This window comes from Sus scrofa, chromosome 14 (assembly GCF_054392235.1).
Source record: "Sus scrofa isolate SSC_HxYL_T2T_F1_AM1 chromosome 14, Sscrofa_HxYL_maternal_Yorkshire_Landrace_v2.0, whole genome shotgun sequence".
Lineage (NCBI taxonomy): Eukaryota > Metazoa > Chordata > Mammalia > Artiodactyla > Suidae > Sus > Sus scrofa.
In genome coordinates this window covers 28,999,180-29,070,274 of record NC_139396.1, presented here as the reverse complement: position 1 = coordinate 29,070,274, position 71,095 = coordinate 28,999,180, and the positions used below count along the sequence as shown (strand labels likewise).

The 71,095-nt window shown below is 46.4% G+C and overlaps 2 protein-coding genes and 1 long non-coding RNA gene across 5 annotated transcripts; 2 read left to right on the top strand and 1 right to left on the bottom strand.

Moving 5' to 3' along the window:
• The first annotated feature begins 30,731 nt into the window (after positions 1-30,731).
• Positions 30,732-35,137, top strand: NKX2-6 (NK2 homeobox 6). The gene is made up of 2 exons (XM_003483390.4): positions 30,732-31,008; positions 34,509-35,137. Exons 1-2 carry the CDS (start codon positions 30,732-30,734, stop codon positions 35,135-35,137), a joined length of 906 nt encoding a protein of 301 aa, XP_003483438.4.
• Positions 35,138-44,226: 9,089 nt separating this feature from the next.
• On the bottom strand, positions 44,227-69,212 carry LOC146396453 (uncharacterized). The gene is made up of 8 exons (XR_014828347.1): positions 69,016-69,212; positions 66,536-68,149; positions 52,319-52,382; positions 49,188-49,290; positions 47,596-47,676; positions 47,189-47,335; positions 46,682-47,004; positions 44,227-46,588 (listed from the first exon to the last, which is right to left on the bottom strand). It is a non-coding gene; the product is annotated as an uncharacterized LOC146396453 (long non-coding RNA).
• On the top strand, positions 59,328-63,966 carry NKX3-1 (NK3 homeobox 1). 3 transcript variants are annotated; one of them, XM_084997663.1, is made up of 2 exons: positions 59,328-59,721; positions 60,966-63,966. In XM_084997663.1, exons 1-2 carry the CDS (start codon positions 59,409-59,411, stop codon positions 61,085-61,087), a joined length of 435 nt encoding a protein of 144 aa, XP_084853789.1. In that variant the 5' UTR covers positions 59,328-59,408; the 3' UTR covers positions 61,088-63,966. The 3 variants fall into 3 exon arrangements, with proteins under 3 accessions (XP_084853789.1, XP_003483439.2, XP_084853790.1); XM_003483391.5 differs by having other exon boundaries at positions 60,962-63,966; XM_084997664.1 differs by lacking the exon at positions 60,966-63,966 and adding an exon at positions 59,846-60,193.
• Positions 69,213-71,095: the final 1,883 nt, after the last annotated feature.

Here is a 71,095-nt window from a genome sequence, read left to right as displayed (position 1 = left end):
TAGAGTTCCCGTAGTGGCTCAGTGGAAACAAATCTGACTACTATCCAGGAGGACGCAGGTTTGATCCCTGGCCTCGCTCAGTGGACTAAGGATCTGGCATTGCCCTGAGCTGTGGTGTAGGTTGCAGATGCAGCTCGGATCTGGCATTACTGTGGCTGAAGTGTAGGCTGGCAGCTGCAGCTCCAATTCGACCCCTAGCCTGGGAACCTCCACATGCTGTAGGTATGGCCCTAAAAAAGCAGAAAAACAAAACAACAACAAAACTGGAAGAAGGAGGTAAACTGGGCAGGGAGCTGAGCTTGTCTGGAGCAAGACCAAGGTGATTCAATACAACAGTATGACCCCCCCTTCCCATGAGCACAGAACAATTATTCACATCTGGATCTGAGCAACAACGATGCTGACTGACCTGCCTAAATAAAGCTCAAATCAGCATGAGAGGAAGACTGATGTGGCTTAACTGAATCTCAGGAAGCAAGATATCTCCCAGGCAACAAAAGACCTACAGAGGCAGCCTAGGTTCCCACTGACTGGACTGATCATATTTTTAAGGGGTCCCACAGACTCTGGCCCCCCAAACAGAATCTGTCTGGACGGCGATGTGTCAAGACACACATTAGGCCACAGACAGAAGGTGCCTCATGAATAGTAAACCACCAAGCCCAGATTTTCGTTTTCCACAATCAATTCATCCCCAGGTAAGATGACCCATTGCCACTCAGTTTTTTAAAACACCTACACGCTTGCTGAAAGCAACACAGCTCTCCTTGTTCAAGCAAGAATTTGCTAAGGTGCCAGAGAGCAAAATCATGGTTTAGGCACAGGCTTTGTCAATCTCACACGTGGAGGGGCTGGGGATGCTGGCCCCACACACTCTGCAAGACCTGCACAACAGCTTCAGGACACATCACGCCATGGCATGGGGTCTGTTGAGGCCTGAAAGATGACAAGGGAAGAAACATCCATGTGAAACCCAAGGCATGTGTGGGATTCTTGGGGGCAGGGAGGGGAGGAGAGAGTCTTGGAGAGGAGAGGGGGAAAGGAGAGGGGAGCATAAAAGGAGAAAATCCTTCCCAGAGCAAAAGAGGCGCTTGGGAGTCGCCCACTGCTTACAGTCACAAGGCCACTGTGACTGCTACCCCATCACCATCAATTTCACCATGTGAGTTAGATTAATTTCTTAACACGTACACTGACTTCTCTCTCTCTGTTTTTTTCTGTTTGTTTTTGTTTTGTTTTGTTGTTTTTTTAGGGCCGCACCCACGGCATATGTAGGTTCCCAGGCTAGGGGTCCAATCAGAGGTACAGCTGCCGGCCTACACCACAGCCACAGCACTCGGGATCCATCTGAGCCGCTTCTGTGACCTAGACCACAGCTCAGGGCAATGCCGGATCCTTAACCCACTGAGCGAGGCCAGGGATGGAACCTGCAACTTAATGGTTCCCAGTCGGATTTGTTTCCACTGCACCATGATGGGAACTCCTGATTTCTCTTTTTAAATAATAGTGGTATCAGTCTGTGGGTCTGTTTCTGTTCTGCAAAGAAGTTCATTTGTATCCCTTTTTTAGATTCCACCTAAAAGTGATAATCATGTTTGTCTGTCACTGTCTAACTTCACTTAGCATGAGAATCCATCCATGTTGCTGCAATTGGCATTATTTCCCTTTTTATGACTAATATTCCATTGTAGATTTTTTATCCATTCCTCTGTCAATGGACTTTTAGGTGGCTTCCATGTCACAGACTTTGAAAATAAATTTATGGTTACCGAAAGGGACAGGTGGGTGTGGGGAGGGCTGGACTGGGTGTTTGGGATTGGCACACTGTGGCATATGGAATGATTGGCCAACAGGGACCTGCTGTATAACACAGAGAATTCTACCCAATATGCTGTGATAACTTATGGCGGACAAGCATCCAAAAAAGGGTGGATGGATGTAGATGTATAACTGAATCACTTTGTTGTATAGCTGAAACTATTACAACATTGTAATTCAACTATACTTCAATAAAATTTTAAAAATGCGATAAAATAATAGTGATAAACATTCTGGTCTTTTAAGGTCAATCGTGGTGATTTGTAAAGTAGCTATTTTTCTGGGATGATGGAAGCTGTGACCAGGTGTTCACATCCTTTCCAGGAAAGTCTGACCATGAGGTTTGGGCTCATATTGTTCTCAGTGGACCCACCAGAGCTCTGCCTGTGGACCTGAAGAACCTCACGTGCAGGCACCTTGGTCTTTCCAGAAGAACTGGAACCCTGTGACATCCATCCATTTTTCAAAGGTAAAATCTTGAGGTCCTTTAAGATGAAATACAGGATGTTGAAAAGGCGTGGAGCTGCAAACAATGACACTTTGGGAAGTTTTAGGATTCTGGAATTGCAAAACCATAGAGGAGAGCGTTTCCATAGCTTTTAGTTTTTGGGTTTCTCCTTCTTCTGGAGATAGAGGATGTTCTGAGGCTTAAAAATGATTTGCTAGGAGTTCCCGTCATGGCTCAGCAGTTAATGAACCCAACTAACATCCATGAGGAGGACACGGGTTCGATCCCTGGCCTCACTCAGTGGGTTAAAGGTCTGGTGTTGCTGTGAGCTGTGGTGTAGGTCGAGGCTTCAGCTCCGATTGGACCCCTAGTCTGGGAACCTCCATATGCCTGGTTCGGCCCTAAAAGGACAAAAAAATAAAATAAAATAAAATAAAATAAAATAAAATTTGCTGGACTTCCCTTGAAGCGTGAGGCCATTGCAGGGAACTCTCAGCCAGCTGGTCTTGGCACCTGTTAGCCATCAGAACCAAGGCTTAAGCAAGATCTTCACTGACCACCCTAAACACCTGAACGGACATGCTAGGGTGTGACTCTGGATTGACATTGCCAACCACCAGCAGAGAATTGCCTGCCCCACGCAGGCCCAAAGTAATGATGGGACCTGAGGCAGCTGGTGGCTCCCTTCCCCAACAGAAGGAGAGGAGAACCTGCACCTTGAGAAAGTTCAAAGTCGGGAGAAAACTCAGCTCCTGCGTATTCAGAGGCAGAGTTTACACCACGTGCATCAAAGGCTCTGGCCTTCTTAACACCTCTCTTTTCCATTTATATTTTTCTCCAGTAGAGATCTTCCACAAATTTTGAAAGATTTATTCTTGGGTACCTCATTTCTCCATCTCATTATCCATGGTTTATTTTTTATTCAATTTCTGTTTGTTGCTGGTAAACAGCAATATAATTAGGGTATTTTGGACATTGACTTTACACCCAGAAACCTTACTATGCTTTTAGCAATTCCAATAATTTACCTGTAGAGTCACTTGGATTTTTTTTTTTTTTTTTTTCTGTGCACAATCATAGCATCTATGAGTAAGGATGATTTTGTTTCTTCCTTTCTGGTCCTTGTATGTCATATGCCTTCTCTTCATGTTCCTGCCCTGCTCAGGACTCCAGCACCAGGCTGAAATGAAGTGAAGGTAGTGACCACTCTGTCTTATTCTAGCATAGGGAAAGCTTTCTGTTTTGTCCTTCGCCTTTAACTTATTTATTTATTTATTTATTTATTTATTTTGCTTTTTAGGACTGTACCTGTGGCATATGGAAGTTCCCGGGCTGGGGGTCGAATTGGAGCTGCAGCTGCTGGTCTACACCACAGCAACACAAGACCCAAGCCATGTCTCGACCTACACTATAGCTCACAGCAACGCTGGATCATTAACCCACTGAGTGGGACCAGGGATAGAACCAGCATCCTCATGGATACCAGTCGGATTTGTTTCCACTGAGTTGCAAAGGGAACACCTGTCCTTTACCTTTATACTGGTTTGTGTGTGTGTGTGTGTGTGTGTGTGTGTGTGTGTGTGTGTGTGTGTGAATATACTTTATAAGGTTATGAAAGTTTCCTTCTGTTCTGGGTCTGCTCAGGTTTTTATTATGATCGAAAATATTTCTGGAGTTCCCATAATGGTGCAGTGGAAACGAATCTGACTAGGAACCATGAGGTTGTGGGTTTGATCCCTGCCCTTGCTCAGTGGGTTAAAGATCTGGCATTGCCGTGAGCTGTGGTGTAGGTCGCAGACGCAGCTCGAATCTGGCATTGCTGTGGCTGTCGTGTAGTCTGGCAGCTGCAGCTCCAATGAGACCCCTAGCCTGGGAACCTCCATACGCCACAGGCGCAGCCCTAAAAAAGACAAGAAAGACAAAAAAAAAAATTCAGCTGCAACAACAACAACAAAATATTTCTGAATTCGTTGTAATGATACATTAAGTGATAAATCACACTCATTGATATTTTAAAGTTAAACCTAGCTTGTGTCCTTTGTGTAAATGCAGGACTATTCAGGGTTAACTCTCTTTGGATGATTTGGAACCATTTCTGTGGAATGGGAACTACTTATTTCTTTTTTCTTTTTTCTTCTTTTTTTTTTTTGTTTTTTTGTTTTTTTTTCATTTTTCTTTGAGCTGCTCCCATGGCACATGGAGGTTCCCAGGCTAGGGGGTCCAATTGGAGCGTAGCCGCTGGCCTACACCACAGCCACAGCAACACGGGATCCGAGCCGCGTCTGCAACCTACACCACACCTCATGGCAATGCCAGATCCTTAACCCACTGAGCAAGGCCAGGGAGCAAACCCGCAACCTCATGGTTCCCAGTCAGATTCATTAACCACTGCTCCACGACCAGAACTCCCCTGTTTCTTGATTATGGGGAAAAACTCAGATGTAGTCATTTGGGAGTGCTGTTCTCTTGGAGGGAAGATGTTAACACCTGATTGAGGACAATATTCCAATTAAGAGCATAAACCTCATGCTAAGCTGTCTGCATTTGAAGTCCCGCTTAAGAGTTCCTGCTGTGACACAGTGGATTAAGAATCTGACTGCACAAAAAAAAAAAAAAAAAAAAAAAAGGAGTTCCCGTCGTGGCGCAGTGGTTAACGAATCTGACTAGGAACCATGAGGTTGCGGGTTCGGTCCCTGCCCTTGCTCAGTGGGTTAACGATCCAGCGTTGCCGAGAGCTGTGGTGTAGGTTGCTCGGATCCCGCATTGCTGTGGCTCTGGCGTAGGCGGGTGGCTACAGCTCCGATTGGACCCCTAGCCTGGGAACCTCCATATGCCGCGGGAGCGGCCCAAGAAATAGCAAAAAAAGACCAAAAAAAAAAACTATTAAAAAAAAAAAAAATGCCAAGCTGTCTTCCAAAGTGATGGTACCATCTTACATTCTCACCAGCAATAAATAAGAGTTCCTGTGGCTCCACATCCTCACCAGCACTACATGTGGACATTATTCTGGATTTTGGCCATGCTAAAAAGTATAAAGGAATATCTCATTGTTGTTTTAATTTGCAATTCCCTAATGATATAGGGAACAAATGTTCATACTTAATAGGAAAAATCTGTTCACACTTTTCACTTTTTCATATGCTTATTTGCCACCTGTATGTTTTCTTTTTCTTTTTTCTTTTTTTATTTTTTGCTTTTTAGGGCCATACCCATGGCATATGGAGGTTCCCAGGTTAGGGGTCCAATCAGAGCTACAGCTGCCGGCCTACACCACAGCCACAGCAATGTAGGATCTGAGCCACATCTGGGACCTACACCACAGCTCATGGCAAGGCCGGATCCTTAACCCACTGATCGAGGCCAGGGATCGAACCCGAAACTTCATGGTTCCTAGTTGGATTCATTTCTGCTATGCCACAATGGGAACTCCTCAGTATCTGAAATTTTTGTGGCCGTAATTTTGCTATCTGTTATTTCCACTGGCTCTAGCTTATAGTGCTGTACGTGAATGTGTGGTGTGTGTGTGCTGACCTGCTTGTGATTTTATATCCCTTGAAATTTTTCCTCTGTGAATTCTGAGTCTTGAAGGTAAGCTCCACCAGGGGACAACTGCATTTCCTTCCACTGGGAGCCTGAAAGAAGCAATCTGTATGCATTTTAACTACAATATCAACTTAATAAAAATTAATTTTAAAAACCAATTGTGTAAAAGATTGCCATTCTTCAGCTCCATTTTTGTCCTGTAGAAAGGCATGCCTTATGTTGCCAGTTCCTCCAATTTTTAAGAAATACCAAAGATTGAGGAGTCAAATTTGACTAGGAACCATGAGGTTGTGGGATCGATCCCTGGCCTTGCTCAGTGGGTGAAGGATCTGGCATTGCCATGAGCTGTGGTGTATATCGCAGATGCAACTCGGATCCTGTGTTGCTGTGGCTGTGGTGCAGGCCAGCAGCCATAGCTCCGATTTGACCCCTAGCCTGGGAATCTCCATATGCCACATCTGTGGCCCTAAAAAGAAAAAAGAAAAAAAAAAATACCAAAGATTGAGATTGGGGACTTTTTTTCACCTTTTGTCATCTTAAAAATGTTATAATGTATGCCGCGGGAGCGGCCCAAGAAATAGCAACAACAACAACAAAAAGACAAAAGACAAAAGACAAAAAAAAAAAAAAAAGTTATAATGTAACATAATTTAAACTTAACAAAAGAGCACAAAAATTCCCATGTATCCTTCACCAAGATTCCTCAAACATTCTTTTCTCTGTGTATGTGTGAATGTGTAGATAGATAGATAAGTAGGTAGATAGACCGTTGATAAACATTCCTTCTCAACTGTGAAGAAGTTGATGACATGATGCCTTTCTTTTTTTTTTTTTTTTTTTATTTTCCTACTGTACAGCAAGGGGGTCAGGTTATCCTTAGATGTATACATTGCACTTACAGTTTTTTCCCCCACCCTTTCTTCTGTTGCGACATGAGTATCTAGACATAGTTCTCAATGCTATTCAGCAGGATCTCCTTGTAAATCTATTCTAGGTTGTGTCTGATAAGCCCAAGCTCCTGATCCCTCCCACTCCCTCCCCCTCCCATCAGGCAACTACAAGTCTCTTTTCCAAGTCCATGATTTTCTTTTCTGAGGAGATGTTCATTTGTGCTGGATATTAGATTCCAGTTATAAGTGATATCATATGGTATTTGTCTTTGTCTTTCTGGCTCATTTCACTCAGTATGAGATTCTCTAGTTCCATCCATGTTGCTGCAAATGGCATTATGTCATCCTTTTTTATGGCTGAGTAGTATTCCATTGTGTATATATACCACATCTTCCGAATCCAATCATCTGTTGATGGACATTTGGATTGTTTCCACGTCCTGGCTATTGTGAATAGTGCTGCAATGAACATGCGGGTGCATGTGTCTCTTTTAAGTAGAGTTTTGTCTGGATAGATGCCCAAGAGTGGGATTGTGGGGTCATATGGAAGTTCTATGTATAGATTTCTAAGGTATCTCCAAACTGTCCTCCATAGTGGCTGTACCATTTTACATTCCCACCAGCAGTGCAGGAGGGTTCCCTTTGACATGATGCCTTTCTACCCAAATACTTGAGCATGTATTTCTTACATACATTCTCTCATATATCCACAGTGAAGTCATCAAAACCAGAAAATTAACATTTGTATTTTATTCACATTCCTTCAACTTTCCCAATAATGTCCTTTATAGCAAAGGAAAATCCTAGATCATGTTTTATATCCAGTGTTCGTGTCTCTCTGGCCTCCTTTACTCTAGAAGAATTATTCAGTGTTTCCGTGACTTTCACCACCTTAAGAATGTTGGAGATTGTGGGTCTGCAGTGCATTGCATTTTTTAATATATATGTGTGTGTGTAGAAATTTTATTTTACCTTTATAGCATTTTTATTGCTTCATCACCACCAAATTTTATAGCATTTCCATCCCAAACCCCAGCACATCCCCCTACTCCCCTATCTGTCTCCTTTGGAAACCATAAGTTTTTCAAAGTCTGTGAGTCAGTATCTGTTATACAAGGTTCATTGTGTCTTTTTTTAGATTTCACATGTGATTTTTGATAGCATTTGATATTGGTATCTCACTTTCTGGCTGATTCGCTTAGCATGATAATTTCTAGGTCCATCCATGTTGCTTGCAAATGCCATTATTCTTTTCCTTTTAACAGCTGTGTAATATTGCATTGTGTATATGTACCACATCTTCTTGATCCACTGCTCTGTCAATGGATGTTTTTTCCATGTCTTGGCCATTGTATATAGTGCTGCAATGAACACTGGCGTACATGTATATTTTCAAATCATGGTTTTCTCTGGATAGATGCCCAGGAGTGGGAGCATTGCATTTTTCAAAACTGGTCAGAATATGTCTAGTCCCACATGTTCTTCCAGAACTTTCTTCCTACTCTCCATTAAGAGGTGGAGACTATTTTTCTTCCCCTTGAGTCTGATTGGGATCGTTATTGCTCTGACCAGTAGAGAAAGATAGAAGTGATAGTATGTGATTCTGAGGCTAAAGCATATGGCATTTGCCTGATTCTCTCTCTCTCCTTTCTCCTCTCTCTCCCTCTCCTTCTCTCTCTCTCTCTCTCCCTTTTTCCTTCCTTACCCTTGGAACCCAGCCCACGCTATGAGGAAGACAAGCAAGCCAGCGAGCCACATGGAAAGACCACATACATGAGTTTCTGCCAACAGCTCCAGCCAAGGTCCCAGCCGACAGCCAAGCATCAACCACCAGACAGGAAAGTGAATGAGCATTCAGATATTTCCAGCCCTCGAGGCTGGAGTCTTCTAGCTGAGACTCAGGCTTCACAGAGTAGAGACAAACCACCACTTGTGTGCCCTTTCTGAGTTCCTGGCCCATAGAAGCCACAAGTATAATAAATGATTGTTTAACACCAATAAGTGTTGGGGCTATTTGTTACCCAACCACAGTAATCAGAACAAACCTGTTATTTTATAAAATATCCTTCAGTTTAATTTCTATTTGCCCAGTGTCAGATTTGTTTTTTAATTATTTCCATTTTTTAAAATACTGGGCCAAATCTGAACATTTCAAAATGCAATGTGGGCAAGGCTGTGACTTTTTCTTTTTTTTTTTTCTGTTTTTTTTTTTAATTTAAGCAATTTATTTAAACTAAAAAAAAAATTAGAAAATTCGCCCATCTCTCCCAATCCCCACCCTCACCCCTTCTTATGGCAACCACCAATCTGTTCTCTGTATCTATGAGCTTTGGAATTTGGGGTATCGTTTTTGCTTTTTTTAAGATTCCACATATAAAAGAGATCATATTGTATTGGTCTTTCTCTGTCTGACTTATTTTACTTAGTAAATAGCCCTTGTTATGGCAAATGGCAAGATTTCATTCTTTTTTTGTGGTTGAATTATATACATTTCTTTATCCATTCATCCATCAGTGGACACTTAGGTTACTTCCACATCTTGGCTAATGTAAATGATGCTACAGTGGACGTGGAGGTGCATACATCTTTTCAAGTTAGTGTTTTTATTTTCTTCAGATAAATACCCAAAGAATTGGAATTAATGTATTGCCAAAAACTAGAAGCAACCAGGATGAACTTCAATAGGCGAATGGATAAACAAACTGTGATGCATCCATACAATAAAATAATATTCAGCAATAAAGAGAAATAAACTATCAGGTCACAAAAAAACATGGAGGAAGTTTAAATGCATATCACTGTGAAAGAAGCCACTCTGAAAAGGCTACATCCCATATGATTCCAATTATGGAACATTCCATGAAAGGCAAAGCTAGGGAGTCAGTAAACAAATGAATGGTTGCCAGGGATTCAGGGAGAAGGAGGAATGAATAGGTGAAACACAGGGGATATTTAGGGCAGTGAAACAATTCTGTATGACAATGTAATGGTGGACATATGTCATTATACATTTGTCAAAACCTTGGAGTTCCCTGATGACCTAGTAGTTAAGGATTTGGCTTTGTCACTGCTGTGGCTTGGATTTGATCCCTGACCTGTGAACTTCACATGCCACAAGCGGGGCCAAAAAACACCCAAAAACCTATCAGATATTCAACACAAAGAGTGAACCCTAATGTAAACGCTATGGACTTTAGTTAATAATAATGTATCAGTACTGGTCCATAAATTATAACAAATGTACCCTACTAATGCAAGATGTTCATAACAGGATATTGTGGGGAGGCAGGGGGAGTTAATGTAGGAACTCTCTGTATTTTCTGCTCAAATTTTCTATAAACATTCTATAAACTCTCTCTCTCTCTATTTTTTTTTTTTTGCTTTTTAGGGTCACACCTGTGGCATATGGAAGTTCCCAGGCTAGGGGTCCAATCAGAGCAGTAGCTGCTGGCCTACGCTACAGCCACAGCAATGCAGGATCCAAGCCACGTCTGCGACCTACACCACAGCTCACATCAATGTCAGATCCCCAACCCAGTGAGCGTGCCAGGGATCGAAACTGCATCATCATGGACACTAGTCAGATTTGTTTCCACTGCACCACAATAGGAACTCCAAATTTTCACTTTTTAAGTCATCTAAAACCATTAAACAAAAAATGTGAGTTAAACACGTGCTCCATCTCTGAAGGACAGATATTTGGTAACCCTTGCTTAAGAGTAGTGAAGCAACCACTAATATACACAAGCCCCGTTTCCAGAAAAATTAATAAATCATACATAATTAACAATGACGGAAGTTGATGGCTGAGTGAAGACTAGAATTTGGGTTCCTCTTCCACGTTCTTTTTTTTTTTAATTAGTTGATGAATATTCTTTCTTTTTAATTGAAGTATAGTTGATTTACAATGTCGTGTTAGTTTCAGGAATACGACACTGATTCAGTGATCCTTCTTCTTTCAGAATCTTTTCCCTTGTAGGCTATTGCAAAATGCTGAATATAGTTTCCAAGTTTGTGCCAACTATCTTGCTATACAAATTACAACCTAACCCTCAAATAAAACGTGTCTTTGTTCTGAGCCATATGTTACTACAGGGAAAAACCCACCAAATAAAAGAAGGATCATCACTTCCAAAAATGAGTTGATGGAGTTCTAATAAAGCACTAAGGACAGTCTGGTCAGGAATACCCTCCCGTGCCCAGATCTGCAGTGTGCATCTGCAATGTATATGCTCTCCTGGGGTTGGTGTGAGAGAGGCAGCTAGCAATACCCTCACAGTCATTTTTCTTTCTACGCCTTTCCTTAAGAATGTTGATAACATATAAAAATGAACGGTGTCATGGCTCAGTGGTTAATGAATCTGACTAGGAACCATGAGGTTGTGGGTTCGATCCCTGACCTTGCTCAGTGGGTTGGGGATCTGGCGTTGCCTTGAGCTGTGGTGTAGGTTGCAGACATGGCTCGGATCCCGCGTTGCTGTGGCTCTGGTGTAAGCCAGTAGCTACAACTCCGATTCGACCCCTAGCCTGGGAACCTCCATATGCTGCGGGTGCAGCCCTAGAAATGGCAAAAAGACCAAAAAAAAAACCTCCATATGCTGCGGGTGCAGCCCTAGAAATGGCAAAAAGACCAAAAAAAAAAAAAAAAAGAATGATAATTCTTAAGTCTTCTCAGAGAAAAGACTGTATATTTTGCTCTAGAATAAAATAGTTATGTGCATGCATATATATATTTATATTTAATATCCTTTTTACTTGTGGGTTTAACCACACCAGTCTACCAAATTACTGCAAATTTGTGGAAAATAGAATATTAATTCTTTACATGTGGTCATTGTTTTGCTTCTTTTAAAAAAAAGCATATTCGTGTAGGGTTTTTTTAAATTATAGTTGATTTACTATGTTGTGCCAATTTCTGCTATACAGCTTGGTAACACAGTCATACATTCTTTTTCTCATACTATGTTCCATCATTTTCTATCCCAAGAGATTGTAGAGTTCCCTGTGCTGTACAATAGGACCTCATTGCTTATCCATTCCAAATGTAGTAGTTTGCATCTACCAATCCCACACCCCCCATCCATCCCACTCCTTTCCCCCTCCCCCTCGACAATCACGAGTCTTTTTTCTGTGTCTGTGAGCCCATTTCTGTTTTGTAGATAGGTTGATTTGTGCCCTATTCTGGATTCCACATATAAGTGATCTCATATGGTATTTATCTTTCGCTTTGTGATTTACTTCAGTTAATATAAGAATCTCTAGTTGCATCCACGTTGCTATCATGTAGGGTTTTCTTCCCCCCAATGATCTTCGAATAAACCCGGTGGTACAGGTTACTGTGCCCATTTGCAGATGAGGAAACAAGTTTGAAAAAATTGTGTGACAGCCAAGTTCCTGCAGTAAATGGTGTAAGCCAAACTATGGCTTGGTCTCCAAGACTCTACCCTTCATCACAAACCTCATTGTCTTTTTAATCAGTTCACAAACAAAAGGTCTGCCTTAGGCAAAGGTAAGGTGATGCAAAGGGTGGGATGTGGGGAAGAGCCACTGCCCCCCAATTTCCTGCCCCACTAGCCAGAACAAAAGTCTGAGTCCCTTTCCCCCTTACTACTCAGAGTGTAATCTGTGGACCAGCAGCATCAGCTTCCCCTGAGAGCTTGAAAGAAATGCAGACACTCAGGCCCCACACTACTGAATCAGACCTGCATTTCCACAAGATTCCAGGTAATTCATCTGCACATTGTCTGAGAAGCTCTGGGACAGACCCGCAACCCTTTGGGGAAAGACATGCTCTCCAGTCAGAACGGCCCCTCTCAGAGCAAACAGTCGAAGAGGCAGATCGAGCAAACCAGCTAAAGCCATCAAATTGTCTGGTTGCGTTGTTTTTGGAGGGAGCATCTCGCGAGATTTCGCCGCGGGATTAAACAGAGACCCTGGGCAGGTGAGGCTGGATGAGTGCGATCACCTGTGAGGCAGGTGAGTAAGATCCTGTCCAGCAGGGCAGCTCCGAGGGACACAAAGTAGAGTAGGCAAGATTTTGAATGGCTCCAGAGTTGCCCTTGGATAGAGATGGGGCACTACCTTAGAACAAGAGGCAAGATGTTAAACAGGCAAGGAATTACTTCCTAAATTTTTCAAAACACTGGATTCGGTCTTTTGTGTGTGAGCGGCTGGCAGATAGGTTGTCTCCTGCACCTCCTACCCCTCCGCAGGCTGGCGGAGCAGATGATACTCAGTCAGCGCCCCCCTACACACCCTCTAAGGACATGGACGTCGCAGTGCCGAGGGGCAGAGCAGAAGGAAGGGCAGCCGGGTGTGGGGCAGGTGTGCATTTCTACCCCAAGAAAAGCTACCTCCTAGGTATCTCATTTATAAAATTGGGCTGGTTTTTATTTGGGAGGAGGGGTTAAAGTAGAATAAAGCAGTCTCTTCCAGTGTATCGTCCAAATCACAGATGGTGTGAAAGACGGACTTTAGTTATGATTGCAATGTAACGTGTATTGGCAAATATACATACTATACATAATGTGATTTAATGCAATGTATATCGGCAAATATAAAGCACCTCAAACCTGTGCTTTTAGTGAATACTATTACTTGGCACCAGGTTTAAGTAAGTATTTAGGTTGTGTAAAAGTGGGTCTAATTAACAAATTATTAAGTAAATAACAGTACCAAGGGAAATACGATACCGGCGGAAAAAGAGAACCGGGTATGGAAAGAGAGAGCTGGACAGATGCAGCTAAGCGCCTCGCGAGGGCGCGCAGTAAGTGGCAGCTTCTCCCAGTCTTGAGTCTGGACAGGATAGTGCACCCGGTGGTTTTATGGCTTTGACTCTCCACTCGGAGAGGTGACATCCACCCAAGAGGCCAGCGCCGCGCCCTCACTCCAACCCCAGCCCCCTGGCGCCGGCGGCCGCGCGCCTTCAGCAGTTCGAGGTGTCGGGTTTCGGCTAGTGTTTGGGCCACTTCAGGAGGCCTTTGGAATGACAATGACAGCCTGGGGTAGAAGGAACCCCCCACCCCCCACCCTCACTCCGGCCCCCTGCGGCGTGGCAGGAGGCCCTGCGGGACCAGGCAAGAGTAGGGCGCGGCGCGGGGATCCCACCGCCACCCCGCAGGGGGCAGTGAGTCCAAAAGTAAGTGGGTCCAAAAGGCAAAACTAGCTTCATGGTCTCACCCTTCGAGGACACGCTAATTGGCCAAAAAGTCAAAGCCATCCCTGAATTTGTTTTCAGCATCATTCTTGACAATGTCGTTGGTCGCCAGTGTGACAGGAGCTTCGCCATCACGCCACGGGCGCCCACCCCTCTACAGATGTAAGTCGCAAACCTGGGCCACCGGATTGCTACGTGTGTCTTCTGTTTCTGGAAATCTGCCAGCTTGTGGTTGAGGCTGGGGAAGCAGCGGGAGGAAAGGATCCCAGGCAGCCCCCCTCTCCGGGAAGGGGACGAGGTAGGGGGAGAGGGGTTTTGTTGAGCTGTGCTTCCCATTTTCCCCAGGGTCGGAAGATGCGAGCACCGCCTGGGAGTAGGGTGGGTGCCGGAATCTTGGGAAGAAATCCATCAGCCAGGGGTCTAAGAATGAGAAACGACCCAGTCCATGGACTTGTCATTCTGGAGGGCTGCAAGGCCATGCATTGCTGTGTTGAGAACTTTGCCTCTGGACCTGCTGCCAGACTTCAAATTAGCCAAGAGTTTAGGCTTTTCCCGCCTTGAGTTCACCAGCTGTAACGTGGAGTACCCAGCTCAAATGGTTCAGAAGAGGCTATTTGTGCATGTTTCAATAGATAGTTCTAAATTTATACTTAAAGGTGTGGCAATTCTATTAAATAATAGTAAATAAAGCATATAATACATAAAAATGCAAACTGCAGGTTTTTGCTGAGACAACTGCTGCTTATCTCTTTTCATTTTAAAAATCAAATCAGGAGTGCCCACAGTGGCTCAGCTGTAACGAACCAGACTAGTATCCATGAGGACGCTGGTTGATCCCTGGCCTCGCTCAGTGGGTTAAGGTTCTGGTGTTGCAGTGAGCTGTGCTATAGGTTGAAGTTGCAGCTAGGAACTGGCATTGCTGTAGCTGTGGCGTAGGCTGTAGGCCGACAGCTGTAGCTTGGGTTTGACCTATAGCCTGGGAACTTACATTTGCTTTGGGTGTGGACCTAAAAAGCCAAAAAAAAAAAAAAAAAAAAAAAAGATCATCTAGCAAATGCTGCCTTGCCAGCAAACCCACCATTCTGTTTTCTGATTCCTCGTGGCTCTCTAATTTAATTTTGCTATAGAATTACTTTTTAGCACTTGAGCGAATTCCCAGTAATATGCCTGCTACCAAAGCACTCCCTTCCCCACAGGGTCTCTGCTTAGTTTCCCTGGGAAGTAGCTCTGAGGGTGTCTACCTCAGTCTTCCACTGAGTCAGAGTCTGGAACCCAGGCCCACAACTGGCCTCCTGGACTCAAAACGCACCTGATTTGGGATAGGGACTTAGCCTATGCAAAGGGGATAGGTAACTATTAAAATCAGTGGACTGCTTTCAAAAAACGGAAATATTGGAAGCTACCTTGTGGTGCCTCAGGTTAAGGATCTGGCATTGCTGCAGCTGTGGCACAGGCTGCAACTGGGGTGAGGATTTGATCCCTGGCCCAGAAACTTCTGCAGGCCCTGGGTACAGCCCCTCCAGCCCCCCTAAAAAATTGAGATTGTGTTTCAGGCTAAGCCTTGATGTGTTTGCTGCAATCAAGGCAAAAAGAAAATATTCCTCTGTACTACAGACTTAAAGTAGGCCTGACGGAATCTCTACGAGGAAATTATGTGACGTCCACAATGCGTTAGAGTATTTCACTTTCTTGTTCGTGGCTTCCACTCCCTCATCCTTTCACCAGAAACCAGTGAGGAGGGTCCCCCTAAACCTTGCCCCAGATAATTTCTATCATTTTTTAATTGAGGGGTAGGGTATAAAATATAGCAAAAAGGAGTTCCCATGGCACAGTGAATTAAGGATCCGGAATTGCTGCAGCCATGGTGTGGATCAAAGCTGTGGATTCATTCCCTGGACCAGGAATTTCCTTTTGGGGCGGCCAAAAAAGAAAAAAGCCAGTTAGAAAACCACATATCCAGAGTTCCCTCATGGCTTAACAGGTTGAGGATCCAGCATTATCACTGCTGTGGCTCTGGTTACAGCTTTGGCGTGGGTTCTATACCTGGTGCAGGAACTTGCTCATGCTGCGAGCCAGCAAAAGGAAAGAAAGAAAGAAGGAAGGAAGGAAAAAAAGAAAGAGAGAAAAGAAAGAAAGAGAGAGGGAAGGAGGAGGGAATCCGAATATCCAATATCCAATCCCTATTTCTTTAAAAGGAATTAATTATACACATATGCAAATATACATATAAACAAATAATATTAAAAAGTTTTCTCTGAGCTATAGGATTAGAAATTTTTCTTTTTATTGTGTTTTTCTTTATTCTTCCTTGTTGTCAATGAGTGTATGCTTTTTTAGGAATCCAGTTACTTTTGAAGAAAGGAAGAACAGAGAGAGATTCAAGACGTTTCCAAAAATGCCATGGTTTGCTGGGAGGAGGATGGATTTGTCACCTAGGCTAATCCTTTATCATCAACAGGGCCAGGCCTTCATCGCTAGAAAACAACGTTGAGGCAACTACTGGGGTAACTTAAGCAGCAGATAAAAAACACACTGCTGCTTACAGGAATTTAAGTTTTTAATTTTAATTATTTAAATATCAATGTGATGCTGTCATTCTTAACCCATACTTGATCCAGGCTGCCTGAGAGCATTCAAAACAAAGGAGTAAAAGAAGTATACGTCTTGGAGTTCCCGTTGTGGCTCAGTGGCTAACGAATCCGACTAGGAACCATGAGGTTGCAGGTTCGATCCCTGGCCTTGCTCAGTGGGTTAAGGATCCTGTGTTGCCATAAGCTGGGTCGCAGATGTGGCTCCGATCCTGCGTTGCCGTGGCTGTGGAGTAGGCCGGCGGCTACAGCTCCAATTCGACCCCTAGCCTGGGAACCTCCATATGCCACGGAAGCGGCCCAAGAAATGGCAAAAAGACAAAAAAAAAAAAAAAAAAAGTATACGTCTAGTGTCTGATACCCAAGAAGCTAGTAAATAATAGATACTGTTGTCTTTGTTATCAAATAAACATGAATTTGAAACCCCTGAAATACAAAATAAATATATTTCTTACTCTAGTTATTTTGTTTTTCCTACTCGATCCAAGTTCACAAAATGTATGTGGTGGCAAAGTCTTTTTCTTTCTTTCTTTTTTTTTTTTTTTAATTTGGATGGAGATCCAAATAAATCTATTCCCTGCGAAATAAAAGCCAACCTCAGTATTTACTGCTCTAAAAGTTTATTTGAGGAGTTCCTGTCATGGAGCAGGGGAAAGGAATCCAACTAGGAATCATGAGGTTGCGGGTTCGATCCCTGGCCTCCCTCAGAGTTTTAAGGATTCAGCGTTGCGGCTTGGATCTGGCGTGGCTGTGGCTGTGGCGTGGGCCTGTAGCTGCTGCTCCAATTTCACCTCTAGCCTGGGAACCTCCACATGCCCTGGGTGCAGCCCTAAAAAGACAAAAAAAGAAAAGAAAAAAAAAGTTTGTTTGACAGACACTACGCTCTTCCAGAGAAAAAAATGCCAATCTGTGCTGCTAAAAACTGGAGATCAAGGACTCCTCCCTCTCCCAGGCCAGTCTCTGGGTCAGCAGACCCATCCTTTGGGCTTAGCCAGCAGGTTGGCTATGCCTCCACAGTGCTACCCACTTACCCTATCAAGGTCACCGCCAATAATGTTTTTATGGTCAAGAATCATTTCTGGCATCCTCCTTGACCTCCCAAGAGCATATTACATCCTTTTTTGGTCCCTCCTCCTCTACCCACTTCCTTCACTTGGTTTCCAGGTGATCACTGCCTCCGATTTTTCTCCTCTCTGAATCCTTTATAGTTCCTCTTCTTCCTCCAATCTTTTATCCTCTGAGTTTTTATTTTGAAAGATTTCAAACCTATAGAAAAGTTAAAATATTACTACAATGAATAACCGCATAGATTTCTTCTATTCAACCAACCATTGGTCAACGATTACCACTTTGCCATGTTTGTTCTATTTCCATAAGTTCTCTTTGCTGAATTATTTGAAAATTCATACATCATGACTCTTTATCCCAAACACTTCCAACAAAACCACTCTCCTGTGGTCACATCTAGGAAAATTAACATTAATTCTGTTATCTCATCTAATAGCTATTCAAATTCAAATTCCTTCCTTTGTTCCCAAAATGTCTTTGGTAGCATCTTTTTTTGATCTAGTATCCAATCCAAGTTTGCAAAATGTATTTGGTGGCGAAATTCCTTTTTTTTTTTTTTCTTTTGGCTGCACCTCGGCATCAGGAAGGTCCCAGCCTAGGGGTCAAATTGGAGCTGTAGCTGCTGGCCTACCCCACAGCACAGCAACACCGGATCCAAGCTGCATCTGTGACCTACACCACAGCTCATGGCAATGCCAGATCCTTAACCCCTGAGCCAGGCCAGGGATCAACCGGTGTCCTCACTCGTCAGATGTGTTACCACTGAGCCAAGATGGGAACTCCTCTTTTTTCTTTTAATGTAGAACAACCCAGCACATTGCACCTTTTTTTTAGTGACACTGACTTTTTGGGGGGGCGGGGGTTGGTGTGTTTTTTGTTTTTTTTCCTGCAGCATTCAAGCCAGTTGGTTTGTGAATGTTTCCTGTTCTGAATTCCTGACCTTTTAACCTTTGGACTGCTGAGAATTTGGTTTTGGACGTCTTTTCTTTTCTATTTGCACTCATGCTCTTGGTGATTTCATCCAGGACTGTGGCTTTACATGGCATATATATGCCAACCATGCTCAAATATATTATTGAGGGCTTCAGAGACATCTCAAAGGTCGTAACTGAGCTGCTGGCCTTCTCCCCCAAACATGCCTTGACTGTTTCATTCCTCATTCTGTCGATGGCAATGCCGCCTTTCCATTGGCACACATTGAAAAAACTTAGAACCAGCCTTGACTCCTCACTGTATCTTTTTTTTTTTTTTTTTTTTTTTTTTTTTTTTGTCTTTCTGTCTTTTCTAGGGCTGCTCCCATAGCATGTGGAGGTTCCCAGGCTAGGGGTCGAATTGGAGCTGTAGCCGCCAGCCTACGCCAGAGCCACAGCACCTCGGGATCCGAGCCGCGTCTGCAACCTACACCACAGCTCACGGCAACGCAGGATCGTTAACCCACTGAGCAAGGCCAGGGATCAAACCCACAACCTCATGGTTCCTAGTCGGACTCGTCAACCACTGAGCCATGATGGGGAACTCCCTCCTCACTGCATCTTATATTCTACATCCAATTGTCTGGAAATCCTGTTCCCTCAACCTTCAGAATATGCTCAGAATCTGACCACTTTTCACCACCTTCCTTGCTGCCACCATGGTCCATTCTCATCATCTGTGGTTTAGGTGATGGCAGTTACCTCCGAACACATCTCGCTCCTCCCATTCCTGCTCTGCTACAACGAATACTGAACACAGAGACCAGGGAGGTTCTTTGCAACCTCAAGTCACATTGCGTCGCTCCTCTACTCAAAAACCTTCCAAAGTGCTCAGTGTCCTTCCAAAGTAAAAGCCAGAGTCTGCACTAACCCCGTGCCCCAGAGGCCCCTGCCCTGGCCAACCTCATCTCCTGCTGCTCCCCTCCTGCTCGCCCTCCCTCACACCGTCTAGATACTGATTTCAAACATACGAAGCAAGAGCCCATCTTAGGGCCTCTGCACTAGCTGTGCACACTCACTCCAGATTCACATGACTCGCCCCCTCACCTCCCTTGGGTCCTTGCTTAAATGTCATCTCCCAAAGAGGCCTATTCTAACCACCCTTAAAAAGGCAGTGGCCCACCCGTACACGGGCACATGCGCACACACACCACCACACTCCTGATCCTTTTACCTACTTCTTCACATCTGTTTTCTCCATGTTATATATCACCTTCTAAGCAATTTACTTATGTCCTATAAGTAAATCACCAACTTGCTTATGTGCTATCTTTGTGTGTATTTTCTCCACCCTTCCCCCAATATCATCTCTCTGAGGGCAGGGATCAAGGTGACCTGAGGTGATCTGAGCAAAGACACAAAGGAGCCAGGAAGGCATCCAGAAGAAGAGGACAAGTGGTGGGTAATAAATTGTGTAAATACGTCAGAAAAGTCCATGCAAAGTACAGTGCTTGGTAAGCACAGAGTGAGCACCAGCAATTGTAATATTCAGTCCAGCCCTTCGTTCGAGGGTGAAAAGGAAGGCTGAGAAATTTTTTTTTCTTTCTTTCTAAGGCTGCACCTGCAGCATATGCAAGTTCCCAGGCTAGGGGTCAAATTGGGGCTACAGCTGCCAGCCTACCCACAGCCACAGCAAACCCAGATCCTTAACCCACTGAGCGAGACCAGGGATCAAACCCAAATTTTTATAGACAGAAGTATATTTTTTTTGTTTGTTTGTTTGTTTTGTCTTTTTGCCATTTCTTGGGCTGCTCCCGCGGCACATGGAGGTTCCCAGCCTAGGGGTTGAATCGGAGCTACAGCGGCCAGCCTACACCACAGCCACAGCAACTCAGGATCAGAGCCGCATCTGCAACCTACACCACAGCTCACAGCAACGCTGGATCCTTAACCCACTGAGCAAGGCCAGGGATTGAACCCGAAACCTCATGGTTCCTAGTCGGATTCATTAACTACTGAGCCTCAACGGGAACTCCCAGTAGTAGGTTCTTAACCCGCTGAGCCACAACAGGAACTCTGCTGAGAATTTTAATGATATTTTTTTTCTTTTTAGGGCCGCAACCTAAGCATATGGAAGTTTCCAGGCTAAGGGTCTAATGGGAGCTCCAGCTGCCAACCTGCGCCACAGCCACAGCAATACCAGATCCAAGCCACATTTGCAACTACACTGCAGCTCACTGCAACACTGATCCTTAACCCACTGAGCAAGGTCAGGGATAGAACCCACATCCTCATGGATACTAGTCGGGTTCTTAACCCATGAGCCACAATGGGAACTCTGCTAAGAGTTCTAATGAAATTTTAAAAATTAAATCAGCCTTTATTAAAGGCTACTTGGCAGGGAGGCCCTGGATCAGGGGATAAACAGCAAAGGCTGAGGCCCCACAGACACCTAATCTTGCCTAGTAGTTCCCATCAGGAGTCTGGCTCTCCCAGGCTTAGCAGAAGTCCTGCTCCTTTGCTGCTAACAAGGTGCTCTCAGCCTCATTACTCAGTCTCTTTGGGCCTGTCTGTACAAACAAGGGAGGTGGGTGATAGAAACAGTGCCCAGTTTGGGAAATTAGTGACCAAATATTTGTTTTTGAGGCAGGGACCCTCCTGTGAATCAGGCAGAAAAGGATTACTCTTAGGACTGGCAGCTTCATTCTCTGCAATAACATGGTTTGACATTCGTGTCTTGTAATATGCATTATTTTGCCACCTCCCTTCCTGTCTCTGTTCCCAGGCCCCCAGGGCAATCAAATGGAGATGCAAAGTCAAACTTCGAAAAGTTGGACATTTAACAGTCTTCCTGATGGATCAGAGTCAAACAGTTTATATCCTTTTTTAGAATCCCCTCTTCTCCAGCTTCTCCAAATTACCAGGACCTGAGAAAGAAAAATGTATCACCAGCTTCTCTTGGGGGTAAACTTGTTTCCCACCCATCCTCCACTCTACTCCAAATAAGCTCAGGATCCTGTGGCTACAGATCCACCCCAACCCTGCTCCAAGTGGGCAGGGCAGCCCATGGCATCCGGGCCCTGGAGAAAAGCAGATGACAGCAGGGATCCCTGCCAGAGGGAGAGGGATGAAGGGCTCTGTGGGCACATTGAGAGCCTTCTGGGCATACTCTCCTGCAAAAAGTGGACCTGCTCAAAACACCAGCCCTTCCCTAGGTCGGCTTTTAAATGAGACATACTACCCTCTAATGCATCTACCCAGCGTCAGACTGTCTGGGGGACGAGGTGGAAAGGGAAAATGCACTGGGTTATCAAGATAATTTATCTACGTTGCACCAAATATCCACAGGCTGGCTGTGCCTGTGTGCCGTCTTCATCCAGGCGGCTGCCCCTCAGCTGCTGCATGTGTGAGGAGAGTGTACCCACTGGGGAAAGGGTAATGGACTGTGTTCCCATAGCTACCCCGGCGCAGGGGCCCACGTGCCCTTCTCCCTGGGTTTTGGGGGAAAGTCTCCCAAAATTTCCCGAAGGAAAGATCTCAGAAGAATTTCTACTTTAGCATCCATCCAGGGTTAAGAAGCATGGAAATCTGTGACTACCTTACAAATTGAATTCCTTATATGCAAGGCATCCATTATGAATGGGTGCCTGCCCAGGGCTGTGAATCTGGTTATTTACACAGGAGAACACAAACTATGAGTGTCTCAGCACTCGGTGATTCTGTATAGAGGCTAGACATTAGAGTGATGGCATGGTACTTCATTCATATTTTCATTCAGGCAGGAGGAACCTGGGATCTGGGATGGATGGTATTTAACTATAGGCTCACTTCGCAATTATTTCCTTCTAGTCTAATCCTCACCTGCCATACCTTAGTAGGTTTCTAGTTTTCCTAAAGGTTGTGCTTTAAATGCCTGGTTAATTAAACTCACAAAACATCTCATTTATTTGCATGATACAATTTTTTTAAATTATAAAGTCACATTTGGAAGCTAAGATTGGTGATGGTAGGCAAGAGAAGACCCCTGGATGTTGCGTTCTGGAGAAATAATTGGGCAACTTGCAATTGTATTGAAGAAATAGGAGTTCCTGTTGTGGCTCAATGAGTTAAGAACCTGATATAGTGTCCATGAGGGTGCAGGTCTGATCCCTGGCCTCTCTTGGTGGGTTAAGGATTTGGCGTTGCTATGGCTGGGGCCTCAGCTGCAGCTCCGATTTGAGCTAGCCTAGGTTGAATTTTTAGGCAGGTGTAGCCCTAAAAAGTAAAATAATAATAATAAATTTTTAAAATGATATTTGGTTAAGATGAACTTTCTGTAGAAGGATTCCACTTAGAATGTTTTCCAATTTGGACACCCCACATTCATCCACTCGGTTAAGAGGTAGTACTTGTGTGTGCTGAGGTGTTGACATCTTTTACATTTGCAAGGAATAACAATAATGAGAGCAGAGTAACATTTAGAGCAAATTTGCAAGTTGGTGACCTCTTAAGGAAGGTGTGTGTACCTTGGAGCCATGAACTCCAAAAGCTCTGAGCGCCAGATCTGTCCTTGTGGCCTCAGGAGGCGAATGTCTATAAACAAGTTACTCAACCTGCGACCCTCAACACACCATGCCTAGTCCCTGGGGTTGAGATGCTGACGTCTGTCCTTCTTATCTCAAAGGGACATCAGTGAGATCATGGATGCCCAAGCTGAGCAAGACACCAGATACTAAAAACAGCCCAGAGAGGGTCTGTCTGACCCCCAGGGTCAGGCAGTCTGTGTGAAACTCCTCTCAGGGGCTCTGGGGCTCCGAGGGATGCACTTGACCACGTCCCAGGCTTTGGGGAGCTCAGAGGGCTCCGCAAGATCGCCAGCTGCGGGCGTACTAACAGAACAGCGCCGGTCTTGCAGTGTGGAGGGACCAAGATGCAGCCGAGCGCACGTCTGGGGCACATCTGCTGCTCCTGGGCTACTGGGCTTCAAGTTACCCGAACGCGAACCCAAGGGGACTGCGACTGAGACTCGTCACCCCGTCGCACAGCAAGGAAGCCTGAGCAGTGTTTATTCGACCTGGGTCTCCGTAGCCACCCCCCACCCCCCATCCACCCCCCCACACACGCTGCCGACGGGGCCGAGTTTATTTTTCCAGGGGTGGAGACTCGCTCCCGCGGCTTGGTGGCCCGGCGCTATCAGGCGTCGGGGCGGCCGGGCGCTGGAATGTTAATTGAAATGGAGCTGGGAGCTCGGCTCAGATAAGAGTCTCCAGCATCACCCCTGCCCCGCCCCCGCCTGTGGCTCCTGAATCCCAGCCTGAGCCTCACAGACGGGGATGACCCGGGCGGGGAGGAGTCCCAGGCCGTCCCCTGGGCCTCCAGATGGTAGTCTTTTTTGTTTGAGAGGTGTGGCGGGCTCTCGGGACAGGCACAGGGTGCCAAGCGCGCCAGGATAGGGTGTCCAGCCACTCCCCCCACCTCCATGTGGACTGGCGGCCAGACTAAACTGTACCTGAAAGCCGGAAAGGGGGTAATGGGGCTGGGGGAGATGATGCAGAGAAATTGAGAAGCTGGCTGTTTTTTAAACAATAAATCTCTCCACTCCACCTATGCTCCTTCACAAACCCTGAGATTTTTCCGCAGATTTTTCAGAGGTTTGCAGAGAGCGCCTCTGAAAGTCATTCTCAGGCAAACTGTTAAATGATCCCAAAATAGCCATTTGGGAAAAGATAGTATTAGATCCTCAACTCACACCATATACTGGAATGCACTCCAAATAAATTTTAAAACGAACAACGAAAATGTACAAATACTAGAAGAAAATATGGGTGATGAACCTTGGTATAGGAAGAGTTTTTCTCACGAGGACACAAATCTAGAGATAATAAAAGAAAAGATCAGTACACATGACTACATTTTAAAATGCATGACAAAAAGCACCAGAAAAGAAGTTAAAAGACGACTGACAAACAGGAGAAAAATTTTGTAACATAGAGCACAGATAGCCAAAGTCACTAATGTATTTAGAAAACTTAAAATATGATAGAAAATGGGGAGAAAATAGAACTTAAATGTGTGTGTATTTATGTATATATACTCATGTGTTTTTAAAGTTGTATATATTTATACATGTATATGCATAGATACACACATGCACGTATTCCTTAAACATATAAAAAGATATTCCATTTCATTCATAGAGAAATGCAAATTAAAACAACAGTGAGCAAAAAAGAAAAAAATAACACAAGAAAAAAACACTGTGGACCATTTCTCACCTATTAGATTGGTGACAACTAAACAGTATAATCGAGTCTTTCGACCAGGACACTTCAGGAAAGGCAGGGGCTCTCATATATTGCTGGTGGAATGCAAGCCTGTGCAACCATTCTGGAGGGGAATTTGGCAAACCGAAATAAATTATATATGCATTTACTCCTAACCCTAAATCCCACTTCTAGGACTCTGCTCTGAAGATGCTCTAGCAGTATAAAACTGCATTAGCAACATCATCCATTATGACATTGCTTGTAATTGCAAAGTACAGGGAAAACCTGAGTGCTAGTTCAATGCAGTTGGATAAACAATGGTACAGCCATACTATGAAGTACTAGGCAACTGAGAAAAAGAGTAAGAAAGGTCTCTTTGAACCAATAGGGTGTGATTTCCAGGATATACTGTTAAGTCAAAAAGACAAATCGGGAAAGAGTATTTATTAAAATAAATTGTTACTGGGAGCAGCTCTCATTCTGGGGAGGGGCTTGTGCCAGTGAGAGGGTTTAAGTATGTGACTGCAGGTGTGCCTGCCTTGTGGCAGCATAAAAAAAGCATGCCCCGGTGATCAATCCGTTCATTAAATATAATAATAAGATCCACATCATAGATTTTGATGATGAGAACGTCTTTATAAATGGAAATGTTTTCCTTCATCAAGTAGGTGAAATCAGACACATTAAAGCCATTCCACAATAAAGGTCCAGCTTTCTTCTCTCTTCCTGGACTGGATACTCCTGGAGGATTCTGGGATGTGTGCTATTAATCTTTGTGTCCTGAGTGTTTGCAAAGTAGGGTGACCATATGTCCTGGTTTCCTTGGGACAGCTGTGGTTTATGCCTGCATCCCATCCAGTGACTACTTCCTTTCTCTTTAAAGTGTCCTGCTTCAGATGATAGATTGTCATGGTTACCTTCCCCATATATGATGAGCACTGAGAAAATTCTACTGAATTGAATGGAATAATTTGGAAAATATTGGAGTAATACCTCAATGACATTGAAAAAGTCAGAGTGAATTTTTCTTAGAAACAAATGTACAAGGAAGTACTGAGCCAAGAAAGGAACAGAAGAAAAGATTATAACTAAGCAACTGCATTAATCTTTGTCTGTGTATTTTAAAGGAAAGAGCACCATATTGAAAATGTGACATGAAAAGGAGACATATGTGACTCAAAACCGGTTTGTTAATCTTTCTTTGTCTTGAGTTCTTCCTTTGTAAACTAGAAAGAATAGCTGCTTTACACACCTCACAGAGTTATTGTGAGAATCTGTGAGTTGAGATATAAATTTGGATAACAAATCAAAAATAAAATTATCCATAAAATAATCCAATTATTTTTGCCAAATTTTTCCCAGTTTTTTTTTTCTTTCAAATCTTTCTTTCTACTCTTGAGGGAATTAAAGTGGGTCAGCAGAGGTGAGGGAGACGGCTTTATGTTTGTAACACAGGAATATAGCAGAAAGAAAACTAGCAACAGTAGTGAGAAAACTGGATCCGAATTTTCTTCTGGTGGCTGTGTGGTTTTGGACCACCTGTGTTCTTTATCTGCAAAATTAAGATATTTAGGCTAAAATAAAACATGAGAAGCCATCATTTTAAAGAAAAAAAATGAGAAAATTCAATGAGTTGTTTGCAAAGGGTTTACTTTAAAAGTATAATTAGCTGCTCTGTTAAAAAAAAAGGTCATGAAGATCTACGCTGTCCTGAATCCTGGGAGATCTCAGTGTCCTGAGTACACTGTACACATGGATAGCTTATTCTGAGCAAAGGAGAGGAAGGTAGAAAGTGCGTGGAGATCATCGTTGCAGCTGTGACATCCTGTGTTATAAAGCAGCCGCCATCCACTGGGACCAATGAGAAGCAATAATACCAACACAAAAATCCTAATAAATGTCACTGCTTTGTACCAACAAGAAAGAGTACCCATATTATGCTATCTTGTCAGCTAAGGAAGAAGGAGAAATAGGAACTATACACGTGTAGCTGCTCATTTGTGCAACACACACACAGAGATGAAGAAGAAAAAAAAAAAACTGATGAGATTGGGAGTGTATACACAAACCAGGAAAGGCAGAAGAACAGGAATAGAAAGGATAAAGGTGTGTGGCCACTTCTTTTTGCATAATTTTGACTTTTAGAATTATGTTATGTTTCACATACTCAAAAAATAAACAAGCTATTGTTATATTTTTAAATGAGTCCCAGCAAAAGAAACCATGGCGAAGCAGAAGTGTCACCAAAAGAGTGGCCAAACTCCACTGGACCAGGGGATCTCAGGGACCATCACTGGCAGAGCAAGGCATATTCCTTTACCCAACAAGGTCCTGGGGATACAGCTGTGACAACAGACCCAGAGCCCTAGTCCAGTCTAATGCAGATATTTAGACCTTAGGGACAGGTGATTTTCTGCAAGCCCAAGGGCCCAAGTGCCAGACTTTGCTGGGAGTCGCCTGTCCTGTATCGAATCTTAAAAAAGGAATAATTTTGAGAAAGTCTGAAATAGAAGGAGAAAAGAACTCATTAACGGCGGGTGGGAAGAGGTTGAACACATATTGTGCACAAATTCCGTATGCACGCAGCAGGTATCACACTGCACGGGACTGATTTCTGTCTTCCCTCTAAGATTGGGATAAAATAAAAGGACTGACACCCCTCATTTATTCAGTTTGTTCAGACCTTGAGCGGAAGCAGCCCATGGTAGGCGCTCAAACCACGTTTGTGGACCTAGTATTTTTTGAACGTTTTATTGTGTAAGCCGAGTAGAGTGAGGCAGCTTCGCTCGGCTCACGCCCCTGGGACAGCCCGCTCCATCTAACGAGACGTGACGAATTCTCCACTCAAGCGCAAGGCACACAAACACATACCTTGGGCACCCCCTTAACCTGGTTGCACCGATCCAACCTGAGAGCCCCCAGGACTCCAGGTTACTCCCGGGGGCTCTTGGGCCTAACTGCACCCTTCCGCTCCCCGAAGCCCGAGCTCCTGCAAGCGGCCGGGTGCTTGAGCTGTCCCTAACCCGGCTGCAATCCTTTGACACTGAAGATCCGCGCCATCGGTTCGATTCTCCGACGCGCACAGTGCTCCCAGGCGCTGGAAGGGGAGAAACGGAGGAGAAGCAGAAGCCCGGCCTTTAGCCGAGAAGTCTCCGCGCCCGGGGGTCCTGAGCCACAGGCAGTGACTCCCGCAGCGCAACACCGCGGGGAGCAGAGCGCACCGGGACCCCAGACCCCAGCGCGGAGGTGCAGCTTCCGAGCCGGTTGCTCAGCGCGGCGGGAAGCTAGCCTCGTCCACCTCCGCGGTGGGCGAGCCAGATGAGGGTCCCGCTCTCCAAGTTTGTCCCTGGGAGCCTGAGTCCTTTTAGGTAACGAAGATTCCAGTTTGCAGCGCTTGTGGAGGGTTAGGAATCCTTGCCACGTTCAAAATCTCATTTGATGTTCTCTGTAAACTAGGAAAGAAAGGCTAACCCGGCGACCCGAGAGCAGGATTTGAACTCGGAGCTGCTAATGTCAATTTCTCCCAAGTTGTCCTTCCTTCTATGACTTCCTAAAGCGCGACAGTTCGCCGGGAAAATTCCAGCCTAGAATAACGCTCTGGAGGTTTGTGGTTTAAAGTTTGTAATCGGTGTGTCACCCCTACCCCTCAGCCATACCTTTATAAAGTCGAAGACTGAACAGACCCCTGGAGCAGAGGGGGTGGAGTGTCTACACCGCGGGCGCTGAACAGAAACGTTCTAAATTGGCCCACTTTCCGGCGCCCGGGATGGTTGTTGTAAATACAACAGCTTGCACCTCTGGGAAGGGAAAGGCAGATACCATAATACATTTTTTCTAGGAAATCGTAGGATATGTTTTAGAAACATTAAAATATTTCATTCATATTTATTCTATTTATATATATTTGTTTAAAAATATATATTTATGTTTATTCTACCTACTTATCCTGAGGAAAAATCCAAAATGTTGCCCAAGATGAAGGCACAAAGATATTCTCTGAAGCTTTCATTACAGCCACAGAAAAAAATTTTTCCCACTAATCTAAAAGTATAAGCAGCCTATTATGGTTTACCCATAACATGGACTATTATATTATCATTTAAAAACATACCTGTAAAACTCTTTAATGAAACCAGACATGCTTATGTTGTAAAGTTAAACAAGTTCACATATATCTTATGAACTCATCCATGAAAAAATATGTAAAGACATGAGCTAAAATATCATCTCTGAATGGATCTTGTTTACTTTTCAACTGTTCCTTATTTTTCTCCAAAATATGCATGACTTTTATAATTTAAGAAAGCAAAGTTTAAATAAATTCAAGGGTCATTGAAAGATTTTGATGTCTCTGAGGACAAGCAATGTCTCTTTCAGGGGAAGGGATGGGGGGGGTTCTCTTTTGGCGGAAACTGGAGTTCCAGCACAGTCTGCCATTGACAAGCTGGGGCCACCCCCAGAGTTAACCTTTCTGATTGTTACTTATTACTGAAAAAAAAAAAGAAAAGAAAAGGAAAGAAAAAGAGAAAGGAAACTGGAAACACTTAGCTATATCTTTGAGGTAAATATTAAATGCTGTGATATATAAGAAAATCTTTTTTGGCTAAACCATCAAATTTACCGAGAATGTGCATGAATTTTTAATTCAATTCTTGCAAAAGCAAGAAATTTTGTGCCCACCAGACTGGGGAGATGTGTACTTTATCTGAATTTCAGGAAAGAATAATGTCGAATTAGATCTTATAATATCGAATTATCCTAAGAAGGTTTATTTAAGAAAAAAATCATCTGAAATTCCAAAAAGAACTCTAGTGAGATCTCGTTTTGATTAAAAAAAATTTTTTAAACTTTTTACATTCGGTGCTGTAGTAACTGCTGACCCCAATCATGTTTGACTGAACCACTTAGCCTGAGTAGCAACCATCGCTGATGGTTTCATGCACATTATCTCATTTAATTCTCACAATCATCCTATGATGGGTGTATTCTTATCTCCATTTTTTAAATTAAGCCTAAGACTGGAAGCAAATACTTTGCCCAAAGTGCGCAGTAGCGATGTGTCAGGGGACCGGGATGGGGGGATGGGGGGGGTGGGGGGTAGACCTTTTGATTCCACCTGCAAGTCCATGACCAGGGTACATACACTGCCTCCCTACACGCGGTGCCGGCTGAGTCCAAGGTAGCATTTTTGAAGATCTGATGCTGGTCAAAAACTTCCCTCCCCTTAGTGGGGTGCCGCTTTCATACACACAAGCAAGCACGCTCAAGACAATCAACCTCTGAGGATAAAGGGGAAGAAAAGAAAGAACTTGTAATCGTGAAAGGCAAGGTGAGTTCCTGTCTGGCACGTACACCCCGGCGGTTCCATCTCCCCGCCCGCTCGCAGAGAGCCGGTACCGAAGCTGGAGCTCCCAGAGGACAAGCCCTATGCCCTTTCTTCGCTCGGGGTTGAGTTGCTCCTTCTGGGAAGTGGCGGATCCCGGCTCTCCGGACTCCACCTCAGACTGGGCTGCAGAGTGTTAAGGCCCAATATTCCGCGGTCCAACCTCTGCGCCCAGACAGAACTCCCAGCCGCGGGATCAACCCTCTTGGCTTGCAGAGCAAGGGTTCCTTCCGCATCCCCGCACATCCTCTAGGAGAGTCCAGGGGGACCCAGAGTTGATCTCGAAAGCTCCGGTTTGTACCATATTCACCAAGTTACGTGCCGCGCACTCTCTCCACCGTGCTCCTTGCTTGTTAAGTACCCAAATCTTCCTGATGGTTGGTTGCTAGGGATTGAAGAGGAATTAGAAGGGTGTGAGAAGAAAGCGCTGGGGGTAGAGGGCAGGGGGTGGGGGCGGGAGATGCTTAGCACGTGGTTTCTGCGGAAACCAATAGGGGTCCGCAGTCTGGTCACTGCGCTCTGGTCCCCTGGCAGGCAGGGATGGCCCAGAGGAAGGCTCAGTCCGAGACGCTGGACGTCTGCCTTGGGTCTGAGGTGTCTGCAGCGACAAAGTGGAAAGCTCGCAGCGCTGCGCTCTACGGGGACCCGGGACGCCCCAGCTCCGCCGCCTTTGCCTCCATGATGCTTCTGAACCCTGTCACCTCCACTCCCTTTTCGGTCAACGACATCCTGAGGCTGGAGAGTGAGCAAATCGGTCCCGAGGTCTTGCAATTCCGAGGGCCACGGAGGAGCGGGGGAAACTCTCAGTATCTGCGACGGATTCCAGAACAGCGAGAGTCGGAGGTTTCCTGCACGGGTAGCTTCGGCGACAGCGACAGAAGGCAGAACGGGGCGGAGCCTCCTGGAGGTCCCTGTGAGACTCTCACAGAGATGGACGCTGAGCCGGTGGGCGAGCCACGTAAGTACACGCACAGATCTTGGCTCCTAGGGGAGACGAAGGGGTGGGGCTGGATCACTAACAACTGGTGCGAGTAAAGTTGGGGGACACACACCTTCTGGTCTTCCTGGCTCCGAGGGCCTCGCCCCATTTTCCTTCACTTGCAAAGGCCAACATACAGGACTCTGCGCCGCCTCCACCCCTCCTCCAGACACGCTACCGAAAATGAGGTCCTGAATTTTGGGCCTCTCTGTTTCCACAGCCTGTCCTTTGACTCACACCAACACATCACAGCACACACAGCCTCAGTTCCCAGCAACACCAGCTTCTCTTTCTTACAGCAAAACGCTCTACAGCATCTTAGCTGGGCTCCTTCACCACCAGCTTTTCCCGGCATCTCCGCATCTCTCTACCCTAAACCGTCGGCCCAAGTGTGGCGATCAGAGCAGCGGGGCGCCTTGGGAATGGAAACTGGGGTCAATCTCAGCCCCATTTTTTCTTGGGGCTTGCCCAGTGGCCTGGCCAGCCTAGGCATTCTTCTGCCCGGATTTTTGGTCTCAAAAATGAGAAAGGTGGAGTTCCCATTGTGGCACAGCAGAAACGAATCCGACTAGGAACCATGAGGTTGCTGTTCCATCCCTGGCCTCCCTCAGTGGGTTAAGGATCTGACGTTGGCGTTGGCGTTAGCTTCGGTGTAGGTCACAGACACGGCTCAGATCCTGCATTGCTCTGGTTGTGACCTACTTCCAGACACCTTGAGTGTGGCCCTAAAAAAAAAAAAAAAAAAAAAAAAAAAAAAGGAGAGAGAGAAAAAGAGGTGATGTCTGGACAGCTCTGTAGGCCCTGGTGATGGGTTCCTGGTGTCTGGGAGCATGGCAAGGGTAGCTGGGGTTTTGGCTGCTCTGGGAGACCACTCCTATGGACTCTGAGCTCCCAGTCACTCTCTGAAGGTGAAACCTCATGTGATATAGTCCCTGCACCTGCCTCCAGCAGCAGGAAGGAAACAGGCAGATAATGAGGGCTGGTTCTTGGGACCCAGGAAGCTTAGACAGGAGAGACTCGATATTCCTATTCTCTCGCCAAACCTCTGTGCCTCTGTAGGCAGCCTCCATGTGGGTCTGGGGGCTCCAGAGAGGCACCTCACCAGTCTGGAGTCCTCTCCCAGGCTGTGCCACCACCCCTCCATTTGAGTCTCAAACTGACTACATGAAGAAAATAAAGATGCTAGTTCTGAGTTATCTGCTTGCAGGCTGTTTATTCACTGACTGCAGGAGCCTGGAGAACATTAAACTCTGCTGTGTTCACAGAGAAACCTGTGAATTTTCCAAACACTAAACTCCCTCAGCGCTGCTCAGCTAACTCGCTGTCCACTTTGGCTTTGCTGAGAAAGGGTCATGCTCCTCTGACCACTGCCGTCACCTGGAAGCCGATGGCACCCACCACTCTGGGCAGCATGTCTGATGGGGCAGCGTGTCTTATGAGGCTGCGTTGGACTCTGAGAAGGGGACTGCTCCCAGCTCCAGGACAAGACCAGGGCTATAGCAGCCACTGATAGCGTGGGGAAGGGACCTTCCTGGGGGACTCTGCACACCTCCACCCCCCAGCAGACTCTCCTTACTTTCAGGGCAGGGCCAGAGGGGGCTCTAGACTATGACAAGGAGGGTGTGAGATGCCCCAAAGCCCCTGGGTCTGCATGGTCAGTGCCTCCCAAATGGGCTCCTGCTTGTTCCACGGAGTTGCTGAAGGCCAGCTCTTACTTCTCCACTTGCTAAGAAAACAAACTCTCCCAATATTTTTCCTCTTTGCTCAGAGAGATGTCCTCGGTTTGTCTGAATACAGGCTTCTCCGAAGGAAGGTTTTATTTTCTCAAATGTAAATATCAAACAGTCCTAACCCTACCCCACCCCCGCCAAGGGAGATTGTGCCAGCAGGGCTGTGGATTTGGAGTTGGGTTCTAAGCAGCACCTGCTCTACTTAGGCGTGTCCTGCTCTGCCTCTCCCCTGCCCCCTCGGGCTTGTATCCCTCCACGTTCCAGGTTTTCTCCCGGCATGAGTTTCCATGAAAACTCATCGTCCTTCCTACCTTCCCTGGATTAAAAACAGAGCTTTGCCAAGACTGGAGCAATGAGGGAAAGGAAAGGTTGCACCGAGGTGGGCTCGGAGCACAGCTGCCCTGGGGTGGTCTTCCAGGGCACTGCCCCACCCAAAGAGGAAATCAGGGAGAAGACTATGCCATCTGCTGGCCAGGGAGACCCCAAAGGAGAAAAAGGCCCTTTTTTATAAAGCCAAATGTGGATCTCAACTTTATTCTTCCCGCAGAAGAGAACCTCAGTTTCCAAGTCTAAGAGTGAGGAGCCAGACAATGTTTTGTTTTCTCTTATTTTGTTAATTTGAATTATAGAGCATCATGTCCAAGAAAGCTGGGATAGGTCCCTGGTGCCTGTGGAGCACTTGATGACCACATAGACAAGGGTACTGGAGCCCCCCACTCCATCTTGGACTTACAGCCAGATAATGCAGGAAGCATGCCTGGGAGTTCCCATCGTGGTGCAGTGGAAATGAATCTGACTAGGAACCATGAGGTTGCAGGTTCGATCCTTGGCATCGCTCAGTGGGTTAAGTATCCAGCCATGAGCTGTGGTGTAGGTCGCAGACACAGCTCAGATCTGGCGTTGCTCTGGCTGTGGCGTAGGCCAGCAGCAACAGCTCTGATTAGACCCCTAGACTGGAAACCTCCATATGCCTCGGGTGTGGCCCTAAAAAGACAAAAAAAAAAAAAAAAAAAAAGAGAGAGAGAGAGAGAGAGAGAGAAAGAAAAAGAAAGATACGCTCCTGACCATTACGGATAACCAGGCAGACAGGAGACTCTTAGCAAGCATGCCACTGAGTTTTGCTCCTCTCTCTCTCTCTCCATCAAGAACAATCCAAAGTCAGTCTCTATCTAACAGGCTCGCTGCAAAAATTTCCCAAACTCGTTCACACTTTAGAAGAGGAATCATAGTGAACAGCCCAGATACAGGCATTCTAAAGAAGAAAAATGAAGCTTAGACTGTTTTAAAATTTTAAAAATTTTTCCTGAAGTATGGTTGATTTCCCAGTGTTGTGTTGATTTCTCTGTACAGCAAAGTGACTCAGTTATACACATATAAAGATTCTTTTTAATTTTTTCAATTATGGTTTATCCCAGGATATTGATCATAGTTCCCTGTGCTACACAGTAGGACCTTGTTGTTTATTGAAGCTTAGACTCTTGATCAAGAGTCTACCCCTGGGGAAATGGCTGTACACTGGGAGCCATGGAGAGCTGCAATCTGCATTATGTCTCAATGTCTCAGCAGGTTCAAAATCGACAGAGCTTGGGGGGAAGGAATATTCAGACTGCCTGAGACAGGGAGAGGGGTCAGCAGAAGGGAGAGACGTGGTAGCGAAGTGAAGGCTACCAGGGGAGAAGTGTGTCCCCTGAAAACTGCGTTAAGTGAGGCTTCGGCTGGCGCTGATGTTGTTCCTTCCTGTGCATTTAGAGCCTGGCCTCAGCGCAGCCTCGCCGCCCGGCGGAACCCTGGTGCCGGAGCGCAGCGTGGGCGACAGCGGCAGCGGCAGCGGCGCGGGCAGGGACCTCTCAGGGCATCCCAAGCCGCGGCCCCGGCGAAAGCCGCGCGTGCTCTTCTCTCAGGCGCAGGTACTGGCGCTGGAGCGGCGCTTCAAGCAGCAGCGGTACCTGTCGGCGCCCGAGCGGGAGCACCTGGCCAGCGCGCTGCAGCTCACGTCCACGCAGGTCAAGATCTGGTTCCAGAACCGGCGCTACAAGTGCAAGAGACAGCGCCAGGACAAGTCCCTGGAAATGGCCGGCCACCCCCTAGCGCCGCGCCGGGTCGCGGTGCCCGTGCTGGTGCGGGATGGCAAGCCTTGCCTGGGTCCGGCTGCGCCTGCCTTCCCAGGCCCCTACCGTGCGGCCGCGGCGCCCTATTCCTGTTACGGCGGCTACGCTGGAGCTTCTTACAGCGCTGGCTACGGTGGTAGCTACACGGGCGCGTCTTGCAGCCCCGCGCCCCCAGCACCCCAGACCGGCGCGGGCTTCTGCGCTGGTGGGCCGAGCGCCAACCTGCAGGGTCACCTGCCCGGCACGCTGCAAGGTGTTAGGGCCTGGTGAGACATCTTGGCTCGGATAGACCACCCTGGTCTAATGCCCCTTCCTCACCTTTGCGCCAGCAGATCACGACAGGGATGAGGGGCCGCCGCCGTGGATGGAAAAGGCGACCTGATGGCACATCTCTCCCAAGCGATCCCTGGACCGCGAATTGCTCCCGATGATCCATCCAGCTGAAAGATCTGGGGGAGTTTTTCTCCCAAAAGACCTAACGCCGGGCCTTGGCCAGCCGCCCGCGAAGCAGCACCGCGCGGGAGGGAAGCCAAATAGAGAGTGGCTGGCAGTTTCAGGTGTTACAGCAGTGCTGAGGCAGGTGACTTCTGGGGGCTCAAACCCAGGCGCTGAAAGGCTCTTTAATTTGTGCGCTGCAGCCCTGGGGCCTGGGGATGGTGGTGACAGGGGGACTCTAGAGGGCCTTGAATCCCCAGTTCAAGGCATTAGGTGTGGGAAGAAGGAGAAAAAGAGAGACGCAGGGGAAGGGGGATGAAGAGCCTGGAAGAGGAGGACCCGGGAGATCAGAAAGGCTGTCCTGGTACCTGTGGTGTAACCTCCGCCCAGCCCCTCACCCTGCAGGGCTGTGCTCTCTGGGACTCAGTCTTAATCCAGTGGTGCCCTTTTTTTCTGAGGCCACAATTACTCTCAGAAGGACTCCACCACGTTCTAGTTCTCCCCTCACTGAAAGTGCATATTATCTCTTGTATACAGCTCAGCATCTTAAGTAGACTAAATACACTTGTGTGTGTTTGCCTAGTGTGTAGGCCATTAAAATCTCTTCGCCTCGCCATTACCTCTAAATTTCAAATTAAACTAAAACAATGAAATCCAGAAGTTCTGAGTCTTCAGTACATACAGGATTCCCCAGGGAGACAAAACTGGGATCCAGCTCTGCGGATGTTACCCGATTTCTTCTCTCATCACCCCCTCCCACCCTGTCCCTATAGGTTTTCTTTCAGAAGATAGTAGGTTTCTAATGGGGGAATCAAGGAAGGGGTCTCCACTTGTCCACAAGTCCTAACACGATGGGTGGGAAGCCGGAACTTTAGAGGAAATTAAAACTTCCCATATGCAAATATATCCGAAGAAAAAATAAACTGAAGACTGAAAATTAACTCACTTTATTAATGGGAATATGGAATCTAATAAGAAAGTTGTCTTTGGCAGGTACTAGCAGGAAAATCAGGCTCTGTTCTTTTTTCTTGGATATCATTTTTGAGACAATGAAGAACTCTGCTTCTTTATCCCCTGGACCATCACTTTGTCAAAAGTTAAATTCTATTATTTAATAAATTCTAATGTTTAATTAAATTGTATTGGCCCTGCATGTTCTCATTGCTGAATCTGCCATGGTTGTTTTCTGTGAATGTGGGAAACAGGAACTGTTTGGTCCTATGTAAACTCCGCCTAACTATTGACAGCTTATCTCTTAAATGTTATGTTTACATTAAAAACAGGGCAATTATTCACAGTTTTTCCTTACTATCATTTCATCACATTTTCTCTCCTTTTTGTTTTCATCTCTTTTCTCTTTTATTTCTCCATTTTAAAAAAACCTGTTAATAAAATTGTATTTAGGAGATCTTTTTTGATGCAGCTGATTAAGGATCCCGTCGCTTGGGTCACTGTGGTGGTACAGGTTCAATCCCTGGCCTGGGAATTTCCACATGCAGTGGAGGAGGCCAAAAAAAAAAGAGTGTATTTAGAAACACCCTGCCGTATCTTTCAATTATAGCTAGTGTTATATTCTGGGGATTAAAAAGTACAGTATGTATTTATTTATTTAAATTGGGAAATCTTAATAAATACCCCTTAGTTAATTAAGACATAAAAAAATAGAGATTAGAGTTAAAATTTCCATCACAGAAAACTGTCATACAGTATTATTCTTCTTTCACTTTGGGGGGGGAGGAGTATTCCTTACAATTATTTGTGGACACTAACCTCATGACAGTTGAGTTTAAGCTCAAGGCTGCCACTGAGTAACCATCTGTATGGCCCTCAGTTGTTCGGTGAGTTGTAGTCAATTTTCCCAAGGTCAGATTCTAAAAGATTATATGTTAGTTTTTAAAAATCCTTTGAGTAAAGTCCTTACCTGGGAATGCAGGTCATCATCATATGATACTAGCAAAATACTTGGTGCAACACAGGAAATTAATAAATGCCTTCCCTCACCCACCCTCTTGCAACCCAAGGACATGTCTTGTTCTGAAGAGGCCTTGCCTCCCGTGCTCCCCCCACACTTTGTGCCTCATGGGAAAGCCCCAGAGGAAGGGCAAAGGCTGTGGACAAGGCTCTGTGTGAAGGGGACAGAGGCTTAGTTCAACCATCAGTAACTCAGTCATCAGTGAACATGGGACATAAAAGAAAATGAGATTGGCATGCCGCCTGTAAGGAATTTATTATCTAATTGGATACCAGAGACCAGCATGAGAAAGGTGTCTAAAAATACAAGGTGGTATACGTTGCATGGCAAGTCGGACAGCCAATAAACTCTCTGGAAAGAAAGAAAATCCTATGTGAGCTGAGATGCTTAGAGAAGGTGCTTAGAGGAGGTGGATTAAGCCTGTTGATTAGGGTGAGAATGACCCCATTTATTGAGAGAGGTTCAGGGAATAGTCTAGGACTTAGAGATGGAGAAAAGCAAATGGGCACAGGCCAAAGCTAGAGTCATCTTTTCTAGAAGTTTGAGATAGCGTTTAAGGCAAGTCTCTGGGACTTTGTAAACTGCAGAGAGTTATCTGAAGCAGTGCAGGAGGCTGGAGGGAGTGTTGCTTTCACATACACCCAAGACGCTTCATTGACCCGTGCCATTTTCTGTTTTGCTGGCCAGATGGCGGTGGCATCTGTATGTGCTGGTCTAAACAAAACAAAATCAATAGCAAAACCTCGTCTGTGTGCAACCCGTGGCTTTTTCTTTGGATGAGAGCCTGGAAGTTTGAGACTCACCAGACACCAAAGAGATTTCTTCCCTAAAGGAAAGGAGAGCCAAGGAAAACTCTCTTCTCCCCTCTCCCCACTTTAAGTGATCCTGTCAGGATCACTTTAAAACACATCCCTCTCCCAGCTCACCCAGCCCGCCCCCAGCTGCCCATCTTCCGTCCTGTAATCTCTCCTGTGCACTGAAAGCTGCCCCCTTTTGTGTGTCTTACTGAGCACAGCTTATCCGAGGCAGGGCTTTCACCAGGGAGCCCCTCGGTAAGCAATCAGCCTCTTATCTGCATCATTCAGTCCCATCACTCCAGTCACCTCTTAATGTTCACAAGTTCCCCAAATGGGAAGTAATTGACCTCTAAACAAAACAAAAAAAAGCTCTCAGAGAGATAGCAGGGGTTTCTTTCTTGACTGTCCCAAGGCTAGGGTCTCACCTAGGCCAGGTGGATAAGTCAATAAAAATGCAGACTTCCTGGCTCCCTCTCCTTCCTCCCCCCACACTACCACCCCCACCCTCCCTGCCCCTTCCAGCCCACTTCCTCTGATACTATCTGCAAATCAGATGGAGCACAAGTCGAAGCCCAGAGCGCAGGGTTGTCAGAGATTTCTGATTTTTTTCTCTTTTTTTGTATTTTTGTCAGCATGAAGCTAACACCTTGAGGGGACATATTTAAATCTTTAAAAATTCCATTCAAAAAATGCTTACAACCCTCAAAGTTTATGCCAGCTTATCATTGTATCAACCCACTAACTTGCCTTTTTTTTTTTTCTTTTGCACAAAACCAGGGAACTCCCAGTCATAAAATTTGCACCCCGACCCTCTCCCCCCCAACCATGCCAGAAAGAGGCCTCCTCAGGGACATGGAAGGTGGTGGAGGACCAGAGTTAGGAGTTGATGGACTTCATGCTACCCCAGTTCAACCAGTGATACACCATGTGACCTTAAGCAAGTCTTGTAACCTCTCTGGGCTTCAGCATCTTTATTTATAAAGGTGGATTTCTAATCTAATTTTGATTAGATTATTCTGTTTGAGATGGCTCTCTGATTTCAGATGCCTTTATTAATTTTTTAAATTGTAGGTTAGATCATATATCACAATGCGTTTGAAGCCTACATCAAACACATCATGCCTAAGTTAAAGAATAATTGTAAAGTGAACACAGAGGTAACCCCTTCTCAAGGTAAGAAACAGGGGTACTGGCTCCCCGGCAGACCTTCTCCTGACATCCCTCCAAGAATGCAAAGCCCTTCTCTCCTTCCTTCCTGGAAGGAGATTCCGGCTATTCTGCTTTTGATGATAATAATTGACACGCTTCCCCTTATGAATTTACCCATGTGGACACAACCCTCAACAATATGGTTTAATGTTGCCTGATTGTAGATGTTACATAAACAGTATTATAGGGCTCATACGTATTCTCCAGTGACTTGTTTCTTTTTTTTCAACTTGATGTTTATGAGATTTATCCATGCAGTTGGATGGAGCTTAAGTTGGCTCATTCACATTGCTACATCGCATCCCATTGAACCCATGTACCTCAATGTATGTATTTACTGAAAATGCAGGTAGTTTCCAGCTAGGCCCTAGAAGACAGAATGCTGCTAGTGGTACCTTTTCTCATAGGTATGGCTGCCGTGTTCTCTAGCGGGAGTTTGTCCTAGCTTCTAGGAATTGTTAGGCCTTGCAGAGCAAAGCTCCATCCTCTGACATATTTCTTTTGTGTGTGGGGGTCTTTTTAGGGCCAAACCTATGGCGTGTGGAAGTTCCCAGGCTAGGGGGTAGAATCCGAGCCATTGCCCACAGCCTACACCACGGCCATGGCACCGCCAGATCCGGGCCGCATGACCTACATCACAGCTCACAGCAACACCGGATCCTTAACCCACTGAGCAAGGCCAGGGATCGAACCCGCATCCTCATGGATACTAGTCAGGTTCTTAACCCGCTGAGCCACAACAGGAACTCCCCTCAGACAGATTTCTATTTATATAACAACAGCCTTCTCCCTTTTGTACCATTTCATTGCGTCCTCACTACCTCCCTCTGAGGCACAGCATGTCACTGTTCCCATTTGCAGGGGAAGAGTCTGAGGCCAGAAAGGTGACAGCATGTTGTAAGCTAGTGACGGAATTGGGACTAGATCCCAGACCCTCTGTAGCCTGGTCATGAGTTAGTTTCACTGAAGACACAGGAGGGAGTTCAAGTCCTTACACATAACCACTCAGTGGTCCTAACCCGTGACCACTGAGTGACACTGTTTATTTCTGGAGGGGGAGAATTGCAGAAGCAGGGAGGGAGCCTTTTGGAAAGTGTTAAGAGGGGATAAATAGGAAGCAGGCTGCCCGAGAGAGCGGGAGGTGGACAGAAGAGCTGTAACTGCATTTTCGGGCACTTGTGAGCAAACAGCATATGTCAATTCACTGGCTTTGGCACCCCCTTCCCCACTTTTGTCTACATTTTCCTCCAGCTCTGTACCTCCAGACAAGCTGATTCGTGCTTCCAGTGGCCAGCTCATGGCAGTGGAGGGAATTCAGGGAGGAGCTGTTTCCTCTCAGTTCCACCCCCAACCCTGGGGGATCCAGCTTCGTGGGGAGTCCCTCTGCCATTCTCCTGGCTCTCTATTTAGACTCAGACAGGTCCTCCCACCCTCAGCCCCAGAGAAGGATGTGGTCTTACTGACACAGTCCAGATTCCACCGCAAGGAAAGCAGATAGGCCAGCAGCCCGGCCACAGACCTCAGAGAGCTTCTGCCTTAGTCCCTATGGGGCTGTCCTTATAAGCTGGTCTCAGTCAAACCTGCTTCCTTCCCATCTGAGCTTCGGTGGCCCCCGCTTCCTCCTGTCACCAGCCCAGCTTAATTGCCTGAAGCCCTGGGGCCCAGGAAATTGGAATCTGAAGTTAGGACTTCAGTGGAGGAAAGATGAACCTTTCTTTTGAAGGCCCTGGTTTCCTGTCCTCTGGACACTTTGGTGCCTCCCTTGGAAGTTCCCTATGGGCCAGGGACCTGCCCCTAGAGCAGCCTGGACCTCCCCATCATAATGCATTTACTCTCTGTGTCTGCTGTCCCCTCTGAACAATCAGCCTCATGTCTGCCTCCAACCCCACACCCTGTGCCTGTGATGGAGAAGGGGCTCAGTACTGTTTGTTGATTGACCAAATGAGTGAATGGTTGCTGTCTGGCTTCCTTTCATGGCCCACAAAGTCTCTTGGGCTCTGATCTGGCTCCCTGGTAGTTAGACCCACTGGAAGAAAGTCCTCCTATGTGTGGATGAAGATCTGACTCCTGGCAGGGGTTAACTGAGCCCTGACACCAGGGGCCCTAAGAACTTCTGTCAGCCAGCGGTTATGCCCACGGTGACAAGAATTCCTGCTTTCTTCTTCTAGCTATTCTCCTGTGGGTTGATTTACTTGTCTTTCATTTTGAAAGTTTTATTGAAGGATAGTAGACTTACAATGTTGTGATAATTTCTGCTGTACAACAAAGCGATTCAGTTATACGTGTACATACATTCATTCTTTTTCAGATTCCTTCCCATATAGCTTATCATAGAATATTGCATAGAGTTACCTGTGCTAGATCAATTTAACTTAATTAGCAAGTATTAAGAAAGATTAGGTTGAACGTTGTGGGAGAACATTAAGACCGGTATTATTTTAAAAAATATATACAAGATGAGAGGAACTCAAGGATGCAAAACACAGAGTCCTCATCTTTAAGATTATAAAACTGTGGGGAAGGCAAATACCTATACAGCCAAATATGCTACAGAGAAAACTAGAAATGGTGTGATATAAACATATAAATCCTTCGGTTAATTGAACATGCTGTAGAGACTTCCAGCTGTCATCTAACATCTGTTTTCCCCTTTCTTCTTTAGTTATAGAATCCCAGAATTTCAGTTAAGCACACAACCTTCCAGCTAAAGATTATATTTCTCAGAGTCCTTTGCAGCTAGGAGTGGCCAGGTAACTAAGTTATGATATGATGTGTGCAACTTCTAGGACATAATCTTACATGGGAGAGACTCCTTCCCTCCACTTCCTTTCTTTCCTGCTCCTGGCTGAAATACAGACGACACGGTGGGAGCGGTAGCAGGTATCTTAAATTATGACAGAGCAGTAAATGGAAGAAAGCTAGGTCTAATCGGCGCTGTAGCAGCCAGCCTACGCCAGAGCCATAGCAAGGCAGGATCCGAGCCACATCTGCGACCTGCACCACAGCTCATGGCAAAGCCAGATTCTTAACCCACTGAGTGAGGCCAGGGATCAAACCCAAAACCTCATGGTTCCTAGTCGGATTTGTTAATCACTGAGCCACAGTGGGAACTCCTGAAACCACCTTCTTAAATTGGATCTGCTTACACCCCATCTATTGTATGAGAGAAAAATCAGCATTTGTCTCATTTATGCCACTGTTATTTTGACCTGTGTTGTAGCAGCTGAATCACTCATAGAGGACAGAAGAAGGTAATCAGAAGACTGCCTGAAACAAGGATAGTAAATATTTGGAGGAGAAATAAATCAAGCCAATGTAATCCGGGAAGGGACCATCAAAGAGAAGGAGCTTGAGACAAGCCCCTTAGAAGGATGGATACACTTGGATGGGGGGAGGGAATCTGCAAGGAAGGATTTAGAGAGGAATATGGAGCCAAAGTTCATGGGATCCAAGGACTCTGTACAATGGCACTGAAGGCAGCAGTCTAGACGTGTCCCCGGTCATGGTGTTCGACTCTGCCCTTGCCGCAAGCCCCACTGTGACATTGACCCTGCTGGCTTAACTACCATTTCTATGCAAGAAACTCCTAAACTACAGCTCCAGCTCCAACCTCTATCCTGAATTCCAGATCCAAATTGCCCAGAACTTCTTGGATGTCTCCATTTGAATGTTTCCCAGACACCTCAATCTAAAACCCAACCCAGGGAGTTCCCCTTGTGGCTCAGCGGTAACTAACCTGACTATTATCCATGAGGATGTGGGTTCGGTCCCTGGCTTCGCTCAGTGGGTTAAGGATCCGGCATTGCCATGAGCCATGGTGTAGGTTGAAGACGCAGCTTGGATCTGGCGTTGCTGTGGCTGTGGCATAGGCCAGTAGCTGCAGCTCTGCTTCAACCCCTAGCCTGGGAACCTCCACATGCCACAGGTGCAGCTCTAAAAAGACTAAAATAAAATGAAATAAAATAAAATAAACAAAACAAAACTGATCCCACCTCTCTCCACTTTCCACCTGCCCATCCGACTCCACTTTCCATATTCCTCTCTTGTGACCCAGAATGACACTCCATTGTCTTCTTTCATTCTCTCCTCTCCCCTACCTGCCCTGTTTTGTTTTCCTGCCACTGCTGTCTACACTCAAGTCATCATCTCTCAATTGACCGCGTGCAATTACCCTCCAATTGGTCTCCCTGCCTCCACTCTCTTCTCTTCAGGTCATTTCTCATGCAGCTATAGGATGAAAAAAAAAAAAAAAAAACCAACCCAAACTGTTGTCTATTCCTTGATGAAGACACTTTCAAAACACAGATCCCCCCTTTTTTTCCTTTTTACGGCTGCACCTGCCACATATGGCAGTTCCTGGGCTTGGGATCAAATCAGAGCTGCCATCTGAGTTATGAGGCATGTGGCCAGGTTTGGTAGATCCTACTATTTATCCAAAGTAATTGTATGAGCCTGCATTTCCACTAGGAGGGTTTAAAAGTTCTGCTTGCTCCATCTCCTCAGTGCATCTTGTTAGTTTTCCTTTAACCCCTCCGTTTCCCATGCCCAGCAATTGAGGGCAGGTCAGGGGTGCTCTGTGAATATTTAAATAATGGGGTGGTTATGAAGAAACACTAGAGGATCAGCGGGAGACGAGTTTGAAGATGTGCCTAGTCAGTAGGCAGAGAAAAAGAGTATTTATTAAAATAATTAATTAAAATGCGTATTAAGACCATGCTGAATGCTTGATGTTTGACATCCATTCTATCACTTAATTGCCATAAGGACTCTCCACTTTCTAGGGTCTAAGAGTCCAGCAGGCTCCCAAATTAGGCAACTGAGGCTGAGAGTGATTAAGAACCTTGTCCAAAATGGCCATCACTAAAGATAGAGGTAGATGAGCCTCTGAAGTTTGTTTACTTTCCATGATGTTCTGTTGTCATTTCATACACATTACAGGCTGCTGCTTTTTTTTTATGATTTTTATTTTTTCCATTACAGTTGATTTACAGTGTTCTGTCAATGTCTACAGTACAGCAAAGTGACCCAGTCATACATATATAGATATATTCTTTTTCTCACATCACCCTCCATCATGTTCCATCACAAGTGACTGGAGATAGTTCCCAGTGCTATACAGCAGGATCTCATTGCCCATCTATTCCAAATGCAGTAGTTTGCATCTATTAATCCCAGACCCCTGGTCCATCCCACTCCATCCCCCTCCCCTTCGGGCTGCTGCCTCCTACTGTTAGTAAACTAGCTAAACATAAGCTATATTCGCTAGTGCCACAGCATCCAACACAGGCCCTCTGACGGGCTGTGCTTCTTTCGGATCCCAGTATTTCTATCCCAACCTCAGAGAAAGTCATCAGAGGAAAAAGGTCCAAGGAGCACAGTCAGATGTTTGGGATGTAGGAGACCACAGAGACTCCCAAGGGGCCTGTTCTCTGCATTCAGAACCAGTGCCTTCAGAATCAGTCCCGTGAACGTATTACCTACATAACACCCTGCACATAACCCCAGGGTATTTGCATTGAAAATAACAGGCCACTGGGGGTAACCCTTGGCCTCTGATTGCAGCACTTAAACTGCCCACCAGGGGACACCCTTGCCTCCAGTTTCCCACGGTGGGGAAAAGGGGAATTCTCCAAATTCCTTGGGCCTCCACTCAATGCCCATGCTTTTGGCTTTGAGCAACGTTTCAGAATTCTTTTGCAGGTCAACCCCTTTGTCTTCCAGTCTGCTATTGACAGTTGGGAGTGGACAGAAAGAGGCAATGCATCAAAGGATTGAGGGCTCCATGGATACCAGCTGGCCATGGTTTCAGTGTGACAAGCATTAACAGCATTATGAAAACAACAAGATGCTTATAGCTACAAGATCCATGGGTTGTTTTCCGGGATATAGATGTTCTCCATAAATACTATCTCATTTGATTGTCATATAAGGAAGTATGATTCTCACATAGCTGAGGAAACCAGGGGAAGTGAGGGGCTTACCCAAGGTCATACAGCTTCTAAGTTAGGGTCTGAATGTAAACCCATGATCCTGTGTACAACTGCCCAGTGAACCTGTGTATCTAAAATACACCTGTCTGGGTGCGGCATGCTAACTCTGAAGGGCTGGTAAAGCAAGTATCATGGATTAGCCTGCACCCTTGCCTTCCTTTTCACTTTCTCTCTGGGCTGTTGTGTCAAACATCCCAAAGGGAAGCTGATCTGTTTGGCTCTTCATATGGAACTGCCCTTGACTCTGAGCAGAGGTTCCTAACTGTTCCTGGGTTGAAGATTCCTTTGAGCATTAATTAGTTAAATCTAGTGGGTTCTGGCTTTAGCTCTGCCACTGACCAGTTCAGCCATGGAGGGCGAGTTACTTCACCTCTCCTGGCGTCAACATCATCTTGCGTAAAATACAGCTGGATCAATCAGTGGTTAGCTGTGACTGTCTGGGTTGTAAGTGACAAGGACCCAACTCACACCAGCATAAGCAAAAAAAAAAAAAAAAAAAGGCAAGGCAACGTCTTGTCCCACAGAGCTGAGTGGCAGGAAGGCTTGCGGTAAGGCGGGCTGAAAACCACCGGGACTAGGGCTCATTCAGCCCCCACCCCATCCTGCCTCTCATCTCTGTTTTCCTCTGCCTGGTCAGCTTCATTCTCTCTGGCTGGCTAAAACCGCGGCCAAACACACAGCCTCTGGCAAGCTCAGAATCACATCCCTACAGCTGCAAAATCAGAGACAAAAAAGCATTTTCTGTCCAACTCAGGGTGAACAATCAAGCCAGTTCCTCTTCATCACAGGGCCTGGTGGGGGCCTGGTGAGCATCAGGCAAGATAACACGTATGGGAGGGATTTGGAAGGTCACCCTCAGCCGAAGAAGCCCCAGGGCAATTCCCCTGCTTGTATCTACAAATGCATCGTCTTGATAGAGCGGGTCTGCGGGGAGGGGGGAGTGGCAGGGCAGTGGGTTGTGTGGACATCCTCTCTTCCTGGGCCTCAACCACGGTGTAAGGAGGTGTTTCCATCTGTCTATAACTCCATGGACCTGAAGAGACTGATTCCCCCCGCCCCCCGATGGGTATCACTTTGCACCATTTCATTCCGTCTCCGAGGGTCACATTATCATCTCTGAGGCAAAAATGGAAAACAGGGACAGTAGAGACACCTTTGTGGCGGAAGACCCACCACAAATGCCACCTTCATGTTACACAACCTCTCTCTTGAAGGAGATTCTGTCTGTTATCAGAGTCCTTGCAGACCACAGACCTCGCAGGCCATTCTTTCATGGACTCCTGTTAATCATGGCCATTCAATAGCTGCACCTCTTATCCTAGGGGTGAAGAAACAAGGCAGTACGACTTTGGGGCTTTTGTGGTCTCCCACCTCATAGAGTCATAGCCTCCTGACCCAAAAGTAGCCTTACCTGCAGAGCAGCGCGAAGGCTCCCACGAGGGGCAGTGGGGGCGGGGATGGCAGGGAGCCCAGGCTGTGATGCAGCTGTAGGCTTGCTCCCAGGCTTCGAGCAATAGCAGTTGGGCAGTGACAGTGAGGGACCAGAAGAGGACAAGACGAACACAGCTCCCGCCAGGAAGATCACAGTTTTAGAGGTTGATGTGTGAAAACACCAGCCCATAACTACCGGCCGTGCCATGTACACACTCACTGTCCCCAGGGGCAGGTGGACACACCCTGAGGCAGCGATGCCAGTCTCCAGGTCTACTGCCATCCTCTGCCGACCCTCTGTAGCTTTTGTTTTGTACAATTGGTGGGGAGGAAGCACACAGACCAGGACTTGCTTCCATTCCACGCCACCCAGAGAAGAAGACTCTGCTTCAGAGATGCCTGCTTCTCTCCCCTCTCAGCCTCTCCCCTCAACTCTGAGCCCCAAAAGTTAAGGGCGGTCTCCAGAGGCAGGCTCTCCAGCACTTACCCAACGTCCAGGCAGAAGGGGACTCCGCACACACTCCTTATTGCTTCTTGAGCACTCTCAGCTTCAAGGTCAGGTGATGCAACTGTTGACGAAGCCTTTCCCGGATGAGCTGGTGAGAGGCCTGGCCTGCAGCCTCCTCCCTCTGTCCTGATGGGGACAGCGACATGACCCACCGGGCCATTGGAAACACGCAGACTAGAGCTCTCCTTGGTCTGGACACCGACAGTTATCACTCCCACTTGTCAGAGGAGGTAACTTAGGGCAGGAGAAGCTAAGAATCTGCACCTTGAAAGTGGCAGAGCTGGGATTTAAACTCAGCCTCTTGAGCCCAAACCCCACCCTGTAGAACCCACACCTGCTGTTCCTTTGTCCTTTGTAATATCTACCACATGGGCCCTCACTCTCACCGTCACGTGTCAGCCTCGGATCTGGCTTCCCGATCCCCTTCGGGCAATCTGTCATCATTGCCACCAGCACTGTCTTCCTTCCTTAAACACAGATTTGAAGATATCACCTCTCTCTTCTCCAAAGTGTCCATAGCCCCTTAGCAGCCTGTGGGTATGAGCCCCTCCAGGTGGTGGGCGAGGCTGCTACTCTTACCAGGCAGACCCTTCTTCCTCTGCTCCACCTACTCCAATCCTCTCCATGTGTCCCTCTAAAGGTTCACCTCCTCCGTGAAGCCTTCCATCCTGAAGCTGCCCATCTTTTTTTTTTTTTTTTTTTTTTTGTCTTTTTGCATTTCCTAGGGCCGCTCCCCCAACATACGGAGGTTCCCAGGCTAGGGGTCGAATCGGAGCTGTAGCCGCCGGTCTACACCATAGCCACAGCAACGCAGGATCCAAGCCTCTTCTGCGACCTACACCACAGCTCATGGCAACGCCGGATCGTTAACCCATTGAGCAAGGCCAGGGATCAAACCTGCAACCTCAAGGTTCCTAGTCAGATTCATTTCCGCTGTGCCATGATGGGAACTTCTGTCTAGTGGTTTTCAAACCAGCTTCTGAAACACCGTACGAGCCCCCAGAACGACACTGGGACAGATGGATCTGGGTGTATGTGGAGGGGAGGGTGGCTACAGTGTGTGCTCAGTGGCTACAGATTCACCTCTGTCTGTCATAGATTCAGTATCCATGTAAAATTTCATCTGAAAATGGTCCTGCCACTAAGAAGATCTGCGGCCAGTCTGCCTGGTGAGCATCTTGGCTTTGGCACCGGTTAGCGGAGGGATTACTGCAAAGTCAGTCAACTCCTCTGTGCCTTGCTTTCTCCTTCTGTAAAGTGGGGACAGAATGGTATCTATTCAGAGGGCTGTTAACATAAGAAATATTAGTATAAGAAGAGTTAGTATAAGAAAAGTACTTGGAGGAGTTTCCTGGTAGCTCGGTGGGTTAAGGATCCGGCATCGCCACTGCTGTGGCTCGAGTCACAGCTGTGAGGCAGGTTTAACCCCTGGCTTGGGAACATTTACATGCCATGGGGAAAGAAAAGAAAAGTATTTGGAACAATACACTTCAAATGTCAGGTAAGTTTTAGCTACTATTGTTTTACTGCCAGGCCAAGGATTTCTGTATCACTGAATTTCTTTGGTGTAGAAAGATGGATTTCATGTGGTCCCCATGAAATGCTAGGTTGCCTTAAAACGGCTGGACGTTGAATGGGCCAGCTTCCTGGCTGTGCCCTCACTGGAGAGGGCAGGCAAATCTGTCCATCAAGATCAGGAATCTGGAGTTCCCATCGTGGCTCAGCGGAAATGAATCTGACCAGGAACCTTGAGGTTGTAGGTTCGATCCCTGGCCTCACTCAGTGGGTTAAGGATCTGGCATTGCCGTGAGCTTGGTGTAGGTCGCAGATGCAGCTTGGATCTGATGTTGCTGTGGCTGTGGCATAGGCCGGCTGCTACAGCTCCAATTCGACCCCTAGCCTGGGAACCTCCATATGCCATGGGTGCGGCCCTAAAAAGACAAAAGACAAAAAAAAAAAAAAAGATCAGGGATCTCACCTGGCTTCCTTCCTCTCCCTTGCTAGCGTCCCTCATCCCCGGCCACTCTTTCCACATTTTTTTCTCCTGCTCAGAATTCAGATGGCACGCATGGCTTCTATCCCTGTTTGAGGGAAACAGCCATCAGGAATGTGCTGGGCCCACCATGACCATGGGGCTAGTTTCTCAGGGACCTTGAGCCGAGCTCAGCAAAGAGGGGCCCCCACCGATGTTTCTTAGACACCTGGCTAGGCTGGAATCCGCTGGACACCCCATTCCTCACCCGCTGCTGCCCTTCCCCTGCCTCTCTGGCTGGAGTCCATTCTGTCCAGAGGTCTCTGGGCAGGGGTGGGGGTGGGGGTGGGGCAGGGAGCAGGGTCATGCTTGATTTGACTCATCAGTTTTTCTACTTATCAATCAGCTACCTGCTGGCTCTGCCAAGAGGTTCCATGAACAGATTTTTGTTCAGTTTGCAGTTTGGTTTGGTTTTTTTTGAAGGCCTTGCCATGCCCATTGGCATGTCCTAGAAATAAAACACTGGCAAGGGGACTTCAACTGTGCTTGCAACAACTTATGTCTTTAAAAAAAAATACATGCCATAAATTAAATGATGGCAATTATCTCTGCATGTTTTTGACTGTTTAAGATATTTTGTGATTGAAATCATGTTTTTAGAGATAGAAATAAAACGGACATGGGTTAAAATTCTGACTTGGTCACTAACATGTGATTTTGAGGGAGTTGTTTAGATTCTCCGAACCTCAGTTTCCTCACTGCTAAAATGATGCCTCAGGCAGTTCCTACTGTGGTTCAGCAGGTTAAGAACCCAACATAGTGTCTGTGAGCATGCGGGTTCGATCCCTGGTGGGTTCAGTATCCAGCACTGCTGTGACCTGTGATGTAGGTTGCAGATGCGGCTCGGCTCTGGCGTGGCTGTGGCTGTGGCGTTAAGCCAGCAGCTACAGGTCCAATTTGACCCCCAACCTGGGAACTTCCACATGCTGCAGGTGCAGCCCTAAAAAGAAAAATAAATAAATAAATAAATTTTAAAAATGATGCCTCAGGCCTCTCAACACCCGATTCTGCGAGTTTTAACTAGGAATGGCACATGCCTCCGGGTTCTGAGCATTCCCTCTCTAGCATCCCTGTCTCCATGCCTTCCAGAGCATTCTCTATCGCCCCTCCCTCCCCTCCCCCAGCCCCTTCAGAACCTGGATAAATATATGAAGGGGATGAAAGCCTTGCGTTTCAGGCTGCAGGGTGCTTCAGGGTGGTCTAGAAGGGCCTCCCCATGCTGGGTGGCCATTTCCCTTGTGAACTGTAAAAACACCAGCATGGTCTGGCCTGCGTTGGGCAGGACTTGCGTCAGGCCAAATACGAACCCCTGGCTGGGTGACTTACTTCTTTCTCAGGGGTCTGAGGCTATGTGTCCTAACGGAGTTTCAGAAAAGTGTCTGTCAGAGAAGCCCTAGTCAGTAGTTCTGGAAGAAGGCAGTTTTCTTTGTGGGAGAGCCTCTCGTGTCCCCAGTCCCTGCCTAGAAACGGGGCCCGGATTGGGGTGGGGGGCTTGGAGGGTGAGTAGAATCCTCAGGAGAGCCAAGCAGAGTCTTAGCCCCCAGCCCCTCACCTCAGGAGAACGTGGAACCCTCACTCCCATCCCCAGAAATCTGCCTGCTCCCTCCTCAGATGCTATCATTTGGGGAGGGATCTCTGGCCTGCCCGGTTTTATGGGGAGGGGGGCGCTGAGAGCTGGGAGGGGGGAGAGTTCATCTCAAATTACTTCTGGCTGCCGGAGTGCTGTGAGAAGGTCAGAGCCTTCTTCCCTAGACAAACAGCCCCCAGAGTGTCTGCCCATGAGGGCTCTGCTAAGCTGATGAGCAGACCAGGCTGGGGTGGGGTGGCGGGGGAGGGATGGAGGCCACCCAGTTAGAGCACATGGAAACTTCTGCAGATTGCCCCCCCTCCCCCGCCCCAGCCCAGGGCTTGCCAGAAATAGGCCGGCACAGAGGGGGCAGAGAGGAGGTGATTGGGGGCTCTGTTAGCAAAATACTCTTGGGTTCCTCTTGCCAAATAAATCTTTCCAATGGCTTTGCTCGGGCGATAAGCACAGATGGGGGCAGAATGAGGTTGAGTCACTGTCTGCTACCAAGCTTTCCCAAAACCCTAGTCTCTTTTGCCACGACAGAAAAGACGGGAGGGAAAGCTGGCATAAATGGGTACAGAGTTGGAGGAAGAGACCTTCTGAAAGGGTCTTGGGACGGAGGGACAGAGAGGGCTTTTGGCCAGTATGGTATTCGAAACATGACTGGGTTTCAGAGTGAGAGCCAAGGCTCGGGCACATGTGAGGTTAGAAGACCCTGGAAAAAATGGAGTAGGTCACGTGGGGCTGCAGTGACGTCCACACCATCCTCACAGTGTCCACTGTCTCCCAGAGTTGCCCCGAGCCCTCAGCTCATCACTACTGGTGGTGGCAGGCAGAGGGGAGGGTCCTTGAACCAGCTGCTGTGGCACCTTGTAAGCTTATCAGACATCAGCCTCTCAGACCCAGGCCTATTGAACAGAATCTGCCTGTAACAAGACCAGTGTGGAGCCCTGGTGCGTGTGTGTGTGTGGTGGGGGTAGTTTCCCTTGTAGCTCAACGGGTTATGAACCCTGTGGTATGCGGCTGTGGTGTAGGCCAGCAGCTGCTGTTCTGATTCGACCCCTACCCTGGGAACTTCCATATGCCATGGGTGTGGCCGTAAAAAGCAAAAAAACAAAAAGACCCTGGGGAATCTGTATGCACCTCAAAAGCTGAGAAGCACAGGTCCAGCCATCCAGACCTGTCCCCTACTATCCCTTCCCTCTGGACTAGTTTTCCTGGGCTCTGGGCTGGTCTCCTCACCCTCCTCTCTCATGCCACGTGCCTCACATCCCTCGGCTGTGCACTCTGCCAACCACCAGTTGGTAAACAAAAGCCTGGCAAATTCATGCCATCATGTAACTGAGGGTAGCCTGATGTGTCACCAAATTCCCATGGCATTTTCCCATCAACACATGAAGATCATCTCAACCCAAATGCCTCATGGAAAAATGCAGGATGATGAGAGTATCAGTGGGGAGGTAATGCCTCTGAACCACTCCAGGGGGCAGTGCCTCTGATCCAGGCTAACCTTGTGGAGGGTGGTGTCATTCATCCTCTCGTCCCTTTTTCTGGTGTCTCTGCCTGTCATGCTCCTGTGGGAGAAGAGAGAGAAGCAAGGAAATAGGGCAGACTCCGGCAGGGACTCTGTAATTGCCATGGGAGACACCACGGAAACCTGAGGATGGGTGTCCGATGAACACTGGCTGTGTGCCTAGTGCCCGGCGTGGTGCGGAAGGCACTGCCTTTAGAACCAAACAACCAGGGTGAGCTGTGAGAACCTGGGCCTGTTACCTTCATCTCAAAACTTCCACCTTCCTATCTGTCAAAAATGGTCTCCAGTGGTCTGTAGGGCACATTGAGTGTCCATAGAGAGCCAGTCCAGAGTGGGCATTCAACACGTGTCAGTTTTCTCTCCCCTCTCCTAGTGCAGGACAGAGAGAGCTGAGACACAGCCCTGACCTTCAATAAGGTCAACCACACAACAGAGAAGCAGAAAATGATGAAATACTCCAAGACAATCGAGGATTAGATGCCCAAAGGAGCAGCAGAGCCATCGATGGAAGCTGGACAGCTCTCCAAAGTCTTTGGGTGGAAACTGAACTGGTGAAGATAAACAAGAGCCATAAATGCACACACAGCCAGCACAGAGGCCTGAAGATGGGACTGGGCAGGACAAGAGTGGGGACCATGACAGAAACAGTAAGGCCAGGGGACAATGTCAGGGAGGAAGGAAGGGAGGGAACTGGGATCCTGTGCGGGAGGCTTTGGAAAACTGGGATGGAGAGTTGGGGTGTTGGCTTTTCACGATGCAGACACCTCAAGTATGTTGGTTCATCCACCATGCTCTCCTTCCCCTTCCCCCTGCCCCCCGCCCCAGTTTTATTAGGGATGTCTAGATTCAGAGCTCCTATTTGTTTGGGAAGCATGAGGTGCGCCTGGGAAAAGCAAATTTCATTTGTTGCACAGGTGGGGCTAGAATCTAAGACTACTAACGGAGACGAACCATTCCCGGGCCCTCTGTGCATGGCAGGTGCTGAGGTTCTTTATGGTGAAAGGTCTTATCATTCTTTCTAATAATCTTTGAGGGGATGCTGGTTTTGCACCCATTTTGCATGAGGAAACTATGGCCTACTCAGGAAGGTTAGGTAACTTGCTCAAGGTCCCACAGCCACAGCTACTTTATTAGCCACTCTTCTCCTTCCAGAAAAAACCAAATCTGCCCCAGCTCCCCAGATGCTCTAGATTCTAAGACACCCTGAACTCCCTGAAGCTGCTTTCAAACAATGATTTATCCCCGTGGGCTTAAAAAGTCTTTAGTTTTACTGCAGAGAGGACACCAGGATGGGGAAACACGCACGACTCTTCTTGTAAGATACAGAAAATAAAAAATGAAAAGCATTTAATGTTCCAATGCAGCTCAGAGAGATAATGGGGGCGGGGGGCAGGTCTGAATACCAATATCACTGAACTTGTAAGGACGATGGGGGAAGTCTCAGGTTCTTTCCTAGAGAAATCAAGAAATTTTATTAGACGCTCCCCAGGTCCCTTCTAGCTCTAAAACGCCTTTGGATCTAGAAAACTTCTAAAATACGTAATGGAACAATATATAAATGTTAGAGTTCCCACTGTGGCTCAGCGGTAATGAACTCGAATAGTATCCATGAGGACCTGGGTTTGATCCACGGCCCCGCTCAGTGGGTTAAGGATCCAGCATTGCCATGAGCTGCAGTGTAGGTGCAGACACAACTCAGATCTGGTGTTGCTGTGGCTGTGGCATTGACCCCTAGCCTGGGAACTTCCATACGCCACAGGTGCGGCCCTAAATTAATTAAATTTAATATGTAATGGAACAATATATAAGTGCTTATGATAAAACATGAAATTGGAAGGAAAAACAGGATATAAAATTACACATATCCTACAACTGAATATGGCTGAAGACTGGAAGAAAATATACAGAGAAGAAAGTTTTAATGAAGGAATGGGAGTATGGATCTAAATGTATATTTCAAATTTAAAAAAAGACCCAAATTTCATATGAAGACAGATATGGTAATCCTTTTGTTATCATTTCTGCATCCTTTTATAAATGCCCCTGAATTAATTCCTAGAGGTCAGATATCCAACATGGGTCTCCTTGGGGTAAAATCAAGATGTTGGCAGAGCTGCGTTCCTTCCAGAGGGTTTAGGGAGAATCCACTTCTTGTCTTTTCCAGCTCCCAGAAGCTTCCCATATCCCCTGGCTCACCTGCCCACTCCTCCACCTTCTGTTTCGATGCCAGCAAAGGCCATTTGAGTCTTTCTCACCTCCCATCACTCTACCTTCTTGATGTCACCTCTCCATCTCTGACTTTGACTCTCTTGCCTGGTTCTTTTACTTATAAAGGCCCTGTGATTACATAGGGCCCACCTGGATGATTCAGAATAACTTTCCCTTCTCAAGGTCAGCTGGTTAGCAATTCAAACTCCATCTACAACTTAACTCCCCCTTGTCATTTGCAGGCATTGCAATATAGGGATTTGGAGGTGTGGCATCTTCTTCTTTTCTGGAATTCTACTCCACCTAAAGAGGCCTAGGACAGCCCTTTGTGTCTTTGTATTCCTGTCACTTTCACCCAGTTTAAGGTGCATAGACATGGCAGGGAGGGGAGAAGAGACCTTATGCTGCAATGTGCCTTAGGACCCTGTGGTATCTTCTGGGTCATGTTGCCAGCCAGTGAGATGCCTATAGTACCTAAGCTGGACATACACAAGCAAACATGTATTGAGCGCCTCTGTATGTCAAGAAATAACTGTATTAGGGATGGTGTAAATATGAGGATGACACAGTCCCTGCTCAGGAAGATCAGAGTCTAATAAACTAAGAGGTCTCAGCCACACAAACACCCAAAATGCCAAACACCAAAGGAAAGACTATGAAGCAACGTCAGGGGAAGTGCTGGGGCTGTGTCCCCATTCTGAAGGGACACCTGGTGTCTAAGGAGGAGGTGGTGGAACAAGGGAACCCAAGCTCAGCTTGTTCTCCCCTCCTTGCCATGTCTATGCAGCTTAAATTGGGTGAATCTTAACTTTTAATTTTTAGAATTACAATTAGTACAAGGAAATGCCCCCTATTCTGCTCTCTTCTTCCCTGTGTCATCAACCAGAGGTAACTGCTCTATTGAGATATTTATATCCTTCCAGGTTTGTTTATATGTTAAATTGCTCATAAGTAAAATATTCTCTAGGTAACCCTAACTATTTTTTTTACATAATGAGTTCATTTTGTAACTTTTTTTTTGCAACTTGAATCACTCTCTGACCGAATTGAGGCTGTGTTCGCAGTTCAGTGTGTCGTGTATTTGTAGATTTCTAGGGTAAATCATAAGCATGGAATATCTGTGTCAAAGAATATGCCCAGTTTTTTTTTGTAAGCAACAATGATATTTTATTTTATCAGGGTATAGTCGATTTATAGCGTTGTGTCAATTTCTGCTGTCCAGCAGAGTGATCCAGTCACAAATATATATGTACATTTCTTTTCTCAAACCATCTTCCATCACGCTCTATCTCAAGAGACTGGACATAGTTCCCTGCACTGTACAGTAGGACCCCATTGCTTATCTGTGACAAATGCAACAGTTTACCTCTACCAACATCAAACTCCCCATCCATCCTTCTCCCCCGCCCCCACCCCCGGTCCCCTGGCAACCACAAGTCTGCTCGCCCTGTCCATGATCCGCTTCTGTTTTGTAGATAGGATCATTTGCACCATATTTTAGATTCCACATATAAGTGATGTCATATGGAATTTGTCTTTCTCTTTCTGACTTACTTCCCTCAATATGACAATCTCTAGTGGCATTCATGTTGCTGCACATGGCATTGTTTTGTCCTTTTTTATGGATGAGTAGTATTCTATTGTCTATATGTACTACATCTTCTAATCCATCCATCTGTCGATGGACATTTAGGTTGTTCTCATGTCTTGGCTGTTGTGAAGATGTGCCCAGTTTTACTGGGAGAAACTCTTTCTCACACTCCCACCAATGCTAGACATTATCCATCTTGCTAACCACTGTCAACTGATAGGTGGAAAGAAGGTATCTAAATGTGGTTTTGATTTGCATGTCTCTAATAATGAGTGTGGTTAAATTTTTCCCCATATGCCTGTTTATGTTTTAAATCTTTGAGCCTCTGGGATTTCTTTTGTTATAAGAATAGAACAGTATTTTTTTGAAATACTACTAGTACTAGTTATTAAATAATTCATATTTCTCTCCACTGATCTGAAATGCCACCCAGCTACAAATTTTTTAAATGAAAAGAGGCCATTCAATCTAAACCTCACACCTTATGCAAACATTAATTCAAATGGATCATGGATTTAAAGGTAAAATATAAAACTTTCAGAAGATAACACAGGAGAGCATCCTCAGTACTTCAAAATAAACAAAGCGTTCACAGGCATAACACCAAGAACAAGATCTGTAAGACGAAAATCCACCAAAATTAAATTTTTTTTTGTATTGTGAAATATCCTGTTTAAAAAACAAACAGACAAGCTACAGACTAGGAGAAAATATTTGCAAACCACATATTCAGCAAAAGTTTATACATAGAATATATTGAAAAAACTATCGAAACTCAACAGCAACCCCCCCATCAAATTATAACATGCACAAAAAGAACTGAACAAATATTTCACCAAAGAGGATATGTCAATGGCAAAGAGCTACATGAAAAGGTGTTTAACATCACTAGCCACTTGGGAAACGCAAGTTAAAAATTAAAACCGTGGGAGTTCCCGTCGTGGCACAGTGGTTAACGAATCCGACTAGGAACCATGAGGTTGCGGGTTCAGTCCCTGCCCTTGCTCAGTGGGTTGACGATCCGGCATTGCCATGAGCTGTGGTGTAGGTTGCAGACGCGGCTCGGATCCCGCGTTGCTGTGGCTCTGGCGTAGGCCGGTGGCTACGGCTCCGATTAGACTCCTAGCCTGGGAACCTCCATATGCCGTGGGAGCGGCCCAAGAAATAGCAAAAAGACAAAAAAAAAAAAAAAAAAAAAATTAAAACCGTAATGAGCTATCACTACACACCTCTTAGAATGGCTAAAATAAAAAATAATAACTCCAAATGCTGATGAGGCTATGGAGAAACTAGACCTCTCATACATTGCTGGTAGAAATCGACAAATGGTACAACCACTCTGGAAGATAGTGTGGCAAGTTTTGTTTTGTTTTACAAAGGCAAACGTATAATTGTCATACAACCCAGCAATTGCATCTTGGACATTTATCCCAGATAAATGAAAATTTATGTTCACACAAAAACCTGTACATAAATGTCCACAGCATTTTCATTCAAAATAGAAAAAAAAAAAACCCCACTAAAATAAAACAAACAAAACTGGAAACAGACCACTTGTCCCTCAGTGGCTGGATGGTTAGCAAACTTGGTAGAGCCATACAGTGGAACAGGATTCAACAATTTTTTAAAAAAAGTATTCACTACTAATACATCCAACAATCTGAGTGGCCTCAGGATCATTATACTCAGAGGATAAAGAAAAAAAAAACCCAACAATTTCACAAGGTTACATACTATATGATGTTTGAGTCTATTTACATAACATTCTCTAGATAGTAAAATTATAGAAATGGAGATCAGATTAGTGGTTACCAGGGAGCTGCAATGGAGAGAAGGGATTTGGGTACACAAATACAAAGAGATAGCACAGAGAGTTCTTTTGTGGTGATGGAACAATTCTGTATCTTGATTGTGGCTTTATAAGGATCTATTCATGTGATAAAATTGCATAGGGCTACACACACATACACCTGAATGCAAGCTTTTAAATGGTGAAAATAAAATAAGGTCTGTAGCCTAGTTAATGGTGCATATTAATGCCAATTTCCAGGGTTTTACATTATACCAAAGTTATATATAATATGTCATCACTGGGGGAAGCTAAGGGTATGGATTTTGCAGCTTCCTGGGAATTTATAACTATTTCAAAAGAAAAAGTTAGAATTTTTTACAAAAAAAAAATGAGAGAAGAAAACCATTTTTGGTGAAAAATTTCCCATTGCACAGGGTGGTTCTCTTTAGCTGTTGCTTTATCCACAGTAACTTTACTCCCACCCCAAACGCACAACATACCAACTTTTTGAAAGGTTTCCAATCAAATGAAAGGTGTCTTAGACTAGGATGTACAGAGAAATAAAAATAGTTCAAAAGAACACTGGTATACTCTTTTTTAAATTCACCAATTAATATTTTAACCCCTTCACTTCATCATATAGGATCTATCTGCCCATCTATATCTTTGTTTCTGAACCAACTGAGGGCAAGTTACACAAATTGTGGGACTTTGCCCTTACATACTTTAGCGTTTATTTCCTAAGAATATTCTTTTACGCAGTCACAGTGTTGTTAGCAACTTCAATAATGTTAGCACTGATTCAATACTTTGTCATCGTTCCTATTCCACTTTCATCAATTGCCCCAATAAAGTCCAGTATAGAAGGCAACCTGGGGCCAGATGCTGCACTTAGCTGTCATGTCTTTTCAAACGCCTTAGATTTAGTAGGTTCAGCTTTGCTATCAATGTCTCCCTGTCACTGGGCACCTAGAATTCTTATCTGTGAAGTGGGATGGTGTTAACTGCCTCAACTATTTCTTTTCGTGAGTAAAGGGACTTTAACAGTCCTCTAAGAGCTAAATGGAGTGTTTCTCTGCTGCATCATGATTCTCCAGAAACAGCGAAACTTATTTTGTGGGTTGGGGCAAGAGGAGACTCGCTTTGGTTTTCTCTTCCAGCCTGAGAAAACGACGTAGCGGGGAGGGAGGCGAGATCGGATTCAGGAGAAGAACGAAAGTGGAAAGGAATCTCTCTGGAAGACCAGGCCGAGACAGTGCTAGACTCCCCTTTTCCCCTCACCTGGAGGGCCCAGCGACCAATCAGCGGCGGGGTTCGGGAGTACGGCCAATGGGAAGGCGGCGCGGCGCCCCCCCCCCCCCCCGGGTTATAAGTGCACCCGGGCCGCGGAAAGTGAAAGTGGTGCGGCCGCAGCCGGCGCAGCCTGGGCGCAGATGCCCGGGCCTCTGCTCAGGCGCCGGTGCTGAGCCGCCAGGATGCTCCGGGCTCCCGAGCTACGGCCGGGGGAGGGGGGGACGGCAGGCTGCAGCCCCCGCGCCGCACCACCCATCCAGTCCAAGCCGCTTACCTCCTTCCTCATCCAGGACATCCTACGGGACCGCACGGAGCAGTGCGGAGGCCAAGCGGGCAGCCCGCAGCCGCAGCCCCGGCGCCAGCCAGACCAGAGGCGAGACCCTGAGCCGGAGCCCAAGGGAGGAAGAGGCAGCGCCGGGGCGCCTGAGGACCATAGGAGCGCCCGGCCCCGCGCCGCGCGGAGGGAGGCCGAGCCGCCGGCAGAGACCGAGCCAGGTAAGCTAGCGAGGTTGGGGAGGCCGGTCTGGGCCGGGGTGGGTCCCACAGGAAGGGCAGCCGGCCCGCGGGCTACACCGCATGAGAGCGTGTGCTAGGCGGACCTCCTGGATCTCTGCTGCAGAGATGCGGGAGCCGGTGGCGACAGGCAAAGAGACCTCACCGCCTCCGCTGCGGGCGCGCCTGGGAAATTAATCCTGAACCCCAGCGTCTGGGCGGCGCAGGATTTAGACATGGGCTTGACTCGCCGGGCAAGGTGCTCCCTGCGCCGCTAGGAGACCCAGGCTCAAGGGTGAGCGCACAACACAGCGCCCACCGTGCCCCAGGGTCCCAGGTGGAAAACCCCCACACCGCTCCCAGCCACCGCGGGACCCACAATCGACGCTAGCCTCATGTTACCTCTTGGCAGTTACAATAACAAGTTACTGACAGTAACTTATTAATATTAATAAACTAGGATTTGACCTGCAAAGACTCCCTTTGCTTCCCAGTCCCATGGGCAATAAAACAGTAAATTTAGGAGCCCCTCTGGTCTTGAGGACATGTAACACCGTCGGAACATTTGCAGTAGACTTTCTTTTCTTTCTTTCTTTCTTTCTTTTTCTTTTTTTTTTTTTTTGGGTAGTTAAAATTGGTACATAACATTATATTAGTTTCAGGTGCGCAACATAATATTTGATATTTATATACACTACAAAGTGATCACCACAATAAGTCTATGTATCATTACCATTCAATTGACTGCCTTCTTACAAGGCATCCTAATGGCTCATTTAAGAAGTGCGGGGGGGGGGGGGTTTAGAGCAAGTGAATGAACTCTCTACCACGGAAGCCCTCTCTTGCCACCCGGGCATTAACACCAGATGCCTCTGGGGCCTGCTTTTCCAGGTATCTTATTTCTCAGAGCCTGCCCTGCCTCCCTTCTCCCTCCTCTCCTCAACACATGGATCCAGAATCCCTATTTAATTCTACTGGACAATGTGGCAGGAAGTTCTACCACTAACCTCTCCTACCTTGGGGTCTTGATGACTCCTGGAAAATGAATACATGGTCTAAGTTGACACTCATGCCCCACTCATAGAGTTCCTGAGTCCTGTGAAAAAAGTGCAATGTATCCAAACTGACAGTGGGCTGTTTGTTCACTCACCAGAAGAGATAAGGGTGGATTGAATTCTATTCTCTTCCCTGCTAACATGTAACGTTTTCCTTCCCATCCCTGCGTCTCCGCTCTCCTTTCCAGATAGGCACCTTGAGACTTATCTGCTGGACTGTGAAAACACTCCAGGCGCCTTGCCGAGCCTGCCCCCAACCCCCAAGCAGCCGCAGAAGCGCTCCCGGGCCGCCTTCTCCCACACTCAGGTCATAGAGTTAGAGAGGAAGTTCAGCCACCAGAAGTATCTGTCGGCCCCCGAAAGGGCTCACCTGGCCAAGAACCTCAAGCTCACGGAGACCCAAGTGAAAATATGGTTCCAAAATAGACGCTATAAAACCAAGCGGAAGCAGCTCACCTCGGACCTGGGGGACCTGGAGAAGCACCCCTCCTTGCCGGCTCTGAAGGAGGAAGGCTTCTCTCGGGCCTCCCTCATCGCCATGCATCACACGTACCCTTACTACCCCTACCTTTACTGCTTGGGAGGCTGGAGCCCAGCTTTCTGGTAACAACGCCGGCTCAGACAACCATGTGTGATCAAAAGCTGCCTTCCCCTGGTGGTCCCTCTGGAAGGCAGAAGGGCCCGGGGTCAGGGAGGACTGGGCCGCAAGAGACCTGCAGACTGAAAGCACTGGAGGTTTGCTTGGAAATCCCAGATTCTTCACTGGTGTGCCAATGAAAGACCTGGGACAGGAAATAACTTAAGAGCCAAATAGGTCCCCCCCTCCACGGGAATGTAGGTCATTTTTGCTTTGAGAGACCCGCTTGAAGTGGGGCGGGATACAGCCAAGTGCTGTTTCCAGCATTACTTGTGGAGGCTGCCCACATCACCTGTGAGAATTCTCCGCCTCCAGCTCCATCCTCTTTTGTGACTGAGCATCCGCTCCTCCTGAAGGGGGTGTGGGGGAGGGGAGGAGAGCTAAGATGAGATGTCACCTCCAGAATTAAACTGAAGGTCAGACGCCTCTCATTGGCCTTGGAGTATGACCACGGGTTGCTCTCCATCCCTGGGGGAGAGCAGGAAGCACAGGGTCCCACAGAGAAGCCTGTGGTGCTCAGGGCAGGTTGGCACAGGATACAGAGATGGGTAGGAGGAGATGAAAATATAAGCTTCTTATTCTTCCTTTTAAAATAATAGGCCAACTGAAGTATTTACAGGGTGGCCCAAGCAGAACAAGAAGAACTCACTGTGGTTTTAAGACAAGCTGTCTAAACAGAAACTTTCCCTCAAGAGGTGGGCTGGGGCCGGAAGAATCTCCCCGTGTCCAAGACAGTGGCTTAAGGAGAAGTCCCCACGCATGCTGCTGCGGGGGGCCTCGCATGTCTTTATTAGCAAAAGGACCTTTTTGCCCTGGGCCTGAGAATTTAGAATGAGAAGGTTCCTGGAGTTTTCAGGCTGTAATTCATACAACACCATGACAGGTAACATAATTTTTCAAGCCCCTTTTTTGCCCTCCTATTTTTTTGTTCCTTTTCCACAGCAGGGCTTCTTTTCAGTCCAGACTTTTAGTCTGACTGCACCTAACTTATGCCTTCCTTATTTAGCCTGATCCCTAGTCTTTTTTTTTTTTTTTTTTTTTTTTTCCTCTTTTTCAAAGTTTTCTCTCTCCTGGGTTAAAAAAAAAGAAAAAAAAGTAAAGGGAAGTAGATTCTAAGTTAGCTAAAAGACATGCATTAAAAAAAAACAAAACAAAAAAAAAAAAACAAACCTCACCACCTAGCAATTCTTATTTCTTTCCTTTAAAAATATATAGCATTAAATCCCAAATCCTATTTAAAGTCTTGGCAGCTCCAGAAGGTCACTGCCGTTTTCGTAGGACTTTCTGGTGGCTCTGCTGTTACAGTTCGAAGACTGCGAACCCTTTGGCATCCCTGCAGGCAGAGGAGGTGAGAGGTATGGGGCTTCCACACGCAGGAACACAATGCAGAGTGAAGGGTCAGTAGATGCCCTTAGGTTGCCTGGTGGAAATCTGTGGAAATCAAGGGCTCTGGGGTGAGGGGTGGAGAAAAGGGGCCTGGCCTTCCGAAGCCCAACCCCCTGGGCAAGCTGACTGGGCTGATAGCACTTTGCAGGAAGAGGCTAAGAAAAAGGAAACCGTTTTCAAAACACAGTATTGCGGTTTCCATCACCAAACAATGAAACGATACCAATGCTTCAGGAACTGTGTTTAACACCCATTAAAAAAAAAAAAAAAAAAAAAAAAAAAAGAGCCACCTGGTGACTTCAGAGAGAAGGAGGAGCGGGCACAGGAGAAATGTGGCCACCCTTCTGTTTTTATCCTGTTATCTCAGGTGACCTGGTAGAGGGGAGACATGGGAATGAAAAAAGCCAGTTACTAATGAGGTACCCCGAGGCCTGGAAATCTCTTGATCCCTCTACTTAATACTGTTCAATGAGAAACCTTCCAGTTTCCTCCTATTAAAAAGGTCCAATTTACTGTTGGTGGCAAAACTGCCAAAGTCAAGAGAGAGTTGGCTCATTTCTATCACTGGAGCCCCACATTGAAACACTGTCAGATGCCACGTGCTGCCAACACAGGGAAGCACACAAGGCCGGGCAGCCCAAACTGCTTTCTCCTTCTCACATTCTCACACGTCTTCTAAGATAAGCATTCAGTGCTGGCTCTCTGGTCCGTACCCTTCCTCCCTACCTTCTGCATTGAATCCCTTCAACCTCCAAATCTACAAGTATTAAATATTTTACTATGAGGTATATTGTGTTGGAAAAAGAAAAAAATATGTCTTTGTTTAAAATTATTTGGTTTGGTGACTCTCTCTTGCTTTCCCTCCTGTTGGAACTGGTCACTCACCCATGTCCAAACTGGTAGAGCAACATTTGAAGAGCTAGTAGATCTTTATCTGATAGGTGAACTGCACGGTGCCCTGGACCGCTTCACCCAGACAGCCTGGGTTTTGATCCTGCTTAATAAATTCATTGAGGTTCTCCACGTGCATAACAAACTCTGCTCCAATCTGTAACACACACGCCTGTGCATTGAAGTTCAGTAAAGTACCCCAACCAAACTTTATTTTTCTATGTATTTTTTGCAACATGAGAGTGTTTTTAAAATAAAGTGCCGTGTCATTTTTAGACACATCTGTGTGTGATTTTCTGCATCCTAAAGACTGTGTGCCCTTGAACTTCTGCGTTCCTACCTACCCCGTTCTCCCACCCTCAGCCTGCCTGGCAGATCTCTGGACACCAAGTGATCAAAAGCAGTAGCTTAGCTGGTAGCAGATGATGGTCATTCTTTCATAAATACTCTGGCTTCCATTACTGATTAAATGTGGAGGGGAAAGAAATTTCTGTCTCAAAGGGAAAAAAAAAAGGCATGTTTCTATCTCGATTTAATAACTACCTGCGTCAACCCAGAGATACCTTTTGTTTAAATAGGGAAAGCCAGGTATTCACTTACATTTCTTGAAGCCCCAGAAGGAAACTTGGAGACCACAGCAACGCTTACAATTTTCCGTTCTATTCCCATTAGCCCCGCGCACTCTATCTGCTCTCCTTGGTCCCCAGCACCTGCATCTCCCTCAACACATCACCTTTGCTCAAGGCACACAAACTTCTGGCAAGTAACAACTTTGACTTGGAATTACAAGTACTGAATATAGGTTTAGGAGTTCCTGTTGTGGCACAGTGGAAACGAATCTGACTAGGAACCATGAGGTTGCGGGTTCGATCCCTGGCCTCATTCAGTGGGTTCAGGATCCGGGCGTTACAGTGAGCTGTGGTGTAGGTTGAAGCCATGGCTCAGATCCTACATTGCTGTGGCTGTGATGTAGGCCAGCAGCTGGAGCTCCAATTCGACCCCTAGCTTGGGAACATCTATGTGCCTTGGGTGTGGCCTTAAAAAAAAAGCAAAAAAAGAAAATAGGTTTAAAATAAAATATTTAAATAGCACAGCCTTCATCTGCCTGCACTTAAACCTTCATTAAATCCCACAAGCAGGGTGTCTCACGCACCTGATTACCTGAGAGGATGGATGGTTTTCTTCCCCCTCCTTCAAGGAAATAGAAGCTTAAAGAGTAAGGTGCTTCTACTCTAGGTAAAACATATCATCATTTCAAAGTCCGCTCTAATCCTTTAAGTACATTGTACACACAGGTGGGGCCTCCTGGTGCATGTTCACATCATGAGATTTAACTCTTTGCATGAATCTACAGTCATCCTCCCCTTCCCAGGAAGGCTCGAATTACAAAAGCTCTTGCAGTAAATTAACAGATGTGGTTTTTTTTTTTTTAACCATTGGAAGTAACTAATCCAGTGTATACTCCCACCAATAGTGTAGGAGGTTTCCCTTTGCTCCACGCCCTCTCTAGCGTTTATCACTTGTAGCCTCTTTGATGATGGTCATTCTGACCGGTGTGAGGTGGTAGTTCACTGTCGTTTTGATTTGTTCTTTTCTAATAATTAGCGATGCTGAGCATCTTTTCAGGTGCCTGTTGGCCATCTGCATTTCTTCTTTGGAGAATTGTCTATTTAGCTCTCCTGTCCATTTTTTGATTGGGTTGTTTGTTTGTTTTATATTGAGCTGTGTGAGTTATTTCTGTATTTTTGGAAATGAAGCAGCCACTATGGAGAACAGCATGGAGGTTCCTTTAAAAACTAAAAACAGAATTACCTTGTGATTCAGTAATCCCCCTCCTGAGCATATATCTAGAAAAGATGAAAACTCGAATTCAAAAAGATACATTCACCTTAATTCACCTCAGTGTTCATAGCAGCACGGTTCACAATAGCCAAGACATGGAAGCAACCTAAATGCCCATCAGCAGATGAATGGATAAGGAAGGTGTTATATATATATATATCTGCTCTCCTTGAAAAAGAATGAAATAATGTCACTTGCAGCAACATGGATGGGCCTAGAGATTATCATACTAAGTGAAGTAAATCAGCAGAGAAAGACAAATATCCTATATCATTTGTATGTGGACTCTTAAAGAGAATGATACAAATGAACTCATTTACAGAACAGAAATAAATGCACAGACATAGAAAACAAACTTATGTGACCAAAGGGGAAAGGTGGGAGAGATAAATTAGGAGTTTGGGATTAACAGATACACGCTCCTATATATAAAATGGATAACCAACAAGGAGCTATTATATAGCACAGGGAACTATATTCAATTATTTTGTAATGACCTATAAGGGAAAAGAATCTGAAAAAGAATACATGTGTGTGTGTATAACTGAATCACATTTTTTTTTTTTTTTTTTTTTTTTTTAGGGCTACTCCAGCAGCATATGGAGATTCCCAGGCTAGGGGTCGAATCAGAGCTACAGCCGCTGGCCTACACCACAGTCACAGCAACGCCAGATCCTTAACCGACTGAACAAGGCCAGGGATCAAACCCACATCCTCATGGATCCTAGTCGGATTCGTTTCCGCTGCACCATGACCGGAACTCCCTGAATCACGTTTTTGTACACCCGAAACTAACACAACATTGTAAATCAACTACACTTAAAAAAAAAAAAAAAGAAAAGAAAAAGAAAAAACAACTTTCTGTTGGAAAAAAAAGTAATCCAGGAAATTAAACCCAAATCTCTCATCTCTAGAGAAAGTTCTCTGCCTCCTCTTCCTTGTCACTTTTCCAGCTTTCCTTCAATATCTCTGCTAACCTCACACCTGTTTTCTTCCAGCAACTTGCCTTAGCGAGTCGGTGGAATTCCGAATTCCTTTTCAATCTGTCTCAAGTTACATCAGGTGGAAATTTCTAGAGTCACTGTAGCTTCGTCACTGGAGGTCCCCACTGGTCCTCTCCAGGCCTCCTTGGGAAGGCCACAGTTGCCAGAAGCGGGGAAATGTCAAAGACATACAACTGATAAAAGCTTCCCTTCCAGCTACAAAGCAAGTTGCTTTTCTGGGGGGGTTACGTTAACATCACAAGTCACTTCGCTTGGGTGGCTTGGAAGGAAGAGTTGCACCCAGAAGGCTTGTTGAGGTGAGCTCAGGACCTAACACCCAAGAGGACGAGAGGACGGCACGGTCGAGAGTGGGAGAAGCTGACCCATGAGGCAGGTGGGACTGAGCCCTCATCTGATACTTTCAAGAACTCCAGAGCCAGTGGGCCCCAGATTGAGGAAAGGATGGGGCGCTTGCCTCCCCGCATAGGCACCTCCGGTGAGTGAGCGGAGCCTTGGGCAATGCAGCTCCCCTCTGCCCAAGGCGCTGGCCACTGAGCGACACAGCTGTGAGTCACCATCACCAATACTCCCAGTCCGGTGGGGCTGCGTCTCCCCTGAATCGGGGTCCCAGTAGAGCGCCGCACAATTCACTAGAAGACATCAGGCCCTGGTCTGAGTCGCTCTCCAGGCCACGGTCACCACCATTCTTTGCACAGAGGAAAATTCTGAGTCGAGAGGTTCAGACTAGGCATGGAGCACCGGGCTCTGCATGGAGGCACCCATACTTGCTCGGGTCTACCCCCAGCCACCACCAACGTGTCACCAGGGCTTGTTTGTCAAAGCCGAGAGTTATTTACTGCCCAAGAAATGGGGCAGGAATGATAGTTCTGGAACGTGAAGAGCTCCTAGTTTAGCCAGTGACTTGGCCTTCCTGCAAACTTTCCCAGACAGACTAGCCCGTCAAAGAGTCGGCAAGGGAAAGCAGAAGCTCAGTCTCCAACGCGCGTCCTCCTCTGACCTCTGCAAGGGCTCCAGATACTGCCTGGACTTAATTCCGAAACTGGCTCTGGGCCCGATATAGGGTCTAGGGGAGAGCTAGGGAACAGATTTAGGCTAGGTCCCCTGTGTAGCTTTTTCCAATGGTACAGTCTCCATCTGTTTCCAGCCCATACAGCAATGGGCACAGCCCTCAACAGCGAGGTGATGGGGCAGAGAGGAAAGGGGACCGTTCCATCTCCTCCTTGGAATGACTGAGGGATATTCAGAGGTTATTTTCAAGCCTAGAAATTCATGGCGGTATATGAGGAATAAATGCTGGCTTGGCTCTCCTGAAGATGGAAATCGTGGAGCATTTAATGTCAAATTCCAGTTGGCCCCACAATCGCCATGGCATTTGTAGGATGCCCTTTGGTGTCAAGGTCATCAGCATTGGCTGCTCATAGAATATCCTGGGAGTCTTCACCGAAGCATTGGAGGTCCAGACCTACTTAACACCAACACCACCATAAACTCTCAAAGAGGGCTCAGGCATTCGTATGTAATTTCTTTAATACCAATATCCAAGGTTACAAACCACTTAGCCTCTTTTCAGCCTCTACTCAGCGACACAGGTGCCAGGACAAGAGAGAACGAACAACCTGGAAGAGGCAGCCAGGAAGGGAGGAATTAGGGTGGGTTTTGGTTGGTTTTGTTTGTTTTGTTTCATTGCTTGCCCTTTCTCTTTACAAAGAACAGATGTTCAGCTTTTCTTACTTTCTTCACAAGACTCCTCCTCTTGGAATGTCTGACATCATCAAAAGGCCCTCTGTTATGGGGGGGTGGGCGGGCGAGCCCAGCACATTCCAGCTGATCCTTCACTCAAAACTGCAGGAACCCAAACTTCCTGGGTACTTGGCTCACAGGGTAATCCTGATGCACTTATCACCCGCTGGGCTGACAGCAAAGAAAAGTCCATCCCCGACCCTAGCTGAGCAGTTTTCACCTGTCCTGGAAGTGCCTCGTTTGTGCACCGCCGGGGAGAGGGGGGGTGTCATTTAACATCTGCCAATTAGCATCATGTTTCCCTGACAACCATCTCTCAGGATTAAGTCATGTCTTAACACTGACATAACATTTACACTTCCTCCTGCCAAATCAGTAACATTAAACTTTTTTTAAAAAGTCTGTGTGCAGAGATGGATAAGGTGGAGGGTGGTTCACCGGGTGAGGGAAGGGACGTGCCTTGTGACCATGGCTAAGATTTTTTTTTTTTTTTTTTTTGGTCTAAAATTTGCACGCAAAGAGCTGGCATCCAAACTCCAGCTCAAAGTCAGAAAAGCTTACACTTAACCTAAACCACATCTGAAAACAAGAGTGGTCAAAAGGAGTTAGCTCTGCCCAGTTTTGATGGAGAAGAATGTGGGAGAATATTCACAACTTGAACTTGGAGGGTGGGGAGGAGATGCCATTCTCCCGTGGAAAAGTTTGGACTCTCCCTCGCTCTATGCTGAGAGCTTGTTTTTACCTGGATCCTGGACGATCTTTTCCCCCTTCAAGGAAGCTCTGACTCAGCAGAGGCGAATACTTGCAGGTTCCGCGCCTTGCACAGTGAGGAGTGGCGGAGGCACGGAGGATTTCCACGGCAAAGCAGGCAAGGATGTTTGGGTTTAGCTTTAGCAGAGCTCAAGGTAAAAGATCCACATCTCCATCCTGAGACAAGAACTGACAAAACAGAGATGCAAACATGAGAGGCTTCTGAATTGAAGGAGGGAGTCACTTAGAGGTTGTGGGCTTCTCTCTTGCTGCTCACTTGGTGAAATGTACCAACAGACAGGGTGAATCGACCACGGAAGCCTAGGACAAGGGTCTCAGGGCCCTTGGTGTGACTCACACACGCGATTGCTCTGGGTTTTACATTTGGCTTATTTTATTGAGAAAGACCCTCCACAAACGTGTAAAGAGCCTCGGGAGATTCTACGGAAAGGATCTCTTTCAATTGAGAAGGGGGGAAAGAACAGGGAGGGATGGTGTGAGTGAGGAAAGACAATAAGATAACCACGGTATCGAGGTCAAAGTTCTGCAGCCTCCTGCTTCCAGAATCCCGACTCCAGAAAGGACATTCAGACCTTGACTTAAATTGTGTACCCTGTTCCTGGGATGCTGCCTTTTCCTTGAGCCAGTTCAAGTGCATATGAAGAGCGAAGGCAGAGGAGGAGGGGTAACAGAGTGGGAAGGGACTGGACGGGTGGTTTTCCACAGCCTGCGGAAGCATCCGCGCGTACGTGTGAGCTCATCACCCTCTTGCTGGCTCCTGGTTGACCTCTGGGTGCGGAGATGGCTCCCTTGTCCCAGAGATTAGGTTTTATTACAGAGACAGATGGGGTCATGTCAACTTTGGCATCAGGAAGAAACAAAAGCTGGACCAGGATCTGAGGAAAGGTGTTCTCATTACAACCCAAATGAGTTTATAGAAGCCTGTGTAGACACACACCCCAGAGCAGCAGGACGGGTTTTTGCACAAAGAGGGCAAGCTTCCCACACAGAGAGATAGCCCAGTAGAGACGGAGGCACACACTGCAACAGGAGGCCATGAGAAAGCACTTCAGAGAGCTAACTGACCACAGACTCTTAAAGACCAGAACGAATTTGATCTTGGACAGCAACCAAAAATGGACCCTGTCCTGAGCACTGGGACTAAACATCCTTCCTGACTCTGCAGGGAGCTATGTGAAGTTTGGAGGTGATCAGATATGTGTCTGCTGAAGGAATGAGCAAGCCCAGACCTCACCTGAGCTGGTTCTGAGCACCATGGTTTGAGGCAAACTGTAACAAGGGATGGGATGATGCATGGATTTGAAACACAGGAGCCAGAGAAGAGAAGAGGAAGCATGGCACATTTCCTGTGTTGTCCTAGGTGGAATCATCAAGGTGACATAGAGCTCAGGTCAGCAATGTCTGAAAAAAAAGATCAGTGGGCTGATGTGGGTTCCCTGCCACTGGGGAGGTGACAACTATTTGGTGAGAACTTCTTAAGGAGGATGGACACACACGCACGCACGTGGCATCTTACGATCTTTGCCAACCCTCTGGTTCTGCAATTCTAGGGAGACATCTTGGGCTCTAACCGGTTTACCACCTACTAACAGTGAGGTGAGGGCAAATTGTCACAACTCCCCCGGGTCTCAGCTGCTCCTCTGTTGAATGGAAAATTTTTTTTTTTTCTTTTTAGGGCTGCACCCACAGCAAATGGAGGTTCCCCGGCTAGGGGTTGAATCGGAGCTGCAGCTGCTGGCCTACACCACAGCCACAGCCACACCAGGTCCAGGTCTTGTCCTAGACCCACACCACAGCTCATGGCAACACCAGATCCTCAACCCACGGGGCAAGGCCAGGAATCAAACCCACGTCCTCATTGATACTAGTCAGGTTAGTTACCGCTGAGCCACAACAGGAACTCCTAATGGAGAAATTAATTCTTGTGATGGTGAACTAAATCGATTCAGCTCCCCAAGTCCCATGTCTGATTCATAAGAGAAACTATTTTGCAACTTTAGTGGCAATGGAGGCCTATTGATTGACTGGTATCTGCCAATTGATATCCGAAA

Bases quoted from the DNA above. Each gene is read 5' to 3' on its own strand.
- NKX2-6 (XM_003483390.4), top strand. From the start codon at position 30,732: ATGCTTCTGAACCCTGTCACCTCCACTCCCTTTTCGGTCAACGACATC. The intron at 31,009-34,508 runs GTAAGTACACGC...CTGTGCATTTAG, and splicing joins TGAGCCGGTGGGCGAGCCAC to AGCCTGGCCTCAGCGCAGCC.
- NKX3-1 (XM_003483391.5), top strand. From the start codon at position 59,409: ATGCTCCGGGCTCCCGAGCTACGGCCGGGGGAGGGGGGGACGGCAGGC. The intron at 59,722-60,961 runs GTAAGCTAGCGA...TCTCCTTTCCAG, and splicing joins GCCGGCAGAGACCGAGCCAG to ATAGGCACCTTGAGACTTAT.